This window comes from Myotis nattereri, assembly GCF_964212035.1.
Source record: "Myotis nattereri genome assembly, chromosome: 8".
In the NCBI taxonomy this organism is placed as follows: Eukaryota; Metazoa; Chordata; class Mammalia; order Chiroptera; family Vespertilionidae; genus Myotis; species Myotis nattereri.
This window is the reverse complement of record NC_138083.1, coordinates 31,360,877-31,421,824: the sequence shown is the minus strand read 5'-3', so window position 1 is coordinate 31,421,824 and position 60,948 is coordinate 31,360,877. Positions and strand designations below refer to the sequence as shown.

Sequence of the window (60,948 nt, the reverse complement as noted above, 5' to 3'; positions counted from 1 at the left end):
GCAGCTGGGAGAGGGGCCAGCTGCAGGCACCCAGGGCCCCAGTTGTAGAGGGAGAGGACAGAGTGAGAGTCCCTCGCTGCCCTTGCACCCCGGGGCAGGAACTGTCAGATCAGAGAGAAAGGCAGGCGACAGAGAGAAAAGTTTTTTTTTGTTTGTTTGTTTGTTTTAAAATATATTTTATTGATTTTTTACAGAGAGGAAGGGAGAAAGATAGAGAGCTAGAAACATCTATGAGAGAGAAACATCGACCAGCTGCCTCCTGCACACTCCCCACTGGGGATGTGCCCGCAACCCAGGTACATGCCCTTGACCGGAATCGAACCCGGGACCCCTCAGCCCGCAGGCCGACGCTCTATCCACTGAGCCAAACCGGTTTCGGCAAGAGAAAAAGTTTTAAAGCTGGAGGGTTGTGAGTGCATTTCAGAGGCCATCACATGTGGTGGTTCCTTTGCCCCTGCCCTTCACCAAGCTCTCCAGGGTCTCCGGAGGGTTGGAGGCTGGGGCTGTCTGGGACACCCACCGGAGACTTGCCTTGGGGCAGGTTCTTAATCCTATTGTGCCACAGAATCCTGGTGAGAGCCATAGACATTGGTCAGAGCATTGATTTTAAATCCGGAAGATAAAATACTGAGATTACAAAGGAGACCAAGGACCCTGAAATAGGTATCAAATAGTTTTTAAGAATCTGTCAGATAATGACACACATGCTTCCTAATAATTAAACAGAAGATTTAGTGGCGGGTCTGTGACTCTCATAATTTCAAAGCTGCGATCAGCATACGTGATATTTTGAGGTAGTCCCAACAGCTTAATGTGCTACGAAAAATCTGACTTCTACTGAGGACAGAATCACACGTTCTTAGGGAAATGCTAACTTTCAGTTAAAGGACAGGAAAAATAAAAACGTGATGTTTACAGACCCACAAGATTCCATCCACGGCTCTCAGTTCCAGGGACCACCCGTTAGGAGCCCTGCCCTTCGGGGCCTGTGAGCCTCCTCCAGAGTCTACTCTGAGGCTCTGGTCATGGTTTTCGAAGCAGCCAAAGCTGCCGTTTTTGAAGCTGGGCAGCAGTGGGCAGCGCTGCCATCGGTGAGCAGGAGGCAGGGTGGGAACGGTTCGCTGTGGGCTCAGGACTCCTTACATCAGGATTCAGAGTGCAGGGTCCTGGGCCCTGCCTGACCTCCTGATGCAAATGCCCAGGGGCGTCCTGGGAATCCATGTTTTAATCAGAGCCCTGGTGATCATTTTCACAAACGTCCTAGAACTTCCCTGGTGCCTGGTTCCAACCAGGGACGGGATAGAGGGAAGGGCCCTGGGGTGCTCCCCACACCTCCGCTGGCCCCGTGCAAGTGGAGAAGAGCAGCAGCCCCGGGCCCTCTGTTGTAAGTGATGCCTGAAAGGTGAGGCCACGCCGCCTCTCTCCAGGGAAACCTGAACTGAGGAGTGTGTGGCCGGATTGAAGGGCTCGGCTCCTGCCTGCCTCTCTCCCACACCTCACCTACCTCCACACTCAATCCCAATCAAGCCGCAGAGCCCTGGCTGCCCTTGGGCCTAGGGAGGGAGGTCAGCCGCCATGAGGACAGGAAACCACCCCAGGCTACAGGTATGTGTGGACCTGCAAGCCCCCTGAGCCGAGTGGGGGCCCAGCCAGCCCTGCTGACCATGAGCCACCGGCCCCAGGGCCTGGGGGAGGAAGGTGAGTCTGTCCTCATCCCTGCGGGGCCCGCCCCCAGGGCTCCTGGGAAGCCGCAGGGGACAGGGAGGCAGAAAGGATCTTTCAAGACACAGGGACCTGGTTTGAGTCCAGGGCCTGCCCCCTGCATGCGGAGCAACCTCAGGCTGGTTATCCGACCCTCCCTGCCTCAGCGGGGACGTGAAGGCAGCCACCGTCCCTCCAGGACTGTCGGAGGGATTTTAAATGACAGGTGCAGAGTGCCACGCACAGCACCTGTGTTAGCGCTGAGCGGCAGAGGCCGGCAGGGCCCTCCGCGGCCTTTCAGTCTCCTGCTGTCTTGGTCAGAGTTGCCTTTCCTTGGCAGTCTGTCTGTCTGTCTGTCTGTCTGCCTGGGGCAGGGAGCTGTGGGGATGTTCTGACCTCATGGTTTTTCCAGGGTGTCAGAGAAATGTCAAGACTGGGGGTCCCGGAGCTTGTTAGTAAAATACTAGGAATGGGAGCGGGTTCTGGGCTGAGGCAGCTGTGAACCGGCGGAGGGTTCCCACAGTGAAATGGGGGTGGCCCAGGGAGGGGGCCTGTCCAGAGGCCATCCATCCACCTGTCCGTCTCTTACAGCAGGAGGTGGAGCGAGAGGAAGGTCCAGGAGCGGCTCTCCAGGCACAGGTGAGGTGGTGATTCGTTCCCCGGAGCCTGCAGTGCCCACTCGGGCTGGCAGCCCAGCCGCCATCTCTTCCATCCTCCTTCCTCCCTTCCCTCCTCCCTGTTTTTGTGAGGAACTCCCCAAGCAGGAGGCTTAACTGGAGAGGGGGCGGATGCTGCACAGGGAGGGGCTGCTGGCAGCCCCAGGGGTCAGGAAGACGCCCAGAGTTGTGACACTTTGAGATGAGTCTTGGGAAGCAGTGAGCACTCACCAGCCTGCGGGTAGGGTGGCGTCAGGACTCACACCCAGGCACAGACTCCAGCCGCACACTCTTAACCTCCACAAATCCCAGCAGTAGTGGGTGCTCATCCTCTTCTCATCCAGAATGTGAGCCACGAGGGCTTACCCAGAGGGGGTGGCCTGCTCTGAGAACCTCATAGGCTGGAGAGAAGACCCTCCCCTGCCATTAGGAGGGCAGAAGCCCTGCCCACAGGGTGGCCGTCCTTCACTTCATACCATGAGACGTGCTGTGGTTACGATGCCATTTTCTCCTCCTCGCATCCCAGTCAGGGCCCCCCTTGCAGGTGAGGAAGCAGAATCTTGGGGAGCGATGGTTTTGGGGAGTGGGAGAGATCTCCCACCCCATTTTGAAGGGAAGGGACTTGTTCTAGCCCCCACCCTGGTGCACAGTATGTGGGGGAGCTGGCTCCAAGGTCCACCTCCTCTGTCTCCTCTGCCAAGTTCTTCCCTCTTGTCACCCATTGTCCCCCACTGCCTGGGGCCTGAGTCCTTGGTGAGGCAGCTCCGTGACAAGGGGATGGGCAGGGGAGCCCGGGCTCTGGGCAGGAGGGAGCCGGTGTGAAGGCACCACTGGCATCTCAACACTCCAGCTGCCCCTTGGTCACGGTTCCTCCTCCCTACCCCACCTGCCACCCCATCCAGCCCATAGCTCCCTGCAGAGACATGAGAGCAAGCATGGGAAAGTGTGCCTCGCTGTGGCCGGGTGAGGGAGGGCCAGCTCCACTCCTTGTCTGCTGGATGCTTGGGTCTGGTTCTCCACAGTCCTTCCCCTTCTGCACCCACCCGGCTCCCCTCCACCCGGCTCAGTGCTAGGGCTCTCCTGGGGTCGAAGCTGCGGCGACACACACAGTCTCACCCTCCTCCCATGTCTTTGGAGGGAGAGGATTTGTTTCTGGCTCCATCTCTCCTCCAAGAGGAGAGCATCTACAAGACAACCCATCTCTCACTGGCTGATCCTGACCAGCTTCCTAATGTGGATGAATTATTATTATGACCAAATTATCTTTCTTTACGTTGTCTTACCCCAAACCCTTTTCCCCCAGGAGGTGAGAAGGAGAAGACACGGTTAGGGCAGGACTGGGCGAAGAGAGCTGCCTGCCACACACACATGTGCTTCCTGTCTTCGAGTCTGTAAATCGCACGCAGTGTTTTCCAATGTGCTTATTTACACCAGCGATCTCACAGGCCCCTGAAGCGACTGCAGCAATTGGGAACCACGTCCCAGTGGAGATTGCTGTCCTGCTTGATGCCTCTTCCTGCCTTCACAGCAAGTGAAACAAACAGGCTCACAGGGCCTGCCCTGCAGTGACTGGGAGCCAGTGTCCCCGCCTGACAGCCTCTTCAGTGCTGCTAGCATGACCCATTGATGCAGGCCACGACCTGCAAAACACACTCCAGTATCACACCCTCACCCTTCGGATTTCAATCCAACTGCCCATGGGCAGGTACTGTTTTCTGAGTAACCCCTACTCTCCACAGTCCCCGCCCCAGCACAGGATCTTACCCGAGACTCAGCTCTGCCTCGGTAACCCATGCCCGGACCCCTTGGCATTTCCACCAGGGCCCTCACTCCCCCGTTTCCTCGGCTCACAATCCCTCCACCGTTGACCACCACCCTGTCTCTGTCTCTACCCCTTTCTTCTCTTGGCAAAGTCCTGTTCATCCTTCAAGATTCAGCATAAACATCAGTTCTTTGAGAGGCGTTTTCAACCCTCCCAGTTATAATTCATGACTCTCTATTTCCATGGTCTCTTTCTTTAGTACGCCATTTATTTCTCCTTTTTAAAAGCAAAATACGTTGATCTAATTTATTGTCAAAAGCTGGCTCCCTAAGTATGAAGAACACAGCCTGTTGATAAGACAAAGCTGATGTGTTGCTTACAGGCAAGCTTTGGCACTGTCTCAGCGGGGCGGGGAAGTCAGAATTTATTGAGAATTGAAAATTTGATTCAAGGCAGGTCTTTCAAAGTGGGGGCTTGTTTAGGATTGGGTAAGAATTATGCTAGACCAGTCCACAATAAGTAGCAAGGCCGGGATTTTGAGGCAAAGCTTTCAAAGAATCTAAGGGTGCAAATGGTCTGTGATGCATTTCATTGAAGAGGTGATGGATCTGTGGGAAAATCCTGTAATGAGCCATTCGCCTGGGCAGGAAATTCCTGGAAAAATACAGCCATGCTAATGAAGACAGGCATAGCACAAAGTCATCTTCATATAGACACTAACATGTAGTTTGGGCTCTATGTCCGGGCTGAGCGTGGGGTACATGGTCTCAGTTCTCACTCTCACCTTGTGGTCACTCTTCAGCCTGAGCGGATCCGTTTCAGATGCACAGAAAAGGTGCACAGAAAACAGAAAGAGCCCCCATATACAATCTTCTTTCCTCCCCGCCCGCCCCCCCCCCCCTGGCCTGCCACCCAGATTCCCCTATTTTTAGCATCTTGCATCAGTGTGGTGCATTTGTTACAACTGATGAAGCAATATTAATACCTTATTATTAGCTAAAGTCCACAGTTTACATTAGGAGTCACTCTGTGTTGTCTGTACAGATTTTGACAAATGCATAATGCCATGCATCCACCATTACAACATCACACAGACTAGTACACCCTGAAAAAGATGCTCTGTGCTCCACCTAGCATCCCTTCTCCCCGCCCCCTCCACTCCTGGCAACCACTGATCTTTTTTATTGTCTCCATGGGTGTTTTTAAAAATATTTTTTAAATCCTCACCCAAGGACATGCTTTTTTCTTATTGATTTGAGAGAGGACGGAAGAGAGAAAGGGAGAGAGAAAAAAAACATCCATGTGAGAAAGAAACATTGATCAGTTGCCTCCCGTATGTACTCCCATCGGAGATGCCCACAACCTGGGTATGCGCCCTAATGGGAATCGAACCCACAAACCTGCCACCTTTTGGTGTGTGGGATGATGCTCCAACCAGCTGAGCCACACCAGCCAGGGCAATATCTCTATAGTTTTGCCTTTCCCAAATGTCACACAGTTGGGGTCAAATAGTTCATAGCCTTTTCAGACTGGCTTCTTTCACTTAAGAATATGCATTTAGCCCTAACCGGTTTGGCTCAGCGGGTAGAGCGTCAGCCTGCGGACTGAAGGGTCCCAGGTTCGATTCTGGTCAAGGGCGTGTACCTTGGTTGCGGGCACATTCCCAGTAGGGGGTGTGCAGGAGGCAACTGATGGATGTTTCTCTTTCATTGATGTTTCTAACTCTCTATCCCTCTCCCTTCCTCTCTGTAAAAAAAAATAAATAAATAAAATATATATATATATAAAAAAGAATATGCATTTAAGGTGGGTCCCTCCGTGTCTTTTCAGGGCTCCATAGCTCATTTGATCACTGAACAATATTCTGTTGTCTGGATGCACCACAGTTTACCTTTCCATTCGCTTATTAAAGGACGTCTTGTTTGCCTCCAGTTTTTGGCAATTATACGTAAAGCTGCTGTAAACATTTGTGTGCAGGTTTTTACGTGGACCTAAGTTTTCAGTTCATTTGGATAAACCCCTACAAGTGTGACTGCTGAATTCTAGGGGAAACCTGTGTTTAGCATTGTAAGAAACTGCCGAATTGTTTTCCAAAGCAGCTGTAACATTTTGCATTCCTGCTAGCAATAAATGAGAGTTCCTGTTACTCCACATCCTCACTAGCAATTCATGTTGTTAGTCATCTAACAAGTCATTCTTGGTTTAATTCATAGTTCCCTGAAGACATATGATGTTGGCTTTTTTTTTATACCTATCTGCCATCTGTGTATTTCTTTGGAGAGGTACCTGTTGAGATCCATTGCACATTTTTAAATTGAGCTATTTTCTTATTGTGGAGTTTTAATAGGCCTTTGTAGACTTTAGATACCAATTCTTTTCAGATATGCGTTTTGCAAATGTTTCCTTCCAGCCTGTGACTTGTCTTTTCATTTTCTTTCTTTTTTATATTTTTATTTTGTTGTTGTTGTGTTGTTTTTCATTTTTTAACAGTGATTTTGCAGAGCAGAACTTTTTAATTTTAATGAAGTCCAACTTGTCCATTTTTTCTTTTAACTTATCCATCATGCTTTAGGATTCAAAATGTCATTGCAAAACCCAAGATCACCTAGGTATCCTCTTGTGTTATCTTTGGGGAGCTTTATCTGTTGCATTTTACATTTAGATCTATGATCCATTTTGAGTTATTTGTGAAAGGTATAAGATCTGTGTCTACATTATTTATTATTATTATTATTATTATTATTATTATTATTATTTTGCATGTGATGCAATGTCCAGTTTTCCAGCACCATCTGGTGAAACATACTATCTCCATTGAACTGCCTTTGCCAAAGGTCAGTTGGCTACATTTATGTGAGTCTTTTTCTGGCCTCTCTATTCTGCTCTATTAGGGTATTTGTCTATTCTTTCACTAACACCACACTGTCTTGATTATTATAGCTTTATAGTAAACCTTGATGTTAGATAATATCTGTTGACCAACTTTGTTCTCCTCCTTCAATATTATGTAGGCTATTCTGGGTCTTTTTGAAATTATTCAAACCAGCCATCCCTAACCCTGCTTACTCTAACTCATCCATTCCTTCCCTCTGGAACTAGAACAAAGGCTCTCGCCCACATTTCCCCTCTCCCTCTGCCTCCTGACTGAACCCGTGGCCTGCACGGCCGTGCTGAGGAACAGGACCTGCTGCTCTCACCTCCTATCCTTCCCTTTATGCCAGGCAGGGGCACATGAGGGGCAAAAGCCCTGGCGAATGAAGCCAGCTGGGTCCTTCCTGGCTCAGTGATCCAGCCTTACCAAACAGAGGCCCAGGCTTGGCCTTGACCCTGGGAGTCAGGAGATGATTCAGCTCTGAGTCCAAGGGACTGCACACCGAGAAAGAAGAAAGGCATGTGCCTGGATCTCTGCCTGAGGATAGGCAGGAGTGTGTAGGAGTGCCAACTGGTCAAAGGAGGGAGACATCAATTTTCACCCAAGACCAGAGGCTCCAAAAGAGGCCTTTGGAGCCAACAAGCTCCAAGAAGCATCTTGAACATCTGATTTCTCACAGCTGGGACCTGTCTTTTTCCTGCCCCTGCAGGTGACAGGTCTGGGAGGAGACCCTCCAGCAAGCCGGCCCCCAAAGCAGAGGGTGTGACAGGCAGGTGCGGAGGCCCTACTGGCCAGGAGCGGGCCAAGGGCAGCCCAAGGCCAGACTCCCCCCAGAGGAAGCAGGTAGAGCACAAGAGACACCGAGAAGAGCTGGGGAAACAGAAGCGGAGCACAGCCCGGAGGACCCGAGAGGGGAGGAAGAAGAAGGATGGGAAGGCTTCCCTTAAGGAGCAGAGAGCATCCCCAAAGAAGGAAAAGGAGGTGCCGAAGAAGGAGATGTGGAAGCGACTGAAGAAACACAGGTGTGTTGTGACTGATTCAGGTGTGTTTTCAGTCGTGCTTTCCCTCTTCTGCTGATCTTTCTCCCTCTCCTGATGAGGACCCCCCCCCCTTACAAACAGGCTGCCCCTGCTCTCTTCTCCTGCTTCTACTTGCCTCTGCCCACCTCTCCGAATCTGGGGCAGAACCTGGGGGAAATCATGGCCATCCAGGTGGAGTGGTCACTGGGCACGCGCCACTCAACACCTCATCTCACACCAGAGCAAGTGGAAGCTCCGAGTGGGGAGGGGAGGCTGCAGGGTGGGACAAGACTCCAAATCTCCTGATTCCAGCAGGTGACTCGCCACAGCTCTTGCAGAGGAGCTGATAGAAATAAACAAAATTGGATTTAGGACCCATAGGAGGGCTTTAAGTACACCATTTCCCTGATCTGGACCTGTGTCCTCTTCTGTGAAACACAGCATTGATCTACAAGACCTGCAAGGGTTCCACCAGCTCTGAAGTTCGAGGATTTGGGGTTTGCTTCATCTGTTTTGTTTCCTTTGTTCATTAGCGCTAGCACACGTGGGTTGATGAACAGAACCAGCTTACAGAGTTGACAAGTCAAAACTTGAGTTCCATGTTTTGCTCCCAATTTTGAATGGACAGCTCCCTCTCTTCGCCTCCCCTTTTTGCATTGTTCACTTCTCAAGATGTTTGAAGAATCCCTGTTGGTAATGGGCGGGGAGGCTTTTGAAACAGTGGAGGTATTAGGATTATGGTGAAGTTGACACTCCTTCCCCCAGGTTCCAACGAACCCTCTTCACCCACACCCCCAGTCATTGTCCATGGTGCCTTTCCACCTTTACAGAGATGGAACTCAGGCCCTCAAACCGGCCACTGATTCCTCCTGTCACCCAGGTCAGCCCTCCTTGGCTGTTAGGGCTTTTGTCTACTGTCTGGTTGTCCCTGGACATGAGCTAAGCAGGTAAGGGATGAGTAGTGCCCTTAACAACTTAAAGAGAACTTGAATGCACTGTCAATGGGCCTTGGAGTGTTCCAAACTTTAGAGGGAAGCTGCACCATCCTAAACGGACCACCAGTGTCTGGATGGCAGATGCAAAGTAAGGGGTACAGACCAGGACTCATCCATGCCCATGGCAGGGCACAGAGAGATGAAAAAGCCTCAGCTTTGTTCCCCACAGACTAGTAGGGGATATATATATATATATATATATATATATATATATATATATATATATATAGAGAGAGAGAGAGAGAGAGAGAGAGAGAGAGAGAAATTTATTTAAGAGAGATAGGGAGAGGGAGAGAATCATTGATTGGCTGAGTCCTGCATGCCCCCTACTGGGAGATCAAGCCCACAACTTGGACATGTGCCCTGACTAGGAATCGAACTGTGACCTTCTGATCCAATTAAACCAAGTTGATCAGATTAAATCAAACTCAGCTGCGCGTCACTGTTCTTATGACAGAAGGAGGCGGTGAGGAGCACACACAAAAATCTGGATTCTGTGGCAGCTGAGCACATAGTCCTGTCCATGAGAGGCTGAGGGTCATCACACGACAGGGTGCCCAGCGGAGAGCTCTCTGCACCAGTGTCGTCCATACAACAGCAGTCAGCCACATGCTGGGCACTGGGAATGTGGCTAGTGGACCAAGGGACCGAATGTCCCATTCAATTTAATTTTAATTGGATGCTAATATAGAGCTGACCCAAGAGTTAGTAAGTGTACTTAACTTGGACAGACAGATGTAGTTTTGAAATTAATTTTACTTTAAAGCCAAAGCATTTCTTTAAAAAAGACAAACTTTTGTCGATGCAGATGCAAATGTCAAAAGAAAATGACATTCTGCTACTTGCTTCATTTGTTGGGAAACTTTTAAGTACGTCTCAAAAATTTTAGGTACATGAATCTACTTTTTTCAATTATAAATTTTATGAAATTCAAATACAGATATGATATGTTTAATGAAAATTTAATGTCTGAATTGACAGGCACTGTGAGCACAAAACGAACACCAAACTTTGAAGACAATACAAAAAGAATGGAAAATATCTCATTAATAATTTTTATATTGATTACATATTGAAATTATAATTTTTAATATATTGGATTAAATGAAAGGCATTATTAAAAGTTAATTTTACCCATTTCCTTTTAGCACTTTAATGGGGCTACTAACAAATTTAAAATTACAGTATGTGGCACACATTGTATTTCTATTGGACAGCACAGTGCTAGAGTCTGGTATGTGGGGAGGACTCGGAGAAGTAGAATTTGGGGAGGCCTTCCTCCCAGTGCCTTGAGCTACAGGACAGAGCTGCAGGCCTCTTCTACAGGAGGCGGGAGTCACGGAGGGGTTCTGAGCAGGCGCAGGCCTGCTAGGGTGGTCAGAGCTGCGAGTGTCTGGTGCACAGCCCACCTGTCTGACTGTGGGCTCCTCTGATCCCACAGGCACCTCCTTTTCACTCTCTGCTCTACCCTGGCTCTCCTCCAGATCGCCCTCCGTGGCCTCCAGCGCCTCTGCTGGGGAGTCTCTGTCTGAGGAGGAACTGGCCAGGATCCTGGAGCAGGTGGAAGAGAAGAAGAAGCTCATCACCCACATGCGCAACAAGCCCTGGCCCATGGCGAAGAAGCTTACGGAGCTCAGGTGAGCAGATGGCCGGCCAGGGCCTCTCACCGCCCAAAAGCTCCGCTCCTCCTGATGGGCTCCAAGGCCCTTCCTCCTCTCTGCCCCAAGGGGCTTCACAGGAAGGGGATTCACCCTCCCACTCTCCTTGGCCCCCTCTGTTCCCAGCACGAGCACAGTGCTGAGGGACAGGGGAGTTGCCCTTACAGCCAAGACCAGCGTGAGCCGGGACTGTTGACTGAGACTCTGCTGTTTGGCCAGCAAGGAGCTGGGCCAGGCCAGAGAGACAGAATCCTGGTGCTCCTGCCTGCGCCCCACCCTTCCAGTGCCTGGCTGCCCCTTCTGTCTCACACCCACCCCTTCTGGTGGCTTCTGTGCTTCCCTCGCAGCCCAACATAGACACGCCTTCCTTGGGGGGGGGGGGGCTTTCTGTGACCCCCTGCCCCCCATCTCAACAGACTCAGACCTCTTGGGTTTTAAGCACCCAGAACCCCTCCATGTGTATGTAGCACACTCACACTGCGGAGAGCAGGAGGGGGCCTGTCTCAGCTACTCACGTGTCCCGAATGCCTAACACAGGGCCAAGCTTTCGACGATGCTCCATGAACACACACTCCTAAGTCCCGTTTTCAACTCAGCCACTTCTCCGGTGTCCATATGACGGCCGGCACACCAGCACTTTATGATTCTTGAGTGTCTACTGCAGTTTTGAGATAAGAACAGGAGTCACATTGCCTAACTTCTGGTTTTCTACTAAAAAACTCCCATCCACACTTACCATTTCCCGCAAGTCTTCTTCCATGTTTCTGCCACAGGGCTGGGGCAGAAATGATAAAGACATTTTCCCCGGCTCCTCTCACACCTAAGTTTCTTTCTTTTTTAAAATTTTTATTGTTGAAAGTATTACATATGTCCCTTCCCCCCCCCCCCCCCACCAACCCCTTCCAGCCCACCCCTGTCCCCCACCTCAGGCCCTCACCACCCCATTGTCTGAGTCCATGGGTCATGCATACATGCATACAAGTTCCTTGGTTGCTTTCTTTCACACCTCAGTTTCTTCATGGCTCAAGTCAACTGCCTCCCCCTCTATTATGCAGAACAATTTGGCAGTCTTATTTTAACTCTGCTTGCCTCCAGCAGGCATAGTAAAGATGCTGGCTGCACAAACCCTTACAGGCCCTTACAAGGGCCCTGGCAGAGCTTACTCACTGTCCTGCAAATTATTACATTGTCTCCCACGCAGCTGCAGGAAAATGGCTCCCTGGGGTGCCTCCAGGCCAGGGCTGGCCCACAGACCCTTCTGGGGTGGAAATGCTCTAACAAAGTAGCCGCCTGTGGCTCCTGAGGACTTGAAAAGCAGTTAGTGCTGTTATAGAATACCAGGCGACCAAAAAAAGCCCCCCCCCAAAATGTCTTATTTTCCCCATCAGTGTGACTGAGAAACTGGATTTTTTATATTAATTTATTTAAATTTAAATCATCACACATGGAGCAAGATGAACACTGGATTTGAAGACAATACAAAAAGAATGTGAAATAAGTGATTAATATTTTATATTGGTTACATGTAGGAATTGTGAATTTTTAATATGTTGGATTAAATGGCTATGATTTGGGCTGTAGGTGCTGCTCCGGGCAGCGGTTCTTGTTTGTCTGAGTCTCTGCTCCTGCTCCCTCAGGGCCGGGCTCTTCCTCTGTTAGAGCGGCACAGCCATCTGTCACTCCAACAGAGCCTCATCCCCACTCAGGTGTCAGCTGAACACATCTTTTATTAACAGTGGAAAAAGAGCACCTTGATGCTTATGGAAATGAGATCCCCAGCTGGCTGGATGTCTCAGGGGCGATGAAAATCCCCCAGGGCTGCTCAGCTGCCCACGGAGAAGTCTGACATCCCCCCCCCCCCCCGCCCAGGCAGGAGGAAGAGTTCCCACCCTTGGTGGGGGTGGGAAGTGACTAAGTCCTGAAAAGCTGGAAAGAATTGTCTCTCTCACTTGCTCACTGGGGCAGGTCTCCCAGCGAACAGTGGTCTCCCCCATCCCGACCGCCTTCCTTTCTCTTCCCTCTTGCAAGACTCCTTATCCCAGACTCATACCTAAGGCTCCAGTCCCTGGGGCTCCACTCCGGCCAGTGCCTCTTCTAGGTTTCTGCTTTCTACCAGCCCACGGCTCCCTCTACACACCTGCAATGAAGTCCCCCTTGCCCCTCCCCGGGGCCCTCCCCACAGTCAGGCTCAGTTATTAGCGGCCACACTGATGCCCAGGCACCGCCCCGCATTTGACCGGATGCTCTTGTTTGCAGAGCCAAATCTGATTCATCTTCTAATGTTCTTCCTTTTATACATGTGCTGAGCTCTCCCTATGTGCCAGGCCCTGGTCTGAGTGCTGTATGTGTCCCAATTCATTTAATCCTCACCACCACCCTGTGGTGTAGGGGACGGCTATCATTGTCCCCATTTAATGATGAGCAATCTGAGACACAGAGCAATCGAGTAAATTGCCCAAAGTCACATAGTGAGTTAAGCGGCCTGATGAGGATTGGAGCTCAGGAATCCTGGCCCTGGGACCTGCGTTCTTACTTTGTAATCACCTCTCCAGAATGACTAGGCATTCTAGAATGCACGCCTTTGCCCTGTACGGTTTCCTCTTCTGGTGGTGAACTCTTCAATAGCAGAGAGCATTCCCGGACTACGTTCTCTTTTTTTAGAAGCAATGGTGTGGGGGCCCCAGCCTCTGGCCCACTCGGGCAGCTGGCTGGCCTGGGCATAGTTGTTGTAGGTCATCAAAAAACAACGGCGAGGTCTGAGGAGCCATAGCAGTGAATGGGGCAAGCCTGCCTTCACGCCTCTGCCACAGCTGGGTGGCTTTGGCTGGCTCATCCCTCTCAGTCTGGTTTCCCGTCCTGAACCTCTCTGAGCCTCACACTCCTCATCTGTGAAAGAGGAGTAATAATATCTACCTCGCAGAGTTTTTCTGACAAATTCAAAATATTTATCTGAAATGCCCAGCACATAATATGCAATTAATAAACAGTAGCTATTATTATTAAAACTTGGATATCTTTGTGCCAGACACCATGCTGAGCCCTGGGAAATAAGGATGGGAACAAAGATGATCAGAAAAGGCATTATTAATGGACATGATTAATAATGACACACGATGGGCTGCAATGTTGGCAAAAGAGCAACTAGTGCCCACAAGTCAGGGATGTTTGCTTTAATCGTAGTAAAATTATTCAGATGTTTTCCTCAGCTTGCTTTCTTCTGAGAGATGAAGAATTCCCCTTCCGGGAGGATAGAGTAGATAGACACACCCACTCAGCACAACCAAAGCCTTGGAGGTTTGCATGTAAAACAGACTTAAAGACTGTGTGCGGTGCAGAGACGAAGGCAGATGGCTAAGGACCCCAGGACCAAAGAAATGCCAGGGCATTGAGTTCCAGGATTTCTTTCTTTCTTTTTGCCTATGTACCCAGGCTAGAGGAGCTGGCAACCCAGCAACGCCAACATACACAAAAAATTCCCGAAGAAAAGCCTGCTCTCTCTGGCCAATGGACCAGAAAATGGACAGCCCGGCAAGACAGAAAACAGTTAGACAACAACAACCCTATTCCAGCCAAACCCCACAAATAAAACAGCAGCCCCACCCCCACCCCTAGCAACAGAAGTCAGTGGGGGCCGGTTTGGCTCAGTGGTTGGAGGGTCGGCCTTTGGACTGAAGGGTTGCAGGTTCAATTCCAGTCAACGGCATGTACCTCAGTTGCAGGCTCGATCCCCGGCCTCAGTCGGGACGTTTGTGGGAAGCAACCTTCAATGTGTCTCTCTCACATAGATGTTTCTCTCAGTCTGTCCCCCTCCCTTCCATTTGCTCTAAAAAACCAATGGAAAAAATATCCTCAGGTGAGGATTAACCAAAATATACATATATAGTTAGGTGGGGAAGCCTAGGTTTCCTTCCTTGCCAGGTTATGACATGGTGCCCCCAGGAGGTATCAGAGAAAACTGAGTGGGGAGCAGGGACTTTCATCCCCCCTCACCTTGGGGAGAGAGTGGGCAGGAGTGAGCCCGCCCTCCCCCCATGGTGTCAGTGGAGGCCACACGGAGAGTCTGGACTTTTACCACCACGTGGCAGGAACAAGGTGTCCCTCCTCGTTAGGATGATGTGGGTGGACACCTGGTGGGGAGCCTGAGCTCCCACTCCAGCTCAGCAGTAACAAGGAGTCCTGCCCAGCCCTGCGTCTCAGGGGAGGTGAGTGAAGGACCTGGACTGCCACCTGGGTAACCAGGTAGCATCCCCTTCACCTACTGGAGCCGTGTCAGAGGACGCCTGCTGAAACACAAAGTTGGCATGAGATCCGGGGTCTCATGACGTAATCCACCAGATGTCCAGACCTCAGTTGAAAATCACTCGTCACAGCAAGAACCAGGGAGCTCTCAAACTGAATAATAAAAGCCCATCAACAGATGCTAATACCGAGATGACAGAGATGTTGGAATTATCTGGCAAGGATTATAAAGAAACTATTATATTATGAACACATGAAGCAAATGAAGAAATAGAAAGGCTAAGAAAAGAAATAGATATAGAGGAACAACTAGAAATTTTAAAAAAAACCTGACACTTCTAAAAACTCAATAATTGGGCTCAACAGCAGAATGAAGAGAACAGAGTTAAGTAACAGCGAAGCTGAAGGAGAGCAAGAGAAATTACCCAACCTGAACAATAGAGAGGAGATAGTCTGGGGAGAGCGTGAGCAGAGCCGCGGGCACCTGTGAGGCTAGAACAAATGATCTAATGTCAGTTCTCCAAATCCCTTGCCCTGGATGTGAAGGGGAAAGTGGGTCCCAGAAGAAGAGGAGAAAGAGGACGGGACCAAAAACGTCATTAAGGAAATAATGACTGAAATTGTCTCAAATGTGGCTTTTGTCCTTCGTTTGAAAGGACACTGCTGACAGGGAGGGGACAGAAACACCCTAGGGAAGTCAGCTTTGCAGCCATGGGGAAGCGCAGAGCAGGTGCCAGTGTTTGCAGAAGCCAGTCCCATCTCCGTAAGGAAAAACATGATGGTCTGGCTCACAGGGGACATGTGTAAAGGCGTTCACTGTAAAAATGTTAGCTTACTGTGTCCATCAAAATTATTCCTCTTTTAACAAGAGAAAATAGCCAAATTTTATACCTATGTATGTATGGGCACCTCGCATACAGGAGAGAGTCAGAGACCCCACAGGCACAAGAGGCTCCTTCATCAAAATGATTAAATCAGGCGGCGTCTCCACAGTGAGTGACCCTCAGAGTTTGCACCCCGTGCTGAGCGCTCTTCTCCCGCGGGCTCCCTGGGGGTCTGGGCGCAGAGTATGGGCGAGGAGAAGAGAAGCATTTGCTGCTGGGCTCCGCGAGAGCAGGCTTTCACTTCTGAGAATCATCATCTGAAGTCCCCAAATCTTCAAAGTGGGCGTGGTTAAATTCAAACTCCAAGAGCTTACAAGTCTCTGTCCACTCGTAGGACAGAGAAAGAGGACCAAAGTATGGATTTCATGAAAATGGTCCTTTGGTGTCTCGGTGATGTTGGTAGTCACAGACAACTCACTGCCTTGAGGGGGTACAAGTTGCTAATCCCATTGTGGAGCCTTGACCCCAGACAGCCCAGCTTTTGAGCCTGGGCTCAGCTAGGCAGTCAGCCTCCGTCATACTGATACACCATGGAGACATCCTAATAAAACCAGCCTTGGCATTACTCCCAGGTTAGAATGTGACTTTGACACGTGTCTACGGCCCGCACTGACACGTTAGAGATGGTGTAGGTTTGTAGAGCAAGCAGTGGGGGCTGTAGCAATAGCAGCGAGACCCACAGCTCCACCGTGCCTCTTGCATCCACTCTGAAATGAATTTCATTCTTTATCCGCTTGTTTGGGTTTATCCAGTAGCTGCTGATAAATTGGGTCTCAGCGGGGGGAAAGGGGGAGGAAAAGGGGAGCATGCTCCCACCATGGCCAATTTCAAGGTACCAACAGTTCAACAATTGGTCGGCCATGTCCCTGAATAGTTAAATAGGTTCACGGGAGCCGGTCCTCACCAGCTCCAGCACACCACCCCAGGGTATTTAATGTAGCCAACCTTCCCTGGATGTTCACTCACTCATTCAACATTCATGCACTTCACAAATATCTCCTGATTGCTGCATTGTTTTCTGTTGCGGCTGTAACAAACGACTACAAGCTTAACAGTGTCAGCACTCGTTGGTTAGCTCACACTTCTGTCAGTCAGAGGCCCAGCACAGTGTGGCTGGATTCTCTGCTCAGGGTCTCACTGGACTAAAATGAAGGTATCAGTAGGGCTGCAGTTCCCATCTCAGGCTCTGGGTCCTCTTCCAAGCTCACTGGTTTTTGGCAGATTCATTTCCTTCTCTTGGTTTTCATGTGGGGCCTCAGCAACAGAGAGTCAGAAATTCTCCTGCTTCTAATTTCCTTAACTTTCTCTTCTGCCACTTCTCTCTGACTCTTCTACCTTCCTCCTCTGTTCTTAAGGGCTCACGTGATTACATTGGACCCTTCCAGATAACCCAAAATCATGTCCCTATTTTTTAAAAATATATATTTTATTGATTTCAGAAAGGAAGGGAGAAGGAGAGAAAGATAGAAACATCAGTGATGAGAGAAAATCCTTGATCGGCTGCCTCCTTCATGTCCCCCTCTAGCCCGCTCCCCCCCCCCCCCGCCCCCCGCACCTCCCCGGCACTGGGGATCGAGCCTGCAACCCGGGCATGTGCCCTGAAAAGGAAGGGAATAGAATAGTAACCTCCTGGTTCATAGGTCAAGGCTCAACCTCTGAGCCATGCTGGTTGGGCTATGTCATATATATATATGAATTGATTTCAGAGAGGAAGGGAGAGGGAAAGAGAGAAACATCAATGATGAGAAAGAATCATTGGTTGGCTGCTTCCTGCATGCCCCCTACTGAGGATGGAGCCCACAACCCGGGCATGTGCCCTTGACCAGAATCAAACCCAGGACCCTAGAGTCCACAGGCCAATGCTCTGTCCACTGAGCCAAACTGGCTAGGGCAGCTATGTTCCTATTTGAAAGTCAGTAATATTATACCTGCCAAATCCCTTTTTCCACTCATGAATGTACCACCAGGGGATGAAGGTCATGGAGGCCAAAATTCTGCCTACAGATGCCTACCCTATAGCAAGCACTGTGCTTGTATTTAGGAAATTTCAGGGACTGAACAGACAAAATACCTTTCATTCATGAAACTTGCATTATACTCCACAAGCAGTATAAAAACACAGCTTTCCACCACATAGACACCCTCATAGTTCAGATTTTTTTTTGGTTGGGTGTTAATTCCTGCCCCCGCCTTTTTTTTTCCAACCAGGGAAGCCCAAGAATTTGTGGAGAAGTATGAAGGAGCCTTGGGAAAAGGGAAAGGCAAGCGACTCTACGCCTATAGGATGCTGATGACTAAGGTGTGTGATGCAGAGGCTACAAACTTCTGAACTTGGGTGACTATCACAGGCACCTCCCAGCCTCACCATTTGTGTCCAGTTCCCCCAGAATCCTGAGCGTGAGGTCCAGTTGACTATATAGCTGGTGAGCAAGATGACAGTCACAATGAATAACCCAGCCCCGGGGCAGCAGCTACCATCTCAGGGAGCTCTGTGGAAGGGTGTGTGAGGTCTTCTCCTGCCCCCCCCCCCCCCCCGTTTTCTGATTCTCTAAGCCAATGTAGGATAGAGAGCTTTGATGCAGAGCTTCTCCAGGCCTCCCTCTGACTCTGCTCCCCCTCTAGGCATCACTTTTCAGGCCAAGATGCCTACAGCCTTGAGGGGCTGTCGGATGGTTGCCAAAGACCAACTGGCAGGCTGTGTCTCCAGGGGACTCGCTTGGCAGCGTTCATTACCCCTACTGGCCTCAGCCTTGCAAGCCTATATTTTGTACTGATGTTATCAGCACCCTGAGAGGAGATCCATCTTGGGGGAGGATGCACATTAATAAAGCTTATGAGACTGATATATAAAACCAGATACGGGATTATTAATTCACAAGGAGAAATAACTGATACAAGAACTGGAAAACCTGAAGTCCACATCAGCAATGCCTTTTTTCCCCCCCAGTAGAGTTAGTTCTATGGAAAGCTAAACCATAATCCCAATTCCAATCTATTAATTTGCTCTCCTCATAGACAAACTTACACAGGAAGCCAAATAAGCCAGAGATGATTTCTGAGCACAGAATCAGAACGAAGGGAAGTAGATGACGCAGTGGGACTGAAGTGCGCAGTGTCCTCCACCGGCCATTCCCCACAGCCCTCCCTTCCTGTCTTAGGGATATCAACCAGTCTTATCCCTAGGAGCCCCCCTTCTCCCCTCTCTCTTCTGACGGATGGTTTCCTTCTTTATTAAGTAGTCACCCAATTAGGATATGGTCAAAGCCTTCAGGTCTGGAAGCCCTGTTTGATTCCTTCAGACAAAATTTCCCTTCATCCCTAGTGAATTTACCAAGGAAAATCTCATTTCCTTCATGAACAAGTTCTTAGGAGGCCTTTGTAATAATAGACACTGGTCTGAGGAGCTTCTCCCTACTACCTCTTTGCTGTTTCCTATGAATTTTTTAAATTCCAAATGGATTTATTTCCAGGGGCTGGGGTTGTTGGAAAGCAGCCCTCTGAAGAGTTGACAAATGTTCACCCAGCCAGCAGACAGGCAGGTACTGAGGTTTCTGACTGGTACAAACTCTGAGTATTGGAGCTGGGAAAAGACTGTGAAAAGGGGTGTGATGCTTTCCTTTTCTTCAGAAAAAAAACAAACAAAACCAAACACAAACAAAAAGCAGGCTACTGTTTCACCAGGAGAAGAATGGGAAGCCATGGGCTGAGGCCTCTACCGGTCCCATCAGCTTCGTGGTTTAGCAACAATTCCTATCAGATTTAGGCACTTGGCTGTCTGCAAAGCGTGCTGTGAGAGTTGTGAGATTTCTTTTTTCCACTGAATTTCTGTTTTAAGGTAAAGGAAGCTGTATCTAAAGCTTGATTTGATTCCCCAAATCGGAAATTCTATACAAAATTTCTAAATTCATATATAAACTGTTCCAACCTGAAGTGTTATCAGCCCGGTAGACAAATGCAAGGTATTGTGTTGCCCTGGCTCCTCTCTCACTCCACACCTGACTTAAAGCGAAGACTTAGCACCCACCTCTGGCAGCCTGGGCTCACCGACTCCAAGGGGGTGCCTCACCCACATGTGACCTCATGTCGACATGTCAACATCAATGTGCACCTCCAGCATGCCCCTCCAAGGCCCAAGGCAGCATGTTAATGAACTGAGGGTATTGCCTGTCTAATTTCAGAAATGGATCAAGTTTAAGAGAGACTTTGATAATTTCAAGACTCAGTGTATTCCCTGGGAAATGAAGATCAAGGACATTGAAAGTGAGTATCTTAGTGTCACTGTTTTTAGCTGGTTTACTGAAGTGTTTTCCAAGGGCTGGGATTGTGTTCTTGTCCCTCTGATTAGGCTATTGGAGATCCTGTTGTACTGGGAAAAGAACGGGCTATGGACGAGCTAGACAAAGATTTAAATTGTGTTACTTCACTTTCTGATTCTGGGAGGTTAGGCAGATCCACTAAGCCCAGAGAGTCTCATGTTACTTATTTAGAAAAAGAAAATGGAGGTCAGGATGTCCACGCCACAGACTGATGTGAAAATTGGATCCATCACACACAAAAAGTGCTCAATAGCGTTAACTTCTCCTCCTGCAACCCTTAAACCTCCCATTGTTTCTCTCTCCAGGTCACTTTGGTTCTTCAGTGGCATCATATTTCATCTTTCTCCGATGGATGTATGGTGTTAACCTTGTCCTTTTTGGCTTAATATTTGGGCTAGTCATAATCCCAGAGGTAAGAAAGAACTTCGCATGTCTTTGGATAGTATTCAAGCTTATCATAACCACCATCTTCATTTATATTAAGTACTCTCTGTTTTACAAAGAATCAGTCATTCATTTTAGATTCTATACTCACATCAGTTGCCCAGATAGCTCAGTTTAAAAAGGAACCAAAATATTTCTGAATTAAGATGTGGACTCTGCATTTTTCTGCCTCTCATTTTAAGATCAGTGGAAATTAATATCTCAGTGAGTTTTCTTCTTTTACCCTGAGAGGGGGGGGGGGGGGATAGAATGCATTATATCATAATTATTACAGAAAAAAAATTGGATTTGACTAGTGCTCCTCACTATTCTTTCAACTATTATCCTATTGTGAATACAGGTAGGTCCTTGCCTATCAATGAGCAATTGAGAAACAAAAAGACTGATGTGAAAATTGGATCCATCACACACAAAAGGTGCTCAATAGCATTAACTTCCTCCTCCTGCAACCCTTAAACCCCCCATCGCCTCTGGTCCATTAAGCATCAAACACACGAATTGCTATAGTCCTGCCTGAGCTGTTTGGTGCTGGTGCTGGGTACACAAGTGGATTTACTTCAGAAACTTTCACGTAACTATCTGTCTGCATTTAATATTTTCTTCCTTCCAGGTGTATTAATGGGTTCTATGATAGTTTACTGACCCCTATTTTGCTATAACTGGTTCCATGAGAATATGAAGTCAATTCTATCTGTAGTCACATCCTTGGGAAATTTTTCTGCATTGTCTGTTTATTAGGAAATTAAAAGGATTTTCATGTAATGTGAATTAAACCAGATTAGTTGGAAACGGTTGATGGTTGAGTCACTTCAGTAAACCAGGTAAAAACAGTGACACTAAGTGCTTAGTAGCAAAGAAATGTTACACCTATAATAATAAAAGCATAATATGCTAATTAGACTGGACGTCCTTCCGGATGTCCTTCCAGACAACCTTCCAGACGAAGCCAGGGCTGCGAGGGAAGCCCCGGTCCCAGGTGCCAGAGGGAAGCCAGTGCCAAAAGCTGGGGGAAGGAAGGCCTACTCTTGTAGCAATTTCGTGCATCGGGCCTCTAGTTGTTTATAAAACCACTGAATTCTTTTCTACATAACTTAAAAAGTGTAGTGACAAATATGTCATTAACTAGCCTTTATACTCCTTTATACACATACCTGGAAATTCTGGGTTAAGAGTCCACTTAGTCCTATGTATATCCTTAAGCCAGTATCACTCTTTGACCTAGAAATAAGGATTTTAAACCTTCCGGCAAGTGTGTACAAGTGCCCTTCCACCAGGCCTGGTTCTCCCCAGGGGAGAAATATTGCCAGAGGCCAACAAGAAGTTTCACTTGTTCCCTCCATAGCCAAGGAAGTGTCAGTTTTCCCAGAAGTCACTGGGGAAATGTACCTTCGCAGAGCTTTTGCTTTCTTCCTGGGAGTTTGGTTTTTTTATTCCAAATGAATTTATTTCAATGAGAAGACAGCACATAAACATACTGTAGGCCTATGAGACGTCACGGGCAATACAGTGGTTCAGAAAAGCAGTCTTGTGAAGGTGAATAAGTTTAAGGACACTGAGGTAGGTTTTTTTCCTAAGATGGGGAGGTGGTAGATAAAATGCTCTTCTTTACTTTTTCACATTTTTATCATATTTTTATTGATTTCAGAGAGGAAGGGAGTGGGAGAGAGACAGAAGCATCAATGATGAGAGGGAATCATTGATTGGCTGCCTCCTGTATGGCCCATGTTGGGGATCCAGCCTGCAACCCAGGCATGTGGCCTGACCGGGAATTGAACCGTAACCCCCTGGTTCATAGGTTGATGCTCACCCAAGTGGTCAGGCTTTTTCACATTTTCCACAATAAGTGTGCTACTTGTAAAATCAGGAACACGATTAATGTCATTTAAAGAAGAAAATGGGTGTGCCTGTTCTGAGAAGGGAAGTCTCAGTGTGTTTGTATTTTCTCCACATATAATCGTGTCATCCTGTCCCTACAAGGTACTGATGGGCATGCCCTATGGAAGTATACCCAGAAAGACAGTGCCACGGGCAGAGGAAGAAAGAGCCATGGATTTTTCCGTCCTTTGGGATTTTGAGGTACCATTGCCAACATGCCAATGAACTTCTGTTTTGTGATTGTGAGGTCTAAAAACTGCACGAATACACAAGACATGTTGCATTTAATTATTGAAAACCCAGTGCTTTGTTCAAATAGAATTCCAGCACTATGCAAAATGAGTCAGCCACTACGTCCTCCTCGGTCCCCTTCATAGGTTCCTGATGGCTATGAGCCCCCATGAGAACACGGCTCCCCTCATTCCACTAGATCAATGTAAGCTGATCTACAATATGGTTTTCTCTCCCTGTGCCCACATGAAGACCCCAAGTCTATTGCAGCCTTCTCCCAAGTGTGACATGGCATCTTCAAGTGAATGTCGTATTGTTCCACAAATTCCAACATCTATGTAACCAAACACACACCGTTTCCCCATCTCCTTTATTGGAACCATGGTTCATCCAATCATTAAGTCACCCTACACTTCTCCCTCTTATCCACCCTGCCCACATGCAATCAATCACTATGTCTGAGCCTAACCACTAAATATTTCTAGAATTGGTCCTTTTTTTCCATCCCCCTTACCTCTCCTTTGAATAACACCCCACTACATCTCTACGCCCTGCCATGGGCATGGATGAGTCCTTGTCTGTACCCCTTACTTTGCATCTGCCATCCAGATACCAGGACCACTGTCGGAATCTTCTACCTCTGCTCTCTGCCTTGGCTTGCTCCTTCAATCTACATTCCCTCTGCTTACAGAGCGATCTTTTTACAATGCAAACCTGACCCTATCATCCCTACCTCCAATATCCACTTATACCCACTCCCAAATGGAATAAAACCCAGTGTTCTGGCTTGGGTTTACAAAAGAACTATTCATGACCTGGCTTGGCTGTCCCCTACTTCTTCGGTCCCTTATCTACCTAAGACCTCACACTTTATGCCCCAATGTTATCAAGTTTGGGGGGAGTCCCTGGATGCATCACACACTTTTGGTGCCTCCCTGCCTTTGCTCAGGGTCTCATGCTCACATTGAGAATCTGGAGCTATTTGTGCATATGCATGTGCGTGCACACACACACACACACACCCCTTATTCCTAGCTTTATCCCGAATGTTAACAAGACTGTCCTCTCCGTCCTGTATCTCTGCGCTCTGTATAATGGAGAAATTGAGAGGATGAAGAAAGGAAAGGGGGAGCCATGGAGACATGGGGAGACTTAGGAGCAATTGGGGGAAGTGAAGGGAAGAACAAGAGTGTCCAGAACTCTTCCTTCCTCCCCTCAGACTCCCGCTAAGCCCCTGAGAAAGAAATGCCTGTAGCATGGAAGTGTCTGATGACTGCGCCGAGCTTACAAACCCAGAGCATTTGGGTTTGCTGTCCCACAGGGCTACATTAAATACTCCGCTCTCTTCTACGGCTACTACAACGACCAGAGGACCATCGGGTGGCTGAGGTACAGACTGCCCATGGCTTACTTTATGGTGGGGGTCAGCGTGTTCGGCTATAGCCTGATGATTGTCATTAGATCGTAAGTATGACCGTCTTCTTTACAGGTTTTTAATTTTCTTCATACAGACATCCTACTCCCACGGCCACTCTGTGCCCACTTACCTTCTTGTGGGGGATTTAGACAGAAAAAAAAATAAAGCAAAGGCAGATTGTTGTATGTGGTATAAAAGACAAACAGAGTAATGTGGGAAGTTCTGTGAAATGGGATAGAAACTCCTTTAGATGAGGCTGAGAACTGCCAGCCATGCTGAAAGTCTGGGGCACAGCATTTTAGACAAAAGAGGAGCATGTGCAAAGGCCCTGAGGTAGGAAGGAGCCTAGTGAATTCCAGGAACTGCCAAAAGGCCACTGTGGTTGTATGGTACTGAGTAAGGTAAGACTGGAGAAGTGTGCAAGACCTGTGTTTGCTTTCCCCAGAGCTCAGCTTTTTCTAAAAAACTCTTCTGTTCCTCTCTTCCTCTAGCTTGCATGTGGGAATCCAGCCTGGTACTTACCATGATGCTAGAGGCCCAGCGCATGATTAAGTGGTGCACATGTAGGGTCCCCTAGGCCTAGCCTGCCATCAGGGCCATGTCCGCTGCCCTGCGACACCCCGACGCTCTGTGGACGCTGCCGGCACCCTGCGTCGCTCCCAGCTCACGCCCTTCCCCTGTGTGCTGCCCGCCCCCCCCCGCCCCTGCCCCCCCCACCTCACCCTGGGCCTTGTGCACCCCCGCCCCTCCCCCCACAGTGGGAGCACCTCCACTCGCCACCTGGGGACCCATGCAGCACTCCCCCACTCCTACCCGCCAGACACCCATCCCCCGTGCCCTCTTCTATGCAAGCCGAGAGTCCCAGCCCGCGACAGGTGCTCCATGCACCTCCTGGTGACCGGTGGCTTGGTTGTGACACCATTACAGCATCATACAGGTCTTTTATGATATAGATAAACAGTAAGCCTAAATGAACGTATGGTGTCCACATTGGCCCCAACTCTCAATGGTCTCAATGGTCAGAAGTGGACTTGGTTCTTAATTATGTCTGTGGTTCTTAATTCATACTTTCTAAAGAACATTTTGACCCATCCGGTGAACTGCCTTCTTCTTAGTCAGGGGACCCCAATCAGTAAAGGCTGGTGCAGGGTGGGGTCACAGTCGCCTACACACCTGACCACCAGGGCTCACCACCCTTCGGCAGGGCCACAAAGGGTCACTTCTCCCAGAAGAGCAGGGGTAGCTGAGTCTGAGAAGAGGAGTAGCGAACTCTCCAAGCCTGGTTAGAATCCTAAAGGGAAGTGCTGCCGGTCATGAGAGCCTGCCCAGTACACAACAGTGACCATGAGGAGATACGTGGCTGCCCAGCTTTATCAAGCAACAGGGAGGAAAAACACACAAAAAAAACAAGGAGACAGGCTTAGGTTTATTCTTAGCCTCATGTGGTTACGTTTTTCCCTGCAATTATCCCAGATAAGTATAAGGATATGAAATGTTTCCCTGATGAACCAAAAAGCTAACTAAGCCGACCAAGCCCCTAAAATAGCAAATCCCAAAAACCAACACATAGAATTAGAGAGAGTGCACCCTCACCCCCCACACCCTCTCCCCCCCCCCCCCCCGTGTCTGATAGAGTTCCTGCTCTGAATTTTTCGATTCCCACAGAGCTGACCTCCAGAGAGACTCTACAAAGAACGGTGGGATGAAATATGTAGGTAACAAGGCAGGTCCAAGGTGCTTTAAGAAAAGGATGCCTGTGTTACCTGGGTGCAGTACCAACTGTCTCAGGCTTATTGGATTTTACATCAGAAAAAATACATTTTCTATTGAAGAAAATAGATACGTTAGAAGAGGCCGTTTCTCTGTGAGAACAGAGTTCTAAAACATGTGCAGGCAAATCAAGCCATAGGAAATCAGACATTGGGGCAAAAAGCATGGTTAAGTGTCCTGCAGGCTTCTAATTACACAACTGACACCATAGATGCTCACAGGGGACTCTGAATTTGAAGGGAAGAGCAGGTGTCCCCATCAAATCTTTCTTGGCCCGAGTACCTGCATGGTTCGTTCCCTCCATCAGATGTCGGCTACCTGTGCCCATGAATGGCTCGGGCCAAGGTTCACACGGGCTGGCACAGTACAGACAGGGCAGATGTAACAACAGTGCTGTGCACCCTACAGGATGGCCAGCAACACCCAGGGCGGCACCAGCGAAGGGGAGAGTGATAACTTCACATTCAGCTTCAAGATGTTCACCAGCTGGGACTACCTGATCGGCAATTCAGAGACGGCTGACAACAAATATGTGTCCATCACCACCAGCTTCAAGGTAGCCACCCCGGGCAGTTCCCACTTCCTAGGGCAGCGGTTCTCAACCTGTGGGTCGTGACCCCTTTGGGGGTCGAACAACCCTTTCACAGGGGTCGCCTAAGACCATCGGAAAACACATATATAATTACATATTGTTTTTGTGATTAATCACTATGCTTTAATTATGTTCAATTTGTAACAATGAAAATACGCTAAAAGTATAAAATATTGCTGAAAGAGATTTGAAAACTCTAAATAAATGGAGAGATATACCATCCTCATGGATTAGGACAGGGGTCATCAAACTATGGCCCAGGGTTCAAATCCAGCTGCTGCCTATTTTTCTAAATAAGATTTTATTGAAACAAAGCCATGCCCATACATTTATATCTTCTCTGTGGTTAATGTCATGCTACAAAGCATAGCTGAACAGTTGTAAGAGAGACCATGTGGCCTGCAAAGCCCAAAGGATTTCCTATCTGGCTTTTTATTTTTAAAAAGTTTGGCCAGAACTTTTTTATAGAAAAAGCCAGCCTCTAGATTAGAAGACTTAATAATAAGAATCAATTTTAATCTATTTGATCTATAGATTTAAAACAATCCCAATCAGTTACTGGAATTTCTCTGGTCCTTAGTATCTGGGATATGGGTAATAATAGTAATGTCTCTATTGGTTTGTTGTTGAGATTAAGAGGGAAAATGCATGGGAAGTGTACACATCTGGTACATGGTAATTATTTAATAAATCTAAGCTTCTGTCATTGCGTGGACCAGAATAACAGTAACAGCAAAATGTGTTTTCTTTTCCTTTATTTTTAAAATGGTTTTATTGGTTTTAGAGAGAGGGGAAGGCAGAGGAAGGGAGAGAGAAGGAGAGAGGGAGAGAGGGAGAGAGAGAGGGAGAGGGAGAGGGAGAGGGAGGGAGGGAGAGAGAGAGAGAGAGAGAGAGAGAGAGAGAGAGAGAGAAACATCAATGTGAGAGAAACATCAACTGATTGCCTCTTATATGCACCTCGACTAGGGACTGAACCCCACCCTGGGCATGTGCCCTGACTGGGAATTGAACTGGCAACCCTTTGGTGCTCCCGATGAAGCTCAATCAACTGACCCACACTGGCCAGGGTTTTCTTAAAGGAAAGAACTAATTCTCCACAGGGCAACAGTGCTTAATATCACCGCTCTATATTACTTCACTTATAGAAATCCAGAAAGGAGTCATCCCAGGAACCCAACCATGGTTCCTATTGGCTCCTGACCCTCCATTATTCACATCTCATTTTCACACATTAAGGAATCAATAGTGGATGAACAAGAAAGTAACAAAGAAGAAAATATTCACCTGACAAGATTTCTCCGTGTCCTGGCCAACTTCCTCATCATCTGCTGTTTGTGTGGGAGCGGGTACCTCATTTACTTTGTGGTGAAGCGATCCCAGGAATTCTCCAAAATGCAGAATGTCAGCTGGTATGAAAGGAATGAGGTAAGGAGGGCATCTCTATGGAAGTGAATATTAGGGGCAAATACTGAAATTACACTGGTTCCTACGCCGTTCAGCTAAAGACTTGATCTAGAAAGTGAAATTGCATCTCTTTCTAGTCTAGTAGTGCAAACATCTTGAACAAAGGGTCACCCATTAGGCTTCTGTAGCTAGATAGAACTGGGTTTAATTAGCATGTCAGTCAGGATAGCTTTTAAACACAGTTGTTAAAAAGGTGATCCTTTCCTCACAGCTCTATAGTTCCATATGTCATAAATTAAGTGTTTATTAATACATGGCTAGGTTTCTGGGCTCCCTTTTCCATTCCATTGATCTATTTGTATAATTCTGCACTAATAACACACTCATAAACCACAGCTTCAGTCCGAAGGCTGATGCTCTATCCACTGAGCCAAACTGGCTAGGGCAACCACAGCTTTATAACATGTCTTGATATCTGGTAGAGTGATTTTCTCATGGAGATCCACAATAAAACACATTAAAGTTTTATTGTGATTATATTGAATCCATAAATCTCTTTTGGAAATTTGACATCTGTGGTAGTTGGCAAATGGTTACAAATTCTTCCCATCCTTGTATGCACATTTCTTTGCAATGTGCTTTTCTAGCTCCTCCCACAAAGAGGTGGCATCTTTTTCCCCATCCCTTGAATCCAGTTGGGTTTGGCCATGTGACTTGCTTTAGCCAATGGGATAGTAGCTACTATATACAAGCAGACTTGAAAAGTGCTTGTGAATTGGAACTTGCTCTCTTGGGAATCCTGAGACCTCCATGATTTAAACAATTCCAGCCCGGCTGGTGTTGCTCAGTGGTTGAGCATCTACCTATGAGCCAGGAGGTCACGGTTTGATTCCAGGTCAGGGCACATGCCCTGATTGTGGGCTTGATCCCCAGTAGAGGGCATGCAGGAGGGCAGCCAATCAGTGATTCTCTCTCATCATTAATGTTTCTCTCTCCTCTCCCTTCCTCTCTCTGAAATCAATAAAAACATTTTCTTTTAAATTAACAATAAATAAGTCCAGACTAGCCTACTGAATAATGAGACATGGCCCAGTTATCTCAACACCCCAGGTGGTAGCCAGTCAACCACCAGACATGTGAATGAAGCCAACAACCATCAGCTGACCATAGATTCATGAATGAATCCAGGTGAGACAGCAGAACCATCTAGCTAAGCTCAGAATCATAAGCTTCTCGTCTTCCAGTCTCCTGAAATGATGTCAGCTATCACGGTGACTCTTACCTAGTTCACAGCTTTACAGAACCCAAAGCAGTGTCCCCTAGGTTAACTCATTTACTTCTCAAAAAAGGTTTGCTCGTTTTTTTTTTAATCAATACTAATAAGCAACAATCATGATGGCAACCAGTTGCAGAGCAGTTCTGATGTGTGGGACACATGCTAACTGCTCAGGGCATGTTGGTGCCTTCGCCAGGTTCACACAGCAAGTTCTGGAGACCCCAGGGCATCTCCAGAGGCAGAGGAGGTGACAACAAGGAGAAGGAGATGCAGGGCCCTCAGGGTGCAGAGATTGTGACCAACCAAGTGATGTTGATGAGGCAAGTAACCCAGGCTTTGCTGATCTCTCAGGTTGAAATTGTGATGTCCCTGCTTGGGATGTTTTGTCCCCCTCTGTTTGAAACGATCGCTGCCCTGGAGAACTACCACCCACGCATTGGGCTGAAGTGGCAGCTGGGACGTATCTTTGCACTCTTCCTGGGGAATCTCTACACGTTCCTCTTGGCCCTGATGGATGACGTCCACCTCAAGGTAAAGACCACAAACTCCCCCCAGTCCCTGGTGCCCACCAAATTTCCTTGTTTAGATATAATACTCTCGTGATGCATGTGTCATATCAGTTAAGTAAATTTTGGAAAGCTCAGAAAAATAAAATGAACAACAAATATCCCAGAATATGACCCAAGACAACCACCATTAACCATTTTGCTGCAGTTCTTCCCTGTCTTTTTCTTAGGTTGTCTTTTTTCACATCTTGTACATGTCAATTGGTACTCAATATTTTATCTGCAGCCTTTCCCATATGGTTTCATAGCTGCCATAAGTGTTTGCCAGCCAAGTAAGTGTCCGCTGAGATGATATGTCATAATTGACTTAACCTTTCATCATTGCTCACTGAATGGTTATGGAGCCCTCTGCGTCAGGTCCTCAGGGAACAGCAGAGAGTGGAACACAGTCCTGTTCCAAGGGCATTCACCCTCTGGGCCAGGAGACAGGCTCATCTGCAGGGTATGCTTCACTGAGGCAAGCCCAGGGCAGCACTGCAGTGCATAGGAGGGGCTCCAGCACCCCCTGAGGAATCCTAGCAGAGACTGGAAAAAGCAGGGGGAACAGCTGGTGCAAATAGAGAGCTGCAGGAAGGCTGAACAGAGTGGAGGGGGAGAAGTGAAAAATGAAACTGGGGAAGGCCCAGGTGATGAGGCTCCTCCTCTTTTCCCCTCCCTCCTCATTGTTGAGCTGCAAGAATTTTTTCCTGAGGTTAACAGGGAAGCTATAAGAAGGTTCTAAGCATGGAAGTAATTGAATCTGGCCCTTGCCCATTGCTCCATCCTCATCTCTGGCTTCCCTCCTACTCCAAAAGACTGCTCCACCCTCCTAAACCTCACATTTCCTCCTCAGAGCAAACTTCTCTCTCTCCACCCTTCTCCCCATGTTTGACTAGTTGAGTAATCCTCCCTGAGGTTTAGGCTCAGATCTCTTTGTCTCCCCAGGAAGTCTTCTCTGGCTGCCATTGTCTGATGTGAACTTTCTCGATCCTCAGAGAAAATTTTCCATAGCTCTTATCACTCTACTAGAGGCCTGGTGCACAAATTCTTGAACCAGTGGGGTCCCTCGCCCTGGCCTGTGGGATTGGGCTGAAAGCAGCTCTCCAACATCCCCCAAAGGGTCCTGGATTGCGAGAGGGTGCAGGCCAGGCTGAGGGACCCCACCAGTGCACAATCGGGGCCGGGGAGGGATGCAGGAGGTTGGCCAGCTGGGGAGGGACTGCAGGAGGGCTCCAGGGTTTGTCTGGCCCATCTTGCTCAGTCCCGATCAGCTGGACCCCAGCAGCAAGCTAACTTACCAGTCAGAGCGTCTGCCCCCTGGTGGTCAGCACATGTCATAGCGAGCAGTTGAGTGGCCTTAGCATATCATTAGCATATTACACTTTGATTGGTTGAATGGATGACCAGACGACTGGACACTTAGCATATTAGGCTTTTATTATATAGGACTAGTGGCCCAGTGCACAAAATTCATGCACAGGGTGGATGTCCCTCAGCCAGGCCTGTACCTTCTCCAATCTGGGACCCCTCAGGGGATGTCGGACTACCGGTTTAGGCCCAATCCCACCAGCAGTCAGACATCCCTCTCGCAATCCGGGACTGCTGGCTCCTAACCACTCACCTGCCTGCCTGCTTGCCCCCAACCGCCCCCCGACCAGCCTGATCACCCCCAACTGCCCTCCCCTCCTGGCCTGATCGCCCCTAACTGCCTCTGCCTCAGCCCCGCCACCATGGCTTTGTCCAGAAGGACGTCCAGAAGGTCTCCTGGTCTAATTAGCACATTGCCCTTTTATTAGTATAGATTCTATAACTGTTTGTCCATCTCTGTCACTTATGAGACTGTGAACTTTCTGAGGAATGCTCCATCTCTGGTTCACTTCTGTGTCATCACTGCCTCATATGTCCAGAATAGACCCTGAATCAATTATTCTCAAAAGAAGAATGAATGATTGGATGGATGGATGGAAGATAACTTCATGGAAAAGACCCAAGGACTTTGGTCAATTGCCCCCCTCTTCTGTTTAGATTTGGGGGGACTCCATTGAGGGGTAGGGCAGATATGAGGTGGTAAGATTGTGGCATGTGCTGGCTTTAGTTGTTGTTCCTGTGGAAACAGTTGGGCCGTCCCTGGTTCCTTCCAACCCCGCATCTCCATCTTCTGTTCCAGCTTTCTAATGAAGAGAAAATAAAGAACATCACTCACTGGACTCTGTTTAACTATTACAACTCCTCGGGTTGGAACGAGAGTGTCCCCCGGCCACCCCTGCACCCTGCTGACGTGCCGCGAGGCTCTTGCTGGGAGACAGCCGTGGGCATTGTGAGTAGCTGTGCTCTCTTGAAAAGTCATCCCTGTCCTCAATTATTTTTACTCTTTTCTTGATGTTTCCATTTTTAAGCCACCAAAATGTCCAGCGAGTATTTCTTAGGAAAGTTCTACTTTTTCACTTTCCCATTTTTTCAATATCCATATATTTCTCTATATGCTTCATTCATTAATCTAATTTTTTACTTTATTTAGAGTTTTACTGTAGATTTCACTGCAAGGTTCTCCACCTGGAGAACAAAGACTCCTAAAAATTGGATTCAGGAATTGTGTGTATGTGCATCTGTGCATTTTTCTGTAAAGAGAATTAATGGTTTTTATTAGAGACTCAAAAATTAACAACTGCCATTTCCCTTTATCCACTTTTACCACCATTTCTGTAAGTTGCACAGGGCAGACTTTAAAGCCTAGTGTTCTTGGCCTTCCTACGCAGAACTTAAAATATTCACAAGTCACACAGGTCAGCTGCCTTCTCTTCCTCAATTCCATCTCTCTGCATGGGGTTTCTCTTCATCAGCCACCCCACTGAGATGCAGAGTGTATTACCTTTCCATGGGTCCCCTGAAGAATCCACTCACATAGAGCATCAAACAACCGTGTTATTAACTGAGGGTGATGAAGTACAATGAAAGAGGGAATTACATCACACATTCCATTGAATGCTGCCTACAAGTTCACCACCTGCAAATCCCGCAGGGAAAAGATCTGTTTCTTGCCCATGGAGATCCTGAGGGCCTTTTCTTCCCACCTCCTTCATGGAGAGCTCAGACTCACCATCTCTTCCTCCTCCAGTCCAGATTCCCATGTTCTTCAAATCTTCCCCGTCTTCAAGGTGTAGAGCCACTGAGCTTCCCCAGCTTCTGCATTCAACTCATCACAATATGTAACAGAGAAAGAATCTTCAAGTCAATAAAACCAATCCTCTTTAGGAGGCCATACAGAGTTCGTTACCTACATGATTCTTTTTAAATATTCTGCTATGGAGTCTCTCATTTCCTGCCCCACATCCTTGCGGGGAGTCTCTCTTGCCCTCCTCCCTCAATGCCCATCACTGTTCCCATCAGTAATAAAAGTTTGTATCTTTCTGAGCTAGTTGATAATGATGGGTTTGAGGCATTATGTCCTCCACCACCTCCAGCCCGGGCCCCAAAGCATCACTTTGCAGAGTGGAGACCTGATACATGCTGGGTTGTCTATTACTTAAACATAAACCTGAATTCTTACTGAGGAATAACCCTGAAAATTCATCAGCTGTTCATCCAGCAAAAATTTATTAATTAATTTGAGGATATAAAAATGAATAAAGCAGACCCTGTACTTTCTAGGAATTCCAAGTTCACTAAATGTCTTAAAGTTTGTGATATTATCTGGTAGATCTTTAAATTTTCCCCCAAAAGTAATACATTTTTGCCTCTTTTGCTATGTGCCTCTGTGAAAAACCTGCATTATTTTTTCTACATAACCAGAAAAAACCTTTAACCAGAGGTAAAGAAAACCAGGTGTTGTCCCTGATGACAATGATCAGATTCAGTCTTAGCTGGGGCAGCTGGTATTTCAGAGCAGGTGGGGAAAGTAAGGGGCAAGCCTTCAGATCCTGTATCTGTGCTGATAACTGCCAAGCATTGGGCATTACCAGTGTGCCAGGCAATTTGCATACATAATCACTAAGCTTCCCATTAACCCTGCAAGGTTAGTATTATTAACTTCAAGAGGTTCAGAGACTATTTCAAAGCAATACAATTAGTAATTATAGAGCTAAGACCTATGTAAGAATGTTTCAAAGCCTGATCTTTGCTCTGCACCACCACCACTGTGCCCCCAAATTCAGAGGATCACAGAGAAGAATGCAGGTGGGTGGGGGAGAGTTTGCATGGCTGCAGTCAGTTGGGAGAGGTGGGCAAGGGCCAACCCTGACCAGCCCTTCCTCTGTGCTCCTCCTTGCAGGAATTCGTGAGGTTGACAGTGTCCGACATGCTGGTAACATACATCACCATCCTGGTGGGGGACTTCCTGAGGGCGTGTTTTGTCCGGTTCATGAACTACTGCTGGTGCTGGGACCTGGAGGCTGGATTTGTACGTCACCGTTTCACAGCTATTCCGCAGAAAGTTGTTTGAACATCCCCTTCTGATAGAGTCACAGGCATCCTGTGCGTTTCTTTAGATGCTTAATGCCAGTCTCTGCTCTGTGAAGTAGGAAAGTATTTACTGTGCATTTCCTTTAAGTGTTTACCTGCCTTTTCCTAATGAAATTAACAATTGAAATTCTTATCTGGAAAATGGAGGCGTTTGGCCCTGGGAAAGGTGGACCACACACTTCATTGCTGAGCAGAGAAATGCCGAAGCAGCACCGATTCTCACTAGGGAAGACAAAGAACGCTGGGCTTCGAAGTCCACACTGTGCAAGCTGCAGGAACAGAGTGAAAGTGATAAGAGGAAATGGTAGCTCCTAATTTTTTAAAATATATCTTTTCTTGATTTCAGAGAAGAAGGGAGAGGGACAGAGAGATAGAAACATCAATGATGAGAGAGAATCATTAATCAGCTGCCTCCTGCACATCCCACACTGGGGATCAAGCCCACAACCGGGGCATGTGCCTTGAACAGGAATCGAACCTTGACCTCCTGGTTCATAAGTTGACCCTCAACAACTGAGCCACGTCAGCTGGGCATGGCAGCTCCTAATTTTTGAAACTCTAATGAAATCCTAGAATGTGGCAGGGCAGATGTGGACATGAATGTTTCAGAAATTCCTGAAACACACCACGAACACAGTAACCATTGGTTCTGTCTTCTGGATTGTGCTTTGACTAACCTCTTTGATTCTCATTCCTCCCCTGGCTATTCTTCTTCCCCATCTACCTGGGAGACTGCTCATTCTAAATGTGTCATTTCCTCTCTCCAGTGGCCTTCTATGATCTGGCAGAGCCTAAGGCCCCATCTCTCCTGTGAGTCTCTACCAAACCCCTCACTTGCCCACCCAGTGGTCACTGGTCTTGGGAGGGACCTTCCCCTTAACTGAGCTCCAACTTTTGTTACTATGTCATCCTCATCCTCGCCGGCAGCAGGGTACCTGGCCCAGGTAAGGGCCCAAGTATAGGTATCTGTCATATCTTTTTTTAGTCACCAGCCACAGTTTACACAGGCCTACTCAACTCCTGCTCAGTGAGGAAAACTTCGTAATCTTATCTGAGAACAAGGGTGCAAGAACCTTGTGCTCAAAAAAGATGGCATCTTTATGTCATGACATTGCTCTCAAATTAATTTATTAAGTTCAACAAAATCTCAAAATTATACTAAAGTTCATTTGAAAACTAATCTTGTGAAAATAACCTGGAAAATAATTAGAACAGTAGAATGAAAGGGACTAGACCTACCCTTATATTAAAACATACTCTAGTCCGGTTTGGCTCAGTGGATAGAGCCTAGACCTGAGGACTGAAATATCCCGGGTTTGATTCTGGTCAAGGGCACATACATTGGTTGCAGGCTCCATCCCTGAGCCCATGTGTGGGAGACAACCAATCAATGTGTCTCTCTCACATCTCTCTCTCTCTCTCTCTCTCTCTCTCTCCCTCCCTCCCTCCCTCCCTCCCTCCTTCCCTTCCATTCTCTATAAAAACCAATGGAAAAATATCCTCAGGTGAGGATTAACAACAACAACAAATAAAGTCATTTCTTTAAAAAACACTCTGAAGCTATAGAAACTAAAACTGTATTAGGGAATGGACAAACTTATCAATGGATAGAATAGAAAGTCTAGAAATAGGTACAATCAATATGGGAATTTAATTAATGATACAGGGAGTCTTTCCAACCAGTGGGGAAACAAAGAATTATATAACAAATGGATTGAGACAACTGGATAACCATAGGAAGGGGAACTATATCTCATTCATTTTACCTAAATAAATAAATTGCAACAGAATCAAAGTTTTAAACATCAAAAAATGAAGTGATAACTTTCTAAAAGAAAGCATAGCTATATATATAAAAGCCCAATCCGCTAAGTGTCCAACCGGTCGACCGGTCGCTATGACACACACTGACCACCAGGGGGAAGACGCTCCAACCAGTAGGTTAGCTTGCAGCTGAGGTCCAGCCGATCAGCACTGGGCGAGAAGGCCAGGCATGCCCTGGAGCCAACCTCCCATGGTCCCTCCCTGGCGTCTAAAATATTTCTTCTAATCAATTTCCTTTCAAATGTGTATGAATCTGTGCACTGGGCCTCTAGTATAATATAAAACTTATGTTGGGATGAGGCAGATTTTTCTAAGCAAATACAAAACCCAATAGATAAAAAGTTTTTTTAATATTTTAAAATGTTAAATTGTAAATTCCCAAGATTTAACCTTCATGTGTTTGGATTTGTACGTACTTCCTCCTTTGATCCATGCTTGCCTGACCTTCTTTTTTCCTTCTCTTAACTTCTCATTCCTCCTCCTCTCATTCCTGTAACCTGTTATCTCCACTACTGGAAGGCAAATTGGGAAGCAGGTTTAACCATGTTTCATGAGGACCCCGACTCCCCAGTGCTCACAAATTTGTATTCTTTCAAATACTTCACAGATCTCCCAAACTCTGAAAATCTGAGTCAGCCTGAAAATATGTATCTAGCTAAGCCTTTTCTTTTCCATGAATGCTCTACGACTAGAGAATGATGAGAAGGAGAAAAGAGAATTAGTGGGATGATTTACTTTGTTTTTTGTTTTTTAAACTTCCTTCTCAAAGTCCTCGTTTAATTATTTGCATTCTCATTATTTATTAGAATTACTCCTTGATTATAATTTCTGATAAGATCATTGGTAAAATGTTCTCATGGGGGCCAGGGTCCTCTCAAGAGTACACAGTCAGCCCACAGGCCTTAAATGGTAAAAATTCTCACATTTTATTCTTGAAAAAGACATTGAAAAAAGTTTCAACTCTGAGAACTTCAAACTATTTCTTTAATTGAGGGGACACCCTGTATGTTAAAGAAGCAGACCCTGAATCAACAGTTCCTCTCTCTTTGGGATGGAGAGGCCCCGGCTTGGCCAGTGGCTGGTAGTAATGTCTGGCTGACACCATCTAACATGTTTCTCTCTCTCTACCCCCCGCCACCCTCCTTTATCTCTCGGCAGCCTTCATATGCTGAGTTTGATATTAGTGGAAATGTGCTTGGTTTGATCTTCAACCAAGGCATGATCTGGTGAGTTACCCAGTTCATCTGGGGATCATCTCACTTGGGTAGTCAGAAAACTGGAATCTCAGGCTTAGCCTCTGAACTAGCTGGGAGAGGCTAGAGCTCCCCACTTCCATGTGAAAAACAGGGGGCTGGACTAGGTGAGAACCAGCAGTGTCTGCCCACCCCTGTGCTCTGGTGGGCACAGTGAGGGAAGAAGAGAAGAGGTGGAGAGAGAAGGAAAACAGAAAGAAGAGGGGGGCAGGGGAAGGACAGCGGGAAGAAGGCAGAAAGGAAAAAGTGGGGAGGGGAGGGAAGTGAAAGGGAGGAAAGAAAGAAGGAGAGAAGGAGGGAGATAAATGAACTAAGGAACTTCTTCCTCTGAGGGAGTTAGAGGAGGTTGTATAACTTCAGCCAAAGACTTTCAAGATGCCAGTGGCTCAGTGCAAGTCATTGTCCAATTCTCTTAATTTGAGAAGTTTTCAAATACTTTTCTGAGCAGTAATGTTATTTTAGGGAGACCATGGAGGAACGGACGGGAAGCTATATAATTTGTTAGATGCCTGGTGCTGAGGCAATAATGCTCGGAGTGTCTCCTTCAGAGGAATGAATGGCTATGGTCTGGTGATAAATGTCCTGGTTAAATGGGGGGCCCCTTCCCTTGGGACCTACAGAGAAGGCGAGGCCTCCTCCCCCTAACCCATCAATCCCATTTCCTTCTGTCACCCTTCCCTGGCCTCTCCTGCTGCCAGGCCAACCTGGTGTGTGTTTCTGCCCCTCCAGGATGGGCTCCTTCTATGCTCCAGGACTGGTGGGCATCAACGTGCTGCGCCTGCTGACCTCCATGTACTTCCAGTGCTGGGCGGTGATGAGCAGTAACGTGCCCCACGAACGCGTGTTCAAAGCCTCCCGATCCAACAACTTCTACATAGGCCTCCTGCTGCTGGTGCTCTTCCTCAGCCTCCTGCCAGTGGCCTACACCATCATGTCCCTTCCGCCCTCCTTTGACTGCGGGCCATTCAGGTGCACAGCCTTGGTTGCATAAGAGAAGCTCCCCCGCCCCCAGGCAGTCTGCTCAGAAAGCAGTGGCTCAGAATTCCAGTTCTGGTGTCACATCGGCCTGCGAAAGGCCATGGAGCTTGGGGCAAATCATGAGTGCTGCTCAGCAGTTTTCTGCAGGATGGAAATGCCCTGTGTCTGCACGATCCAATAGGGTAGCCACCAGCCATGTGGCTGCTGAACACTTGAAATGAGGACCAAGACACTGACTTTCTAATTTGCTTTCATTTGAATTAATTTTAATAATCACCCCAGATGGCTAATGGCTGCCATATTGGACAGCATAGTTCTGACCTTTTAACATATGGATAAATAACGTAACAGGGATGGGGGTGGGGGGGAGGGGGGAGGCGGTATTCTGAAGATGAAATGACCATATACTGGTACAGTGTTGACAAGCGCCATTCAAGGGTGAAGCAGCTACGGAGACTCTTGACTGGGGCTCCATGTTTTGCAGAGCATTTGCCAGCACTGTGGGTTCAGGGTATATGTCAGACTAGTTTGGGAGACTGGACATTGAATAAAGAGATCAGTAATTATACAAGGAGGTACATTGAGAAATCTGTGCATCTACTGCTCTCTTTCCAAATGTGAGACCTTCTGGAAACAAAGCCCTCTCTCTACTCCATAAAAAGGAGTCTGTGGTTAAAGCCATTTGGAACATGCTGACTCTTCTATCTGCCACCTTCTCACTTAGAAATGCCTGATGCAGTTCCTTTATTAAAGGCTTGGAGGAATCATGCAATAAGATAAGATGTGCACCCTAATGTTTCTATCCTTTTTTTTAACTGATTTTTTACAGAGAGGAAGGGAGAGGGATAGAGAGTTAGAAACATCGATGAGAGAGAAACATCGATCAGCTTCCTCCTACACACCCGCACTGGGGATGTGCCTGCAACCAAGGTACATCCCCTTGACCAGAATCAAACCTGGGACCCTTCAGTCCGCAGGCCGACGCTCTATCCACTGAGCCAAACCGGTTAGGGCTAATGTTTATATCCTTATTGGCCACAGACCTTTCTTCATGTAGCCCATCCAGGGCCGGGAGTAGGGTGAGGTGCCAACCCTGCATTTGCACGAGCCTCAGAGTGAATACCTCCTTAAATTGTGCCCCCCAGAGCCTCACCCGCCTCACTCCAGTCCCTGCCCTGCCTACTAGTGTGGATCAACACACTTTGGGAAATGCTGCTCAGTTTATAAAGGACTTAGCTAGATACAGCCCTGTAGTTAGTGCCCCACAGTGAGTGTCATGGGAGCTCAAAGGAGAGAGGAGCAGGATTGCTCACAACAGACTATAATCTGGCTGACCAGAGGCTCAGACAGAAGGAAAGGGGGGCTAGATGTAGAGTAGACGGCCTGAATGCCAGGCTGAAGGTAGAACCACATGGCACAGGTGGTGGAAGCCGTCCTGAGCAAGGTTTGGAGGACTGGGCTCTGGGTGCAAATGCCAATGCCCCTTTGCTGAGGCTGCCCGCCTGTCCCCAGGCAGGAGGCCCGTGAATGAGCCTGTGCCATGCCAGGCCCTCACCATCTGCCCCACCCTGCTTCATCTGCTACCCTGAGAGGCCCTGGCAGCCTCCACCCAGCTGGCAGGGGAAGGGACCTGAAAATGGAACTCAGCAGGAAACATGGTTGCCACCCCCTTCCTGTCACTCCTCTGATCAAAACCCATCAACGGTTGGAACATTCATCCCATAGATTTTTTCATAGTTTCCTCTCACTTGCTTCAGGTCTTTATTCAAAGGTCATCTTTTCAGTGAGGCCTTTCCTGGAGACCCTAAGGAAAATGCCACACACACACACACACACACACACACACCATTGTTTCTGCTTATTCTATCTCCTTACTAACATCTACATGCCATTCCTTCTGCCTATTTATCTAGTTTGTTGTCTGTCTCCTCCACCAGGACATAAGCTCCATAAGGGTGTGATTTTGCTTCCCTTTTCACTGCTTTATACCCACTGTCTAGAAAAGAACACTCAGTCAATGCTTAAACTAGACCCTTCACTTCACGGAAATTCACTTTTACAAGGAGGGACTCGGGGTTTAGATCAGACCCAGACAAGCAATATAAATAAATGAAATGGGCAGCGTTGCACGGCATATAGTTAAAAATAGGGGTGGGTAAACTGTAGCCCATGGACCAAATCCAGACCACCAACCTGCTTTTATAAACACAGTTTTATTGGAACACGGCCACACCTGTTGGCTTACATATACTCTACGGCTGCTTTCTCCATACCACAGCAGGAGTGAGTAATGCCAACAGAGACCTTCTGGATCACAAAACCTAAAATCTTTATTATCTATCTCTTTTCAGAAAAGAATTGCCAGCCCTCTGATTTAGAACATAGATTCTAGAACAGGGGTGGGCAAACTTTTTGACTCGAGGGCCACAGTGGGTTCTTAAACTGGACCGGAGGGCCGGAACAAAAGCATGGATGGAGTGTTTGTGTGAACTAATATAAATTCAAAGTAAACATCATTACATAAAAGGGTACGGTCTTTTTTTTTTTTTTTTAGTTTTATTCATTTCAAACGGGCCGGATCCGGCCCGCGGGCCGTAGTTTACCCACGGCTGTTCTAGAACCAGCTCTGTCAATTGCCAGCTGGGTCATCCTGAGCAAGTTTCTTAGCTCTCTATACCACAGGTTCATGCCTATAAGATGGAAGTAACAGTAGGGCCTACCTCATAGGGCTGTTTTGAGGATTTAGTGTGTTAGTACTTAGAGGAGTGTACAAGTCTATAGTAAGGCATATAAGCAAGTTTGTTAAGCCTGAGCCCTGACCAAGTTGGGGGTAGCTGGCACTCATCACAATGCTATGAGGTAAGAGATATTATCTACACCAGGGATCAGCTAAGCTTTTCTGTAAAGAGCCTGATAGTAAAAAATCAAGAGGCACCATGAGGTCATCCATCACGTCAGCCTTTAGAGAACTATTCCCAGGCATGGGAAGCTGTGTCGGTCCCATAGCTATATTACAGGCAATGTTCTCCCATGAGAGTACAGGGGAAAGCCCATAAGATGTCAGACGCAGAAGGCCAATGTAGTTTGAGAAGTTGTGAGCTCACTGACCTGGCTATAATCCTGAGACAAAAGGGCAGCCCCTGGGGGGCATTTTTATTTGCAGTCCATTAGGGGCAGATCTGTGGTTCTTCCGGCTCAGTAGTGAGCAGCAGCTTTGGGAGGGGCGTGCACACAGTCGTGTGCTGTGTGAGCTTTGCAGCAAGCTGTAATGTGTCCTCTTCTTCCCAGTGGGAAAAACAGAATGTATGACGTCATCCAAGAGACCGTTGAAAATGATTTTCCAACTTTCCTGGGCAAGATCTTTGCGTTCATCGCCAATCCAGGCCTGATCATTCCAGCCATCCTGCTGATGTTGTAAGTTAGCCAAGGCCCCTGGCTCTGCCTCATGGAAACCTCCCCTTCACAGTTGAAACTTCCTTAGCAGATCCTTCTTTCTAGACCTCGTCGTCTGGATGTCCCAGAAGCAGATCCTGAGACAAAGATTCAAATGCAAGTAGTTTTTTGGGGAAGAGAGTAGGGAAGACAAACAGAAGGGACAGGAAGCTGCTTTATTATCATTGGGATGATGTTAGTCCTGCTGGCGAATCCTGGAAAACAGTGTGCTTCAGAGTTACCCCACTGAAGGGCAGGGATCTGGGGCATTTGCACACCAGCTCCCATCAGTCGCTGGTTGAATGCTGCTGGGAATCTCGGGAGGGGAGAGGCGTTGGTTCATTGCCCAGCAATTCGGGCCAGCTATATTCCCAGGGAGAATGGTTTCTGTGCCGGGAGGCTGCAGGGAGAGCTCCAGGCACAGAGGTAAAGGTACTGGCAGCTGCAAGTTTTCAGGGAGCATATTGAAAGATAGGGGCCAAAGAATACGGGTGGGTGCTGACAGTGTCTGTAACACCCTCCTAAACATGTACTAGAAATACCAAAGACCTCTGGCTCTGCGTCACTGAGAAACCTTAGGGACTGGTTCAGCCTGTCCCTGCAGGGTCCATGGGACTTCTCCACAGAGCATCCTGTGCCTAAAACATCATTCATCACTATCCCTCTCAAAGACTGAGAAACCCCTGAGGATGGTGGGTGGGTCTGAGGATGTCTGTATCTCCAACACCAGCCCCACGCCTAGGGCATAGTAGGAAAACAATGAAAGCTTGTGGAAGGACCAGGGGAAGGAAGGAAAAAGAAGACAGGAAGCTAGAGCCCTGAATTTGAATTACCTCATCAAAAATATACTAGGAGGTCGGGACGGCCCCGGTGAGGTCAGGACAGCCCTGGTGAGGTTGAAACGGCCCTGGTGAGGTCGGGACGGCCCTGGTGAGGTTGAAACGGCCCCGGTGAGGTAGGGACAGCCCCGGTGAGGTTGAAACTGCCCCAGTGAGGTCGGGACAGCCCCGGTGAGGTCAGGACAGCCCTGGTGAGGTTGAAACGGCCCTGGTGAGGTCAGGACAGCCCTGGTGAGGTTGAAACGGCCCTGGTGAGGTCGGGACGGCCCTGGTGAGGTTGAAACGGCCCCGGTGAGGTAGGGACAGCCCCGGTGAGGTTGAAACTGCCCCAGTGAGGTCGGGACAGCCCCGGTGAGGCTGAAACAGCCCCGGTGAGGTCGGGACGGCCCTGGTTAGGTTGCAATGGCCCCGGTGAGGTTGAAACGGCCCCAGTGAGGTAGGGACAGCCCCGGTGAGATTGAAACAGCCCCGGTGAGGTCGGGACGGCCCCGGTGAGATTGAAACGGCCCCGGTGAGGTCGAGACGGCCCCAGTGAGGTTGAATCGACCCCGGTGAGGTCGGCATGGCCCCGGTGAGGTTGAAACGGCCCCGGTGAGGCTGAGATGGCCCCAGTGAGGTTGGGACTGCTCCAGTGAGGTTGGGACAGATAATGGGGACCAGTACAGACTGATGAACAGGGGTAGATGCAGAGGCAGAGCAACATTGAACAGACTGTCAAACTACAGTGGGAAGCCTGGGGAGGGTTTGGGGGGGGATTAAGAGATCAACCAAAGGACTTATATGCATGCATATAAGAATAACCAATGGAGACAAGACACGGGGGGGGGGGGGGGGTAGGGGCCGGGGGAATGTCAAGGGGGGGAAAAAGGAGACATATGTAATACTCTTTGTAATACTTTAAGAAATAAAAATTATTAAAAAAAAATATATATATATATATACACACACACTAGGGAAAATATTAGGGTTTTTTTTATAAATATCTATTTTTGGCATGTGTTTTTTAAAATTATGAAGTATTCCTAACATACAGAAAAGAACAACCATGTACGGGGTCACAAATTTAGATGTTCATATCTAGCAATATTTGCTTCAGATCTGTCTCTTTAAGAGAAGCAAAATGTTACAGATACACTTCAAGCTCTCCCCAATCCTTTTCTCTTCCTCCCTCTCCAAAGGTAACCGCTATTTTAATTAGCTTTAATCATTCTCATACTTATTTTGGTACTTTCATCATGTGTGTATGTACTATTGTTTTCTGAGTTTAAAATGTTTTCATGAATGGTCATACTACATAGCTTTCTTCACTCAACATTATGTTTAGAAGATTTATCCATGTAGATACATGAGCATATATTTTAATATTGCTATATGTTCCATTGCATGAATGAATGGACCAGTTTATTCATTACTCTGCATAGACATAGTTAGGTTGTTTCTACATTTTTGCTCTTGCAAATGTGCTCCTGGTACATATATGTCTCCATGTGAGAGTTTCTCTAAGGTAGACCTCTTGGAGTGGAACTGTTGGGTCATAGGTATGTGTTTCTTTATTCTTTTTAGATAGTGTTAAACTGCTCTCCAAAATAGGTGTATTTCCTTACGTCTCAATTCCAAACATCTGCTCTAGTCCCGGCATGTGAGAGGGCTGACATGTTAGAACAACCTGGACCCCCTGAGAAGATTCTGGAACCCAGACACCAAACCTGACCTTTGCAGGCAACTTCAGGGGGAACACAGTCACCCATAAGCACTTTACCCTCTCTGACCTCCAGCTCCTCCCTAATAAATGGGTTGTTAATTAGGAGAAAAGGCAAGTCCTGGTGCAGAGAAACTGCCAAAACAGAGAGTGGTCCCTTTACCCATCCTCCCTTCTCTATGGAGAGAGCTTGGAGATTCTACTAAAGTGGCAGTGGCAGCCCACAGGGGAAGGTTGGGGAGTAGCTAAGGCTTGAAGTTCAAGGAGAAAAGTGACAATTAGGAGGAACCTACAAAGCTCTCAGATAACAGGCTGGCTGAGCACCCAGCCCAAGTGGCTCTCTGTTCTCAGGAGGTACAGGCCGGGTCAGAGCCCCCAGCAGGTGCTGTGAAAGGGAAGCCCAGGTTCTAACCTCGAAGGACACCCAGTCCTGAAGTCAGCCAGTGGGAGCCTGATGCTGAAAACCAGCAACTCAGGAAAGAAATTCCATCTGTGCAACTGAGCGGGGGACCTCCAGGGCATCTGCAGTTGTGTTTCTAGGCAAACTTGGAGCAGGTACTTAGCAGCTCTGCCTCTCTCCATACTTGACGACTGTGAAAAGAGTTTTGGCTTCGAATGTTGCTCTGAGGAGCACTAACAGATGACCTGGCCTTGGGCAAATTACTTAACCTTTCTGAATCCCAGGATACTGATTTGTAAAGATGGGAACCATCATTTCTACTTCATGGAGTTTCATCAAAACCAGTGGGGGTGGGACGCACATGGCACAGAGCCTGGCACCGGGCAGTGCCCAGGAAACACAAGCAGCTTCTTTCGCAGACATGAAACCCCGCTACTCCCCCACCCCTTCAGATTTCCATAAGAGGGATGGTTCCTTTAGCCGCCTTTTACTGAGCACTCTGAGAGGTAGAAATGTGTAGGTCATTTCCACGTTCCATCAGATAGAGAGAGCAGGGATGTCCAGGACCTTTTTTCCATGTTAAGTGGAGGATTTAGGATGGTAGGGCCTCTCTCCACCCTGCTCAGGGGCAAAGCCTTGGCACCGATTGCAAGAAGCCTGCCCTGATTTCTGGGAAAGGCATCCAGCTCTTGTCACTTTCCAAGGTCGCCGTACCACAGGAGGCATGCTTTTCTCTTACAGCCTGGCCATCTACTACCTGAACTCAGTTTCCAAAACCCTTTCCCGCGCTAATGCCCAGCTGAGGAAGAAAATCCAAGCGGTGAGTCTGTCTCGAGTTTCATCCTGGAAGGTAAAATGATGCCATGATTTTGTGTTTTGCTGATTTGCTCTGTGAGCCCAGTTGTGTGCTCTAAATGGCTTTCTGCTGAACCAATGCCAAAAATATATGTCTGACAGGTAGCAGCCTGTGAGATTCAACAGCATGCATTTACATCCTCGGGCTATGTGGGTGTCCATAGCAATACTTACTTACATTTTAAGAGGTTGCTGAAGAATAGGATAAATTCAATGAATTCAACCAATGTTCACACATCGTAAAACCAGTACTCATGATAATGCCTATAGATTAAAACTAATACTATAAATACTAAAGAAAACAGTATTGTCAAAACCACATATTGCTTGTGGCCTGTGGCCTACGAGGTCTTGGAAGTTCCCTCCAAGCGCAGGCAGCCCCTCTCAACATTAGCTGGCTTCAGACTGCTCTCTTCCAGTCTCCCAGCTCCCCCACCCTCACCTCCTACATATGTAAACCCTCCCTAGGCCCTGTCCTCCTTACTTCCTCGATGCCTCTACCGGAACGAATCTCATCTGCTTCACAGCCAGTTCCCCATCCCCATCCCCATTTCCTTAATCCTACTGGTCTCTTGCCCAGATAAAGAAAACCACTGATCTAAGATTGGAGGGCTTCCAGCCTGCAGGGCCAGGTGCACCTTCAAACGCTGTGCAAACCTGAGCTCTGCTGCCCCCTGCAGTCGAACCCGCAACCCGGGCATGTGCCCTTGACCAGATTTAAGGTAGTTCCCAAGAACTGAAGATGGAGTCTTTGCCATCTAGATCTCACCATCCTGAGCTCAAACACCCATTTCCCGGGCCAAGACCAACCATTAATATTTTCCTGCAGCTCCGTGAAGTTGAGAAGAGCCACAAATCTGTCAAAGGCAGAGCCACAGCCAGAGATTCCGAGGACACAGCTAAAGGCAGCTCCAAAAATGCCACCAAAGCAGGTAAATTCCATGTCATGATTACTTTTTACAAGGCCACATAGAAAGGTGTAAAGAGCATATGTGGTGAAATCAGATCTGGGATTGAAATCAGGATTCGGGTGATTATTAGCTGTACGAAGTTGGGTCAGTGAAAATAAGAATGAATGATAGCCCTAGCCGGTTTGGCTCAGTGGATAGAGCGTTGGCCTGCGGACTGAAGGGTGCCAGGTTCGATTCTGGTCAAGGGTACATGCCTAGGTTGCGGGTTCAATCCCCAGTGGGGGCGGGGGTGCAGGAGGCAGCCAATCGGTGAGTCTCTCTCATCATTGATGTTTTTATCTCTCTCTCCCTCTCCCTTCCTCTCTGAAATCAATAAAAATATATGTATTTTTAAAAAGAATGAATTATAGTGCCGACCTCATGCAGCGGTGAAAATGAGATGGATCATGTGTTAAAGTGCTTTACAGAATTCCTGGCACAGAGAAAGGACCGATGAAACAAGCTGCCTCTGTAACATGGGGAAATAGCACTGCTTGTCTTGCAGGGCTGCCTACTCATTTCTACCCTCCAAGTCTTCTGTGGTGACTTTTCTTCTTTCTGTTCCTCGTAATTTAGTTGTTTCAGAAATGATTTTGTCTTCTTCACTTTCTCTCCTGAGCCTGTTAGTTCCCTTCTAATGTCTGGCTACTTAAACCAACAATGAGAACTATTGGTCCCACCATACCCCTTTAAGATGCTCAAAGTGTCAGCTGACATGGGTCACAGCTGCCCGGGGATGGGGGAGGTATTTGTTTTCTATGTTGTTTTGAATGATTTCTTTGGAAGACATATAGGGAGATTTGCACCTAGCAGCTGCTACATGTTTGTATTATCTTTAAAAAGAAAACACTAGAATATCTAGAATAAAAGGATAAGAAACAGCTACATATGTTCCAAAGTGTCACAGGGCTTCTGAGGAGACTAATCAAAAGCCATCTCCACCTTGGGAGTAAGAAAAGGTCAAGTTAAAAGAGACCATCTCTGAGGTGATCCCATTTTCCAAGGATTGTCCCTGCTTTAAAATTAAACAGTGCCAGTATGCTGTGATTTGGGCCTTTGGTGTGAGAATTGAACAAGATGCACAAGAGATGACTGCTAGTTTATGAGCTATAATTCTTAGTGCAGAAATTACTTGATACTTTAGAACATGTAGGCAAGACTATCAGAAAAAGAAACAAGAATTTAAGCATATAACAGTATTGCCCTGCAAGATGAAAATCCTCCATCAGTTTATTTTCAATTCTCCAGATCCACTAGTCAGGAGAAATAGGGCACCCATGTACATCCCTAGCAAACATTTTGTTGATATTAGAATAATAATGCCCTGGCTGGTGAGGCTCAGTTGAGTGTCATCCCATGCACTGAAGGGTCACTGGTTTGATTCCCGGTCAGGGCACATACCAGGTTGTGGGTTCTCTTTCTCCCTCTCCATTCCTCTCTAAGAGCAATTCAAAATATATACTTTTTTTTTAAATGAGTAGTAACAAGTATTCTAGTACTGAATGTTGACACTGGAATGGGACAAGTTACTACTGAATAGTAAAAAGTCACAAGTAAACAAGTGGATGTTGCAAAAAGAGGACAAGTGGATGTGTCAAATAGAACCTATCCCTGGTGATTCTCCCAACATGTGTGGAGCTACAGACCTCCTCCATAAGATCGACCAGCAGCCCATCGGGGGCCTCATGGACTGGTTCGTGGCATGCAGGACACTGACTGACTGGCAGCTTATTATCGTGAGGCTGAGGAAAATATCTGAAATCCCCTAACTTTTCCACACAGGTCAGAAAATGGAGCAAATGCAATACTACGTTGTAATATCACCAACAAAACAAAAAATGCAATGGATGTATTTGGACATTGATAGACTTAAGTATGGAAGGAAAAATAGGTGTGCACAATGTTTTCCATGAGAAGCCAAGACACCTACACTGGTTTGTCAGTTGTCACATGTCCCCAGAATCCCCACGTGCCTGTCCTCCTGACCCACTGCTTTCCCCTCCTTTCTCTACTGGCTGCTGTTGTAAAGCTTGCCCTTCTTCAAATTTTAATTCTTATTACAGATCTAAAGCTCTTTTAATTTAATATTGACTAAATCAGTACTGCAGTTTTTGCTTTTGTTAGAAAAAAAAAAGAATTATCTGAATATACCCATGGGAGCTTAGGAAAGATGGTCAACCTTTAGTCTGGAAAATTCCAATAGTCTCATTGCTGCCCTCACTTAGCTTCTCTTCTGGAAGTATTCACCAGAATGATCTTAGCTGTTGTAACAAACAGGCCCCAAACAGCAAATGGCTCAAACACAATAAAAGTTTACTTCTCGCTCAAAATAATGTCCAAATCGGGTATTTAGATTTGATGGCCACTTTCTTCCCAAGTGATGATGCGGGGACCCTGGCTCCTTCCATCCTGTGCCTCCGCCTGCCTCCAGCCAGTGCCAGGGGAAGAGCCTAGAACACGCGCCTGGAAGGGGCCCACATCAAAGCCTAGAGTTCAGTCAAGGCCATGCCCATCCATAATGGAAACTTAGTCCATTTCTGTGTCCCAGAAACTGGGTCTGGTGAAGAACAATCCAGTAACTGCCCCTAACTTGGAGTTACTAAGGGAAGGAAACAAGTACGTGAAAGAACTGGAAACTGGATTTAATTCCAGTTCACACAGCCCCTTCCATCATCATATTTGACCCTGGCAGCCACCTGAGAGCTGTTGTCCCAATTTTATACTCAAGAAAACCAGGTCCAGAGAGTCTAGCCAAGGGCCAGCATTCAAATTCTAGTCCTCCAGCCAGCAGATCGTATTCCTCCAGCAGATCTATTCATGCAAAGGCTAGGCCAAGGTGTCCCCAGAGGCCTGAGGGGGAGCTGACCTTTCTCAAATCACCTTCGGACTGAAATCTACGTACAGAGCAGGACAGCTCCAGGGGGCTCTGTTCCATACAAAACAAAAAACAAAAAAACCACAAAACATGTAGCAAAATCTCTCATATCCTCATTCTTGTCTTGGTTCTTTTTCCAGGGACCATGCCTCACTCTGCCAGCCAAAGCCAGACCCTGGGCAAGAAGGCGCAGGGCCCTGGGACCTCCAGTTCTGCCAGTGGGACCATGCTGCCTGCCTCCAGTCACCTCCCTATATCTCGGCCTCCTGGCATCAGACCAGATCCTGGCCACGCAGGGCCTCAGACTCATCCTGGGAGGTCAGCCTCTAGAAAGAGTGCTCAGAGACCTCCCCACTGACAGCGGGGACTCAGAGGAGCCCCTTCCTGGGGCTGAACCTTGAGCCCCACCAGCTCACATGCCCAAATCGGTGTTTTCTCTCCTCCCTCACACACGTTCTCTCTCCTCTTATTGAATGTGGGGATTTTGATTACTTAGTCTCAGGCCATGGCTTCCTGTCTCCCCATAATTATCCTTCCCAGTATCTTGGTGCAGGTAGCTCTGGACCTTGCACACTCATGGTGCCTTCCCTTGGCTCCAGGCTTTGGGAGAAGGGTGCAGGGCTGCGACCACCATCATAGACTTTACTCATGGCACCCACGTTGGGACACAGGTTTCTACCAGCTCCACCAACTGGGAGGAGGGTGCACAGAGGCCATATCCTGACCATCATCTCTATACAAAGGAGGTGAGATGGTTAGAATAAAAGGTACAAGAAGCTAATGAAAATAAAACTAAATGGACCCAAGTCCAGCCATGGTGAGTGGGAAGGTGGTGACTCAGAACCCAGTCTGAGGGGGAGCCGATGCCATGAAGCACCAGAAATGCACTGGAGCCTCCTAGCAGCAAGGCAATGAGGGAGTAACATAGTCCTTCTTATCTAATTGAAGGAAACTTAAGATTGCTCAGGACAGAAAATCTTCCTCATGCACCAAATTATAAAAGAAATGTGATAGCCTGTTTATTGTATAGGAGAAGCTGAAGATGATCTCTGGGGCGTTTTTGCAAAGGGTGCAATGCAGAGCCTTGCCTTGACCATCGTGTTCACGCAGGGGTGGGGAACGTTTTTTCTGCCCAGGGCCATTTGGATATTTATAACATCATTCAAGGGCCATACAAAACCATCAGCTTTAAAAGTAGCCTGCTGTATTTGGGCAGACATTTCATTAACTCACCTCTAACGCCTTGGCAGGGCCAGACTAAATGATTATGCGGCCTTACATGGCCCGAAGGCTGAATGATCCCCACTCTTGACTAGTGTCATGGGGTTCTATGCAAAATGTCTCCAGGCAGCATAAGCCAGGAGGCCAGGCCATTGAGAAGGTGTTGCCAGCAAGGGCAAAGGCTCAGCACAGTCACAATCCAAGACTCTTCAGTAGTCAGGTATCTTGCTGGCTGTTCCCTTCTTTCTTCTACCTGGTGCCCCCAGACCCAGGTGAGCATGTGGCTCCAAGATCAAGGGACACTCTCACTCCATGTCTCTGCACATCCTAAAAGTAGTCCTGTCCCTCAACCACCACCCAATCGAGTCCCCAGAGATTCTCAGGAGAATCCCCACACCCTGGAAGTCCGGCAAAGTCCTGATGGAGATTTCATAAGCTATACAATTCAAATAATTTCCAACTTCCTTCCCTTTCCCAGCCCAGCTCCAAAACGTCACACACAACCTGGGATGGAGTGAGATAAACTATAAATTATTTCTCCCAAGTTCATCTCCAGGCAAGACTAAATAAGATATGGCTGATGCCCCATCTTCCTGGAACCGAGATCCAACCCCCCAATCCAAAAATGTTTGTGCATCATACTCCTTCTGGAGAATACACCCCGGTTTCAAACTAACCTACCTGAGACCTCAACATAAGAATCAACGGAATCTAATCCAACCATCAGGACTGCAAGACCCAACATTGGCCACCACGCTGATACCTGGCCTTCAAGTCATCCTGCCTGGGGATAATGCCAGCCCCTGGGGAAGGGAACAAGAGAGGCCTCAGTCATCACTCCTGGCAGTGACTACTGTCAGGCTTCTCATGGCTATCAATATACCTAAACACCCACCATAAACACAAACCAATTATCCTGTTCTGGTGATGCATAATTTTATGTGAGGGAATACTTGCTTTATATTGCTGTACAACAAATTGTCCCCCCAAATTTAAGAGCTTAAAACAATAAACATTTATTATCTCTTACAGTTTCCTGTGGATCAAGAATTTGGGAATGATAATAATATTGTAATAACAATGTAGGGTTTCAGCTAGGTACTTGAATGATTGGGAGAATCACTTCATAAATTATAGAATTGTCTAACCACTATGCTGTACACCTGAAACTAATATAAAATAATGCTGAACGTCAACTGTTACTGAAAAATAAAATAAAAATAATTAGGAGTGGCTTACCTGCGCAGCTATGGTTCTGGATATTGCAGTCAAGATCTCAGACAGGGCTGTAGCCACTGGAAGACTTGACTGGGGCTGGAAGATATGTTCACAAGACGGCACACACACATGGCTGTTGGCAAGAGGCTTTGGTTCCCTGCTGCAATTAACAGGAAACTTTGATTACTCCCCACATGGACCCCACATGGACCTCTCCATAGGGCTGATGGGGTATCCTCACAACATAGCAGCTGGTTTCCCCCAGAGCAAGTAATCTGAGAGAGCAAGGGGGGAGCCACAACACCTCTATAACCTAGTTTCAGAAATTACACCAACAACTCTACCACTTTCTACTCATTAGAACTAAATCAGCAAGTCTAGCCCACACTAAAAGATTAGGCTGCATCTCTTGAAGGGGGGTGGTTAAGAAAGAATTTTTTGACGTATTTTAACAGGAGGTTTCCTAATTCAAATAGTTACAAGAGCTCTACCAAGAAAACTCTAAAGGTTTTTTGAAAGACATCCATCAGAGGATGAGTTCATGGTGGCTCCTGGGACTCTCAAGCAACAGGACACTCCCAGTGAGCGAGGGAGATGGGCAGAGGAAGAAGGCGCAGGTGAGAGAGGTGGGGTGTTGAAGCGGTGTGGCTTTACAGGTAGGACATGTTATTAGAGAACAGTCTAGATTATCATCTCTCTATTCTCGGGTTCGAGTTTCCAGTTCACTCCATCTTAAAACTTTACTATGCAGCCTGTCCAGAGACCATCCAGCATGAAGACCATCTCTCTTCCTCCCATCCTTCCTTTCTTCCCTCTTTCCTTTCTCCCTCTCTTCCACCCCTTCCTTCTCTCTTTCGGTCACCTAAGAGTGATCTGAATTAGCAGGTCCACTTAACAATTTACCCAGAGAATTATACCTAGTGTCTTAGTGACATTACCCTAGATTGGCTGTGTATTCCTTACTGGGGAAAAATGAAACAGACACTGAATTTTATCTGTCAGAAGCTATTTTTACAGACAGACCCTTTCTTTCTAATAACCTACATGCTCAATGTCCATAAAGAGCTCCATTGCACACAGGATCACATAAGTAGGAACACACTTTTGGTGAAGATCAAGTTGTGCCAGCCAGGGAGAGGACCCGAGCAGGGTACCAACAGCAGCCACTACACTGGGCATCCTCAGTTCAGTAAAGTCATTTCCAATGTGCTCTGTAGAGCCCCACCCTAAGGTGCGGCACCAAAGTCCCTCAGGCTCTGTAAGGAGCAGTAAGAAATAAACCTGCATGCATAAAGGAACACTTATTTCTCTTGATCTTGGTACGAGTAGAGGAGAAAGGTCTCCCTTGAAAATTTATATTAACAAGGCAGTCCTCACACAAAGAATCTAAATTCCCATACCAACTGTGTGTTCCAAAAAACTCAAATGGAAAATTTTAAAATGATCTTGGGTTAATTGTACCTCCAAGAAAGGGGAGTGAGGGGGGGGGGCGGGGAGGAAGGCAAAGAAACAACAAAAATTACACCAAATAGAAAGCATATAAGAGGATTTAAAACACTAGTATATCAGGAATCAAAATAAATGCTGTCCAGCTGGTGTGGCTCAGCAGTTGAGCAGCTACCCAGGAACCAAGAGGTCAGTGGTTCAATTCCCAATCACGGCACATGCCTGGGTTGCAGGCTTGATCCCCAGTGGAGGCCGTGCAGGAGGCAACCGATGTTTCTATCTCTCTCCCTCCTCTCTCTCTAAAAATCAATAAAAATCAAATAAATGCTCATGTAATAAACCTCCAGATAAAAGACAAAGATTATCAAATGGATATTTTTAAATCCCATGTGTTGTTTCCAAGTGATACCTTTAAAACCTAAGACTAGGGCAAGTAAGCACTTTGTCCCTTTTGGTTCCTAGGGAACAAAAACAAATACAATCTTTTAGGGCAAAATCACCAGGTACATGAGTACCAACCAACTTTGTAAACTGGGCTTGTTTTTGAGTGCTGAGGATTTCTATTGAAGACAGCTGTCTGCAGTACTATACCAGATAATTTATTCTTCAGTGTGGCATTAGTTTGAAAAATGTAAAGAGAGGCCCAATCTCATGGTTGGGGCACCTGAGGTAAATACACATACAGATATCTCCATCACCAAGTCATATCCAGAATAAGGGCCATATAAACCCAACCTCCAAATTCTGTTGGAGATTCAACCAGTTGACACCTGTGAAACTAAGCGCCAAGCATTATGCTAAGTGATCAATAAATAACAAATATTATCACAGGTGTGGATAAGATCAAATATCCTCAGACTCAGGCTATGAACACAAACAGCATCAACTGAACAAAACTTTTACCCTGTAATTCTTTTTTATGTATTTTTTTTATTTTTTATTGTTGATAGTATTACAGATATCTCCCATTCCTCCCCCCTCCTTTATACCCTATAATTCTAATCAACTCTGAGCGTCAGAAGCTATAGCCAAAAAGAAAAGGAACCCTGGGCTAGATGGTCTTCCTTCGATGCCTTTCATTCTTCTGTGTCCATGGAAATAATGTTGCGGCCCAGCCAGTGTGGCTCAGCTGCTGAACCAGGAGGTCATGGTTCCATTCCATCAGGCCAGGAGGCAGCCAATCAATGATTCTCTCTCATCATTGATGTTTCTCTCTCTCTCTCCCTCCCTGAAATCAATAAAAATATATTAAAAAAATAAATGTTGCATATATGGGTAGCTCATTATCAAAGACTTTTGCAAGGTTTCTTTTCACATTAGAAAAAAGGGCAAACGAATTAATTGATAGAAACCTTTTAACTGTCTCATTCACAAAATGTGTAAACTGCCGCCATCTTGTGGTTATTTCATGCAATTTCACTTCTTAAAGGAAATTTTTTTTTTTTTTTTTAGAGAAAACATTGATTTGTTGTTCCACTTTTTCATTGGTTGACTCTTGTATGTGCCCTGACCAGGGATTGAACCCAAAACCCTGGCCCATCAGGACAACGCTCTGACCAACTGAGCCACCAGGCCTGAAACTAGTCACTGGAATTTAAACAGTCATCCTCGGTTTAACCACAAGGAGAGTTCTGAAAAATGCATTGGTAGGCAATTTTGTCATTGTGAGAACGTTAGTGTACTTAACACAAGCCTAGATGGTATAAGCTACTACACACCTAGGCTATATGGTATACCACTGTCATATAGAGGTCAGTCCTTATGTGGCACTTGACTATAGCACATTCCATTTCCATAGGTCCCCGTTAGCATTGCCCATGGCTCAAAGTAAATTAACTCTGGGTTAATTTAGATCAAAATGACACAGTGAGCCACAGATTAGGCTAAACAAAAGCGTCATGGATGCTACAGTGTCTGGCCCTTCCCCATGGGTGCACAGTCCTATCTACACAGAGAAAGAAAAGGCCCCTCATGGCTTTAAAGCTTGAGTCTGGAACATGCCTGGAAACCCACAGCTCCCCCCAGACCTGCTGCCCGTGAAGGACATTTTCTCAGCTGGAACTCACCTCCAAATTAATCTCCAACCAAACACTGTTTAGTGAAGAGTAAGAGCCTCATCAGATCAAGCAATTCATCCTGCCTTCATGTAAGGCTTGTTTTAGATTCTACATACTAGATCCTTCCGTCCTTCTCCAACTACTGACCAGGATGACACACCTCTAGCAGGCTCTTCTCTTGTTTCTGGCTTTTGCTTCTACTCTCTTTCTTTCACCTCTTAACAACCTACACATTCTTCTATTATTACCTAAAACCCCTTCTGGCCATAAAGTCTTCCTCGGGAGCACTGGCCCTCACCACCGCCACCAAATTATCTTCTGCTCTGCCTCCCATACGACCCCATTTCAGCACTTTGCTCTGTTCATTCTTCCAGGATTATAAAGTCTCTAAAGTCAGGAGTCAAGGGTTATGTTTTTATTTTTCTCCGAGATCTCTGCATTACTCTCTTGATTAAGATCTCTGTCCAAATGCCACCTCATCACTGAGGGCCTGTATGAAACAATGCAACATTCCTTAACATTTATCAACATATTTACTTCATTTTTCATCTCCCCATAGAATGTAAACTCCATGATGGTACTGACTTGGTTTGCTTACTACTGTATCCATGCACCTAGAAACACCTGGCACGCAACAGGCATTTGAACTGGTGAATTGGCCCTCCCAAATGTGGATGGGTATCATCTGATCCTTCGAGTGCCAGAAAAAAACAATAGGTGAAGGAAATAGAAATTAGTTCTTTCTCTGCTTGAGCTGAGATTTCATCTTCTCCTCCCCTTGCACATCTGTGCTCCTGGTCCTCATGCTTTGACTCAGAGGCAGATTTATTTATCCAAAATGTGTTAGCTTTCAGCTTAGTTACTCTCAGTCTAATCCACAGAAATTATACATATTTGTGTGTGCATATGTATTTCTATATGTACACATATACTATGTATATGTTTACGAGGGTATACATATTTGTATACAGATGTATGTTTAGCTGAGACAAGTTCTACAAATCAATACCCCTTCCCTTACTCTCTGTGACGTATTACTATTTCCTATTCTCTTTCATCCTTTCTTTTTAATGCTGGTCAAGAATGTCTAAACCCTGCAATCCATTAATGGATTCTGACTTCTTTGAAAGCCCCTACCTTAGCAGATAAGCACCTGTAACTCCAGGAATATTTAGGATTAACTACAGAAATAATGAAGTAAAACAAAGTCATAGCATTAATATTCTCCATTACATTTTGAAACCATCTATTTAATTTGGTATTTATAACGTTTAAGAGAATTTAATATTATTAGTATAGATTAATTTTGCAATTCCATTTTAAAATGTGAAGTGGAATAACTGATTTAGGGCCATAATTTTAAGTGGATATATGTAACAGAATTTAATGTTTGCAAGCAATATTGAGATTTTAATATTTACCATCCATATTTTTAAGTTTAATATATTTGGCTTTAAGAGTGAGCTCGGGCCCAGTGGTTGAACTTAGACCTATGAACCAGAAGATCAGGGTTCGATCCTGAGTTGTGGGCTCCCTCTCTGAAATCAATAAAATATATATATATATATATATATATATATATATATATATATTTTTTTTTTTTTTAAATGTGGCAACTGACCAATATTGGGGGGGGGGGGGAGTGAGCTCAGTAATTGGATTTTGTCAAGTAACTTAAATGCTTAAGAAAATAAAATATATTAAATTTATAAATGTACTTTTGTATGGGAATTTGTTATTTTTAAAAAAAACCTTTAGCCCTGGCTGGTTTGGGTCAGTGGACAGAGCATCACCTGGGGACTGAAGGATCCAGGTTCGATTCCGGTCAAGGAAACATGCCGGGGTTGCGAGCTCCATCCCCAGTAGGGAGGCTGTAGGAGGTAGCCGATCAATGATTCTCCCTCATCGTTTATGTTTCTCTCTCCCTCTCTGAAATATATTTTTTTTAAAGTTTAAAAACAAACAGATCCCTTTAACCCGGTGGGCGTGGCTCAGTGGTTGAGCCTTGGCCTATGCACCAGGAAGGAGGTCCCGGTTTGATTCCTCCCTTGGGGCACCATGCTGGGGTGGTGGGCTCTGGGTCGTGCAGGAGGCAGCCAATCAATGATTCTTTCTCCTCAGTGATGTTTCTGTCTCTCTCCCTTCCTCTCTGAAATCAATAAAAAAATAATAATAATTTCTAAAAAAAGACTTAAGGGCCCTTCAACAGGGCAACACGTGTTCGCGCAAAAGGTGTGCTCTGCTCAAGGGGAACAAGAACCGACCTAGAAAAAGGTGGGATCGTCTTTCTCTTCTACTGTATCGCCTGCCACCCTCGTTTTTTAAAAGAGAAATACACAAAATATTACTTAAAGGCATAAAACCAGCCACCAGGAGTGTCGTTTCCTTAGGGTCTGCGCCAGAATGCCCCAGGCCCCCTTCCGTTCCGGTGAAGAACGGGAGCGCGGCCCCGGGCCTCCTGGGAGGGTGGGCCCTTAGGGGAGGCAGGATGAAGGGGCCAGAGGGCGTGGGGCGCAGGGAGGCGTCTGGGGCCCGAGGTCACCGGCGCTGCGGAAAGCGAGCTCGGCATCAGTTTCCCGAGCAGGGCCTCCAGTCCGGATCTCACCTAGCTCTGCGGCCCGTCATTTATCTGATGAGAACATGAGGGCCTGGACTATTATCCAGAAAAGCGCTTTTCCAAACTGTTCTGCAGCCTGCAAGGCTCGGCCCAGGCCCGCGCGTCCCCAGCTACTGCGCCGCCCGCGCTGCCGCAGAGGCCGGAAAAGGTCGCCCGCCAGCACTCGCGCCACCCCCACTGCCCGCCGGGAGATACCACGCGGCCGACCCCTCCGGAAGCCCGAAAAGGTATCGTCCCCGGCCTCTGATTGGCCAGCGGGGATCGGGGGCGGGGCTTCCGGAGCCTGGTTCCGCGCGCCAGAGCCCGCGCGCCGCATTGCGAGCCGGGCTCGGAGCGGGCGCCATGGTGAGGAGTGGTTGTGGTGTGCGAGCCCGGCGTAGGCCGCGGTTTGGGCCTGGGTTTAGGCCTGGGTTCGGGTCTGAGCCCTGGCCGGACCTTGGGCCTGCCGTGGGGGTGGGGTCGGGCAGACGCGGGGGCCGCACGGACGCCGATGCCCCGGCTTCCCTTTCCAGGTGCTGCTGCACGTGCTGTTCGAGCACGCGGTCGGCTACACGCTGCTGGCGCTGAAGGAGGTGGAGGAGATCAGCCTGCTGCAGCCGCAGGTGCGTGGAAGCGGTGGGCTCGCGGGCCGCCACGACCCCAGCATGCACCGCGCGCTCCCACGTGGCCGACCGCACGCGTTGGGGTATGCGCTGAGCCGAGAAGCTCCTTGGCAGAGGGTCCTTGTCTTCCTTAGTGATAAGAATCGCCTTAGGATCATTTAGAATCCTCCCACCCCGTACCGCCGAATCAGAACCGGGATTTAGGGCCCATGATCGGTTCATTCCCTTAGGCGTTCAGTCAGGTCTTCTGTATGGCCAGGGCTGAGAGCCGCCGCTTTACTGCGCCCTACAGGCAAGAGCGAAGGAAGGAAGACACTTAGCCTTTCTCCCTTCCCTCCATCCCCCCAGGTGGAGGAGTCCGTGCTCAATCTGGGCAAGTTCCACAACATCGTCCGTCTCGTGGCCTTTTGTCCCTTTGCCTCGTCCCAGGTTGCCTTGGAAAATGTCAACGCCGTCTCTGAAGGTGAGTAAGCTACCTCCAGATATTTCAGGAAGATACGCCAGTAGGTAGGTCCTGCGATTGTCTAGTTCCTTTTCCTAGGGAGCTTGTGATAGTATTTGCCTTTCCTCGTCTAGTTTGTTCTAAATCTGAAATGTTTTGGGTAGTATTTGGTGTGTACAGGATGTAATTTAGAGTAGTCTTAGCAGAGTTCAATATCTGGGGGATATGGTAGGCTAAATGTTATATTTTCAGCGTGCAGCCTTAGACCTCTTGGTCCCAGAAAGCAGGTTGGGAACTAATTATTTTCATGGTGCTCCAGGGTATGTCTTAAGCTTTCAGTTAAGCATTTCACACTTGTACTGTTGAACCTGAGTGCTGCTCCTCCCGTGGTTAATGCAGGCTTTGCAGTGATGACTTGAATCTGTCAATCCCCTGAGTGCAATCATTGATGTCTCTATGTCTCTGAGCAAAGCCGAAAGGGGAGGGATATAGGCACACCAACCCAGCATGCTCTGCTGGACCAGTGGTCTGTCAATCAACAGTTGTAGTGACAGGATCACTTTTTTGATTTAAGCATTCTTCAGTCTTGTTAGTGGGAGCTCTGTTTTTTGCCCTGAGGTATTGTTCATGAGGATCTCCGCCTGTTCTTGGAAACATACCTGCCAACCAAAAAGAAGAAAGTACTCCTGGGGGTTGGAGACCCCAAGATTGGTGCTGCTATACAAGAGGAGTTAGGGTACAACTGCCAGACTGGAGGTGTGATAGCTGAGATTCTTCGAGGTGAGACCATCTGTTAACATGTATGCCATTCTTGACCTAATTGAGGAGGGTTCTGGAAACATTAGGGTGCCTAGGGTTGCTTCTGGGTAGCTGTCCTGCTTGGCTGTTGCCTGTGGGTGCAGGAGCTAGCTAAGAGCCTTTCCTTGCTCATAATTTTACCCTCCTCCAGGAGTTCGTCTGCACTTCCACAACCTGGTGAAGGGCCTGACTGATGTGTCTGCTTGTAAAGCCCAGCTGGGGTTGGGACACAGCTATTCTCGGGCCAAAGTTAAGTTTAATGTGAACCGGGTGGACAATATGATTATACAGTCCATTAGCCTCCTGGACCAGCTGGATAAGGACATCAATACCTTCTCCATGCGTGTCAGGTAAGGGGAAGGATGGCCTGGCTCCTTTTGGATCCTGAGATGAGGACTGGCTCCTGTGGGCAGAACCGGGTGGGGTGGGCTGGGCCTCCTGGTGCTTACCACAGGCTGTGTTCTCACACTGACTGTACAGAAACAGGAGGCAGAGTAAGCTTACCCCATGTACACCTCAGTCAGGCTCTTTGCCTGGTCTGTATTGTGAATGGGGAGACATTGAGTCAAGGAGGTTTGGGATCTGACTGGTTTTCACTTCCTCTGGGCAAAGACTAGGTGTGGCTGTAGCTTTATCTGAGACTTGGCTGCTCAGCTAGGGAGTGATTATGGCTCTTTGCAGGGAGTGGTATGGGTATCACTTTCCTGAGCTGGTGAAGATAATCAATGACAATGCTACATACTGCCGAGTCGCTCAGTTCATTGGAAACCGAAAGGAGCTGAATGAAGAAAAGTTGGAGGAGCTGGAGGAGCTAACAATGGATGGGGCCAAAGCTAAGGCTATTCTGGACGCCTCACGGTCCTCCATGGGTCAGTACAGAGCCTGGCGGCCAAAGTAAGGTATGGGACTATGACTATCTGGCTCTTACGTTCCTACTTGGTGTCCTTCAGGCATGGACATATCAGCCATTGACTTGATAAACATTGAAAGCTTCTCCAGTCGTGTGGTGTCTTTGTCAGAGTACCGCCAGAGTCTTCACACTTACCTGCGATCCAAAATGAGCCAAGTGGCCCCCAGCCTGTCAGCCTTAATTGGGGAAGCGGTGAGTCATGGGAAACAAAAGTGGGGGGATAAGGAATGTTACGGTGTATATATCCATACGGCTGTGTTTCCTGACCATGTTTTCCCCATGTACTTGATAGGAAGAGGTAAGGCAGGATTATGCAGCTGGTCGGTTGGCAAACCCAGCTTCTCTGACTAATTCCTTAAATCCTTCTCCAGGTAGGCGCACGTCTCATTGCTCATGCTGGCAGCCTCACCAACCTGGC

General features: G+C 47.3%; 2 protein-coding genes across 3 annotated transcripts in view; both read left to right on the top strand.

The window, feature by feature from the left end:
* Positions 1–1,607: 1,607 nt before the first annotated feature.
* On the top strand, positions 1,608–49,577 carry TMC2 (transmembrane channel like 2; the record flags this gene model as incomplete). Its single annotated transcript, XM_081097705.1, has 20 exons — positions 1,608–1,698; positions 2,293–2,340; positions 7,701–8,013; positions 10,490–10,642; positions 17,995–18,085; positions 19,965–20,046; positions 20,408–20,514; positions 22,524–22,622; positions 23,974–24,116; positions 26,248–26,395; positions 27,668–27,856; positions 29,463–29,642; positions 31,824–31,973; positions 33,924–34,052; positions 37,097–37,164; positions 37,921–38,160; positions 41,458–41,583; positions 45,281–45,359; positions 46,224–46,326; positions 49,360–49,577. The coding sequence occupies 20 exons, from the start codon at positions 1,608–1,610 to the stop codon at positions 49,575–49,577; spliced, it is 2,757 nt and encodes a 918-aa protein (XP_080953831.1).
* Positions 49,578–58,040: 8,463 nt separating this feature from the next.
* The window catches only part of NOP56 (NOP56 ribonucleoprotein), a 5,239-nt gene continuing 2,331 nt past the window's right edge, over positions 58,041–60,948 (top strand). The window contains exons 1-8 of one of the 2 annotated variants that reach the window (XR_013996296.1): positions 58,041–58,123; positions 58,291–58,380; positions 58,729–58,843; positions 59,441–59,602; positions 59,772–59,970; positions 60,302–60,489; positions 60,571–60,722; positions 60,902–60,948. The exon at positions 60,902–60,948 is cut by the window's right edge and continues 54 nt beyond it. Coding sequence is in view for 1 of the 2 variants with exons in the window: in XM_081096787.1 (XP_080952913.1) it covers positions 58,121–58,123; positions 58,291–58,380; positions 58,729–58,843; positions 59,441–59,602; positions 59,772–59,970; positions 60,302–60,489; positions 60,571–60,722; positions 60,902–60,948 (956 nt within the window). In the remaining variant the exon portion in view is untranslated. The remainder of the gene's footprint in view (positions 58,124–58,290; positions 58,381–58,728; positions 58,844–59,440; positions 59,603–59,771; positions 59,971–60,301; positions 60,490–60,570; positions 60,723–60,901) is intronic. The other variant, XM_081096787.1, reaches the window with a different exon arrangement.